The 55,240-nt window shown below is 44.3% G+C and overlaps 1 protein-coding gene across 3 annotated transcripts; it reads left to right on the forward strand.

Annotated features, from left to right (window-relative positions):
- Nucleotides 1-23,159: 23,159 nt before the first annotated feature.
- On the forward strand, nt 23,160-41,036 carry LOC139296699 (junctophilin-1-like). Of its 3 annotated transcripts, none has more exons than XM_070919173.1 (6): nt 23,160-23,538; nt 28,840-29,599; nt 35,127-35,245; nt 36,763-37,032; nt 39,474-39,898; nt 40,956-41,036. In XM_070919173.1, the coding sequence occupies exons 1-6, from the start codon at nt 23,160-23,162 to the stop codon at nt 41,034-41,036; spliced, it is 2,034 nt and encodes a 677-aa protein (XP_070775274.1). The 3 variants fall into 3 exon arrangements, with proteins under 3 accessions (XP_070775274.1, XP_070775276.1, XP_070775277.1); XM_070919175.1 differs by having other exon boundaries at nt 39,489-39,898; XM_070919176.1 differs by lacking the exon at nt 40,956-41,036 and having other exon boundaries at nt 36,763-37,057; nt 39,520-39,907.
- The last annotated feature ends 14,204 nt before the right edge of the window (nt 41,037-55,240 follow it).

Consider the following 55,240-nt stretch of genomic DNA (forward strand, 5'->3'; position numbering starts at 1 on the left):
GCAACTTTTACTGAGACGAACTTGATCACTTGATCCTCGGTGTCCTAGACGTGAAGCCTACCTATACTTTAGCTCGAGAGGAGCTCACTGGACCCGTTAAAACCACGGACTTTGGAAACAGTGAAGCGGCTATGGGGGGAAGGGGAGGAGAACGGCTACGGAAATAGTCAACACCCCAGCAGCCAACGTCTGGTGAGTCAGACTACCCAGACAGAGAAGTGGTTCACGGCAAAGGCTGACAAGGCAACCTTTTCAACCTCCCGGAGGGCGGAGGAAACCGTTCCTTCTGTTCTAAGCCTGTACCTAAACTTGGCATCGTTCTTCAGTGACTGGTCATCCAACCATCCACTGCCAAGATCATATTATATATTGGTATGTTTGCACTCCTCCTACTCTGATCCTCATGCCCCTTCAAGATAAACGAAAAGGTGAAAAGACACTACCCCCCCCCCCCCCCCCCCCCCCCCCCCCCCCCCCCCCCCGGGCTGTAGCTGTTAGAAATCAAGAATCCTTCTCCCCTCAATTAATCCACCTTAGTATGGATCTTGTCCCCCTCATGCTGTTGTCCTCACGGAGGACATGCAGAATCAAGATTCGGATCGACTCAGCTCATCCCACCGGCTCTTCCAGGCCGTGACCAGCTGGGCTCCAGGTCACCGCCCTGCGCACCTGGGTGACATGACGCAGTTCGAGATCCTGGGAAATGCACATCCTACTAACAGTAGTAAAATACACAAGCTGCATTAAAGGGGAAACACATCATAGTGAAAGATTTTTTTTTTTTTTTTAGCAATGAATAAACAGCTGAAATGGCATTTGACAGGCCTGTAATTCCGATTCAAATTGCCACGTTATTATAATAATAATTTGTTGGTGGGCTGGGAGTACAGGCTGAATAGATAACTTTGACACAGCTTTGTGTGAGCCCAATGAGTGGAACTAATGAGCTGATGACTGTTTGAACGACGTCAACACTTTGTCAGGACAAAGACCGGTTGCCGTTTGGACTCTGCCGAACTGCCGAAGAAACGTTATCAGGCATTTCCAACAAAATGGGATTGTACTTTGACTTTTGACAAGAGAAAAGGGGAGTCGTGCGCTTCCTCGGCACTCATTCTAAAATGGACACAACACATATACATACAACACATATAAAACTTGAAAACAAAACCATAAACTTTTAAAAGTAAGACCAAAAGTGGCACTGGACTGCTGGGTGTAATACATCCATGTGTCTGAAGGACATTTTGTTATTAAGCTAATATTTACCTCTCAGATGAGACCAGTCTTGCGTCTGGAATTTAAAAGCATCCAGGAATCATATTTTATTTGGGGTATGTGATCCTTAAGGCTTGTTCCTATGTAAGGGGGTGCTTGTTAAGGGGAGGATATGAATAAACCAAGCAAAAGAGGTGCCCGCAACCCTATCCCATGCTTGAGACACTCCACAGTGATCACAAGATCACTTGAGGTCCAAGAGGATCAAGTAAAATCAACGGAATTAACCATGTGGATTCGGTCAGGTCCCATCAGACAATTTTGGAGGGCAGCCTCTGAGGAAGGACTGAAGGACGGAAGCGAGAAACCTGACAATATTTTACTGTTATAGCTAAAAGAGAAGTGTACCAGCTTTCTTGCTGTCCATGGGAAAGATCAACCAGTTTGGGATTGCTATGGCGTTCGTTAGTGTAAGATGTCTTATTGCACCAGACTCCCAATGGTACTTCATGCCACATGCTATTTCCCCCCCCCCAAAAAAGTGGGAGGTTTGTATTTTTATTAAATTGCAATTATTTGCCATCAAAGTTACCTATCAAAGTATCACCAACAGCCTTATGTGGCATGGGAGCTATGTCTTACTCATACATTATCACTTCATAAAGAAATAACCTGGAATCATCCATGTGTTTGATCAAGAAACAAATCTCTTCGTTGGGAGTTGGCACGAGCGAGGTGACGCACGCTCTTACGAGGCATTTGGGACCAAAAACCTTGAGTTTAACAAGGTAATTAAAGCAAGCAAATCCCTACTGGTCTGAGCGTCCTAATGAAAAATAATATACAGCTTGAAAAACCCCAATTCATCACGCAACAGTTCATTCTTCAATGGATGGGATATAAATGATCCCGAATGCAATTACAAAATGTGTTCCACAACACGAAAAAGATCTCTCCAAGGGGAAAAATCCTGTGATGTCAGTATGTGAGGTGGAGGGGGACGTAGAAAAGAGAAAAGAATTTGAGGAAAATTGCCCTTTTTGCAGCACTCAGCCTAAATCTATTTGTTTTGAAAACTCAGATAAGAGCATAGAACATGTAGTCAAAAAGTGCTTTTGGCAATCGTCCCAGTATCACAACACTGTGGTTAAGGTTTGGTTAGATTTAGGGACAAAATGACTCGGCTTAGGTTTAAGGAAAAAAATGTGGTTTGGGTTAAAATGAGTATCAATCTCTACATTTCATTTCAGCCTTGAAATCCGTGAAATCTATGGTTCAAAAATGTGTCCTTGGCCAAATGAAGATGACAAGAGTCTCGTCCTTGTGTCAAGACTTAATTGTAACACAATGCAAGTTCAACATTGCATGTATTTAACTGATTCTAGTAATTGCACCATATTGAACAATGACATAATAAACAGTAATTTAGTAATGACCGTTTCATCAATTCACTAAGTCTACGAGTTTCATTAAGCGTTTCGTCAATGCACTTTAGTTCGAATAAGCTTTTCTGCATCCAAAAGCTATTTCGGTGTCCCGCGCTGGTTTAATTTCACCGGGCTACATGACATTAGACGATTAACACTGATATTCCAGCCTGAATTACACGCACCTGAACCAGCGTGGGACTCTTTGATTGAATCGATGACATTAGGACATTTATTAGATCCATTAGGGCTGCCCGTTCCTTTCTGATCCTCTGACAAGAGTTCCTTTCCTTGATTTTTGTTGTCTTCCTGACGTCCCTGGTAATCTAATATTGACCTCCCACTAATTCTCTTCTCTGATGCCTCATCATCTCTCTGTTGAACTAATCGCATCGCTCTCCACTGAAGACTGAATAGCCGCGATAGGAGGAAGGGTTCAAAAGACCAAAAATAAGAGGATCAGAGAGAAAATGCTAGTTGGATAGCATGTGTAGCATATAGCATACTGTATTATTGATTATCTGATGTATTTAAATGCACGGCTGTTGTTTTTCCACAACTGACATTTTCTACACTGCAATGCCGTTTCTGAGAAATGAATTGACTGGTGACCACAGAACAGGTTGGTACAGACCCGTAGGTGGTATGAAAATAGAAGCTCTCTTCAATACTTGACCCCTGGGCAAGTAGTTAGCCTTTTTCTTTTACACATGAGAGTGCTGTCATAACTGCTGCTGTTTTGCCCAAAATAAACAGCAACAATCATGATGATGACTGCAGCGGTTAAGGGGGGATGGGGATGGGCTCGGCGCACACTCCAGATAGAGCCAGTAAACAAAATGCTTCAGTTCATACGCTCCCAGCGATACGCCAAAAGGTTGGGTTTGCAATCACTTTTGGTTCTAGTGCTACAGTCAGCCAGCAGTCATAATTTCAATCAAGACAGTAACCACAAGTGAGCAAAATGTGAATATTTACAAGTCTTTGTACAGTATATCTGTTGCTCCCTCTTCAGTTTTGTCCTTAGGCAGCATTTGATTTGTGGGTTGGTATTGTGTTTTCTTTTTTGGCCCCCAGCAAGTGAGTCTCTGCAGTCTGTCAAAGTAACAGTGTAGTCTCAGTCTCAAGTGTAGAATAGCATCAAGTAACACCATCAACGCAAGACACTCGACCACGCCGTTCTTACTCCGTATCCAACCTAATTTCAGTCACACCAAAAATTTTGATTCATTCGCGCCATCTGCCCCAGCAATGTACCTGAAAGTGAAATATACACAACAACAAATCTAACCCTATCAGCCTTAGAACAGAACCCGACTTGAGTTTGCTGCGTGGGATCATTTCACAAGTCAAGTCGGCATTGTTGTACCTTTATAGCTTTAAGCAATGTATCGTCTGCATATTGAGTCTAACCCGGGTAGACTAAACGATTCAAAAACGGCCACGTTGGCGCACTTTGTCTCCAGTCAGCCCGATACAGGACAAACCGAAGCTAAATGTAAATACTGTCAGAGTATGCGGACATTAATAAATACTTGTTTGCTGTCGAGGTGAGGACTCCAAACTTTACAGCAATTAGTGATTCTAGACTCTGTCATTTCTAAAAAACAACTACAAAAAATACAAACATAATCTGCCGACACACAGTCATCACAGTCATTATAAAAGAAGACGTTATATTTTTTTGTCATGTTTTGCAGAGTTTTTCCCCAATTATTATTTTTGCTGATCCTGACAATAACACGTCACACAACATTGTGCTTCTTGCACTGGAAAAGCTTCTTTTATTGTTCCCCGTGTCGTGATGAGTTCTGTGGAGGCCACCGGGAGAATTATAGGCGTTGTCGGCGCCTCGTTTGAATGTTTTCCTTAATTATATACCATTTTTAAGCATTTCAAAGCTATTACGTGATCCAATTTGCATTTAAAAGATGCAATTAAGCAGACCATTTTAAAGGAACGAAGAAATGACAGACACCAAGTTCTATGTTCATTATTCTTTTTAAATGCTTCGCCAAGAGATCCTTTCTGAAGAGGGGAGCACGCAGACTAAATACACCCGGGTGAGGGACTAATGAGGGACAGGTGAAACTAATCAGGGGCGGGGCAGGTGATCAGGCAAGAGGGCAGGAAGTGAAGTGCCTGGAATGAGAGAGAGAGGTAAGTACCACAAAATAAAACAGGAAATGCGCAGCGCACAACATGGCGCAACGTGGCGATGAGGCGAGACAAGGCTAACGAAGAGGGCGAGACGTTACAGGTGGAGGCCCACTGGGTTTTGCTGCCCCTCTCCCTGCACTGCATCGTAACCAAAGTTCTGAAGTGGAGACCATTTAACTTGCACGATCAGCTGTTTCGACTGAACCGTTCTGATCCAGTCATTCCATTCATTTGTCGCCATCTCCGGACAGCGTGAAACATGGCCAGTACTAGCGGCATGAAAGAACAATTCAAACTTGCCCAATAGAAACAAATTCCTGAGTACCTCTGTCCATTTTTCTCCCATAGATGGGTTCGACGGCCAAGGCGACTTGTGCCTCCGAAACTGAATCTTCCTCTGTTTGCACTCGCTGCCTTTGTCTGTAAGACTATATATCATCACTCCACTATTAAAATCACTGCTTGTTTGTCTGCGTTTGGGTCCTTTTCCTTGCAGCCTCGAACACACCACGTGACTGAGGTACCTGCATGGAAAGATGCAGCGAAAATATATCCGTTTAACCAATCAACTATCAAGAGGATCTCGCGGTGGGTTGCCAGCGAGTGTTTCCTCTGACTTTGTAACTTAGTGGCTTGACTGTGCCGTGACATTGAGTCAGACCTCTACAGTGGTGCAGCACACTTGGTGCGAGCAGATTTCTCTGTATAGTTTAATATCTGGAGGCAGGGACAAGACAGAGGGCGTATGGCTGCCACCCTCTGACACACAGATGGCAAGACTAATTATTAGAGCACAGGCCTGCAGCACACACACACACATGCAGACAAGTTTTATTGCCTAGTGTATGCCACACAGTTATGTGCGAACACCTAAACCCACGCACGGTATGAGCAACCCACACCCACTCTTTTAACGGGACGTACAAAAAGTTGCAACCAACAACTTCTTTCTAACATCATCCGTGAGTGCACACCAATGTGACCGCGTGGTCACGCCACTGTGTAGGTGACAGACAAGCATTGGCTTTGTTAGGCCTGTCAGAAAACACACCACGTCACACAAGGAAGTGTTTGGGCAGTCAGTCATGCAGGAATGATGAGTTGAGTTGTTAATTACTTGATTGTCCAAAGTCAATTGTGACATTTTCATAGGTTCTAAATCGGTTACAACTCCAGTAAGACTTAGTGAGAGTGAGAGTAAAGAACTACAAGGTGACCCTGATGAAGGCCACAAGCCTTCGACGGTGACCTTGAAAAATTGTGTCTGGGGGGAACTCGTGTTGGTGGAACATTTGCCCGTGGGGAGGCGAGCTCCGGCATTAAAATGGTTAAATCCCTGCTAAAGAAAACACCACATGAAATAGTAAAAGACGTATGTAGACTACGTCTAAAAAAAAGAACTTAACTTGGTCCTCTGCGTCCTAGAGGTGAAGCCTACCTATGCTTGAGTTCTGGAGGAGCTCACTGGACCCGTCACTGGCCAGACTTTATCCCAGCAGCCTACATCCGGTCAGACTAGAGTTGCCGGAGATTGACCTCTTCAGACTTTCCCCTTCTTCATGCTACTTGGCAGGACGTGTAGTTGTGCCGGTCATTCCTGCTCTGCTCGTAGACTCCACCCGATTGCAGTGTTATCACTCAGTTGAATGGGCGTTTTCAATGGTCATCAGCCACATAGATATGGGTTAGAAGGGGCCAGTTCACATGTACCCAAAGATCCGGCCTCACTCACACATTCGCACACCGATGACGGCCGAGCTGCCATGCAAGGTGCTGGTCTCCATCGGGAGCAACTTAGGGTTCAGAGTCTTGCTTACGACACCTCGCCATGTGGACAGGGGCAGCCAGGGGTTGACCCCCAACCTGCTCTACCTCCAGGCCTAACACTACCCATGCTACAGGCCATCAGAGGCCTTTTACACCTACCAGTAGGTTCAGAAGACTTAGGTTTAGGCGACAAAACTAACTTAAGTAAGTCAACTTTGCTTGACTCACCCATCCACCCCCGCCACCTCCTTATGCAGACTTTGTCGCTCTCTATACTACGTCACCTGAACACGCTGCATCGCCTCACCGGAATAAGTGCGTGGCATCAGCGCCCTGAACCTCTTTAAACGCTTTCTGAAGGCTCATCTTCATATTGTTCAAATTTTTTATGATGTAGACCCATTTCAGTCAGCGTCCGTAGAACCCCACACGCTGCCGTCACTTCATCAAATGCTTCACGTGCTTAACGAAAGCAAATGCTACCACTTTCAGGGCCGTTTCAAACACCACAAACAACACAAGCGCGGCTTAACGCAAACTGTGGCCGCTCAGTGGGACAGCCTCACCCAATGCACATCATTCCTCCAGGTTTTTACCTTTTAATTGGTCACCTGTCCGCATATGGACGGATGTAAAATCCATGGCGATGTGAATATGGTGACTGTAGGTTGCATTTGACCTGCAGAGCTCTTTTCTCTTTCACTCCGATAACATGGAAACCCCCTGTGAATTACTGTCTCCCTCTCTCTCTTGCGCTGTGCGTCACACACACACACACACACACAGATGGTGTACAAAAGATGTGTCGAGATTACTCATTAACGTCACGCACACACAAACATACAGTTGGTAGTCTACGGAGACATGAGACAAGACGGTGCATGATAGTGCTAAAAGTGGATTGACCCTGTTAATATGATGTGAATCGTGAGATACACACACACACACACACACACACACACACACACACAGCCTTCATTCCGTCTCCCACCCTAAATGAAGTTAAAAACATGAACACAACGCAGCTTCAAAAACTTGTCACATTTGATGGATTTACGGTGCAGCACACACACACACGCACACACACACACACACACACAGTAACACCTCTGGTATGGAAAAGTAAATTCTGACCCGTGGCTTGCTAATATCTCTCTTTATGACATCAACAGAGGAACAAACATGTTCTCGGCGGGAAGTTAATTACTCGTTACAGTCAGGGTCTAATAAAAAGACGGACTGATATGGTGTGACACCTGAAGCCATTATCTCCCCCCCCCCCCCCACACACACACACACACACACACACGCGCGCGCTGCATGAGTGGGTAAATGAAAACGCTGTGTGTTTAGTCACTGTCCAGGAGGTCTCTGTCACCTCTGCAACAACACTATCCTAGGGGTGTCAACTGACTTAATTAAAAAAGTACACACATACACACACACACACACCTGATGCTAGCACATTTAATTAGGTTCACCTACATCAACACAGAAGCACACATTGGGGGTGGGTGGATTTAATTTTCCTAACAGCATTTGGATATCAGCTCTTCAAAGCTGCATTACTGTAAAATGGGTGGCAGAGGAAGCATGTGTGGGTTTGAATTCGCCGCTGTCCTTCCTAATTCAGTTAAAAGTAAACATCTCAACAGAAGTTCATGACATTTGGGAAAATTGATCGTTTTTTTTTTTTTGTTTGTTTGTTTGTTTGGGTTTTTTTTTCTTCGGTGCAGATCCATCTTCACCAGAAAAATGACATCATCGCCACGGACGCCATGGTTTCGGATGCGTTTCACACATGTGAAACCCCGAGTGGTCAGATGGCGACTATTTCGGCATTACTGTTTTCCAAAGTCCGTGGTTTTAACGGGTCCAGTGAGCTCCTCCAGAGCGTCAGCTCCAGGACACAGAGGATCGAGTTATGTTCGTGTTTTTTTAACAGTAAAAGTTGTAAAATCACGTTGTCCACATACGTCCTTCACTATTTTTACGTGCCGTTTTCTTGGGATTTAACCATCTTAATGCGAGGGCTCATCTCCCCATGTGCAAATGTTCCACCAAAACCCCCCCACACACACACATACTATTTTGCAAAGGAACCGTCGCCGCATCCTGGGCTCAGCGTCGGCCAAGACGATTGTGATTGGTTTAAAGAAAAACAATCCATCCACCCCAGTCCCCATCCCAGAACGACGACTGGGGGAGGGACTAGGTGGGATGGGAACTAGGTGAACCCTTATCTGTCGGGAACAAAGCGGTGGAAAGTAGCCTGATGCTGTAATAAGAGGAAAAACCACGTAGGGAAACGGTTGGGATGGATGATTGGTTCACCAAAGTGAGTGACTTTGACATATGGATAAAATCCTTTGTCACAGAATATGTGATTTTGGTATATATATATATATATATGATATAATACATTTATAATACAATTATCTGTGGAAATCATTGATGGACAGAATAACCAGGCAGGAATGGTTGATTTTGAAATCATATAAAAATCGAATGTTGTCTCAAAGCAGTCCTGCTCAGGGATTTTGCAACAGTGTCCACATACACCCACCACTGCATAAACTGCACAATAAACTGTCACATGTAATCTGGTTTTGATGGGTCGTGTTGGAAGGCAGCGGCCAGTGACATATTGCGCCCTTTGAGTTACTAATATTCACTTCCCTTTGCTCACTTCCACCTACAGAAATGGGCAAAATTTCGAATTTGGAACACATTTGAATGTGCCATGCAGTTTTCCTGTAACTGTATTTTGGAAGTGATTGATTTGGAAAACTGCGCACCTGAAACTAAATTTCGATGACGTGCACATGTGAAATTTAAAGCGATGGCCGGCACTATAGCGGACATGACAAAAATGGATACGTCTGCACCCACGTGGCCGCCAAGTCTCGTCTCTTCCTTGCGCAAAGCAGTGACTTCGCCGAGAACTTGTGTATTTTGACGAAGATCCAAATGCCATTTGAATCAGTCTAAACATTATTGTAAAAAAAAAAAAAAAAACCCTGTCAGGCAAGGAATCTTACATACACTAGACTTTAGGCCACTTTACATTGACCTTCATAATAAGATCTTATTTTCTTTACACTGCCCTTGTTAAAACCCCCCAAAATGGCTTTGTAACAGCATAAGTAGTTACCAGTAAATCAGGTAGTAACTGCTAATTAGTGAATACCCACAGTATGTAGTTCCTGGATACCAATGAATCATGGATTATAGAGATTATGTTACTTTAGGACTGACTCTTAAACGCTACGTTAAAGAACCAGTGACTCGCTCTTGGTGAACTCTGAATCAGCCTCTAAATGACCCAAAACTAATAACTACTCATTACGTCCTTATTGGGAACATATTAGTCACTCTTCGTGCCCCCCTAACATAAAAGCGGTTGATCATCCAAGCTGCCTGTGATTTCCTCACCATTGCATTGCCACGTCTGTGTCTTGAGGTTGTGCGTTGCTTAGTTAAAAGTTAAAAACACTAAAAACAAAAAAAAAAACGTTATAATGTACCAAATACCCACACAGCACCAGGGGTTGTCAAAACGAAAGACACTTGACGGAAGAAGACATGGTTGAACGGGCGTCCAGCATCTGGAGAGAGGAGACGACGACAGGGAGTGACAGAGGCCTCCTGCACCAACCGAGAGACCTGAAACTGCAAAAAAAATGAAATTGTGGTTTGTTGCCTGGCAACCTGAATCCAATACTGTCTCTGTCTGTGTGTGTGTGTGTGTGTGTGTGTGAGTGTGAAGGATGAGCGTGCCTAATCTACCACTTTTAAAAAAGGTAGCTGATCTTTTTGCGCCAAAGTCCGACCCCCACCCCCCACCCTTATTTTGGTCCTTTGAGTACGAGGATCCGTTGAGCAGGGTGCGTGGACAAAGAGTCAGCTGGAGAGACAAACCTGAGAAGTGGCCCGTGTCCTTTTTTACTTGCTGATTTGCAAAGACTTTTTGCAGCGCTGAGGTGGGGGAGGAATAGGGGTGAGAGAGAGACACACACACAAAAAAAAGAAGAAACGACATGTGTTGGAAGGGGAACGCCCTTTCACCGTTTCCGAACAGAGCACCAGCAGGGTTCAAACGGCGTGGGTGTTTACCAGGCAAGCAGGCTTTAATGAAAGACATTATTAAGTTGCATTATGGGAAGTGTAGGATCCAGCGTGGCCCCTTATCTGTCCCTCGCCAACGCACCAAATGGAAGTGCGACGCCACGTTTTGTTCATCCATCACACTTGTTGCCATGAGAGAAAAGAAAAAAAACGACGGATTGCGGGCAACAAGTTACCCCTCCTCAAGCTCGTATGTCACAGGAGTGTCGTGTTATGTAAGATAATTTGCATAAAAATCTTGTAAAATCTCTTATGTTTATAAGAAATGAGTGATCAGCGTGTTTTGTTTTTATAGTCTAAATTGTCTTGCGTTGAGGAGGAGAGCGGGAAACCCAAAACCTGTACCGCAACCATCCGAAGAGCACAAACATGGTCCGCGCAGGTACACGAGCGCATTTGTTTCGGTTCTCATTAAAGGAGTTGATTGTGATTTGATTAACGTTGCAACTACGAGGGACAAACACATCCTATTCAACCGTAGCGCACCAAAGTGCTTTTGCTAATTATTAATGCAGGAAAGTTGAAGCGTCCTCAGATCACCTGTGCACGTCACTCTAAATTTAGATATAGATATAGCTCAGTTAAAGCTGATGAGGTGACGATGAGGACTAAGAACTTTGTTGGGTCATGATGTGTGAACGTAATTGGGGCCAAAGCACTGTGTTTTAACGGAAATAACTACGATCAAGTTGTGAGAGCTGAAAACCTGTAGTGACTGTAGTGTAAGGACACTCTGGACCAAGATGTATTATTATTATTATTATTATTATTATTATAACTTCAGCCCCACTTGTGTATAACTTTATAAAACAGATAAGTCATGATGCTATTATGTGTATATATTAGTCTGAGACCACTAGTCAAGGTACTTCTATTTTGCATTTGTTTCAAATGTTTTTGGGTTTTTTTCGTTACAAATGATAATATCAGCTTAACAACTAAAGTGAAAAGTTGAATCTTTGAAAAATGTTCAGGAATTTCAGAAAATCTCAGTATTTAGTGCGTCAATGCACAGCATGCACTCCAGCTGGCATGGACTCCACAAGTTTGTGCAAAATCTGATGACCCATGTTATCCCAGCATGATTTGAGAATGTACCAAAGGACTTCTTGTGTTGTCACAGAATGCTGGGCTTTCTGAGTCTTCAAGTGCCGCCCCCCCCCATAAGTAGTTCAATGGGGTTGAGGTCAGGCGACTGTGGAGGAAAAGTCCATGACGGTCAGGACTCCTTGGTCGTCTTTGGTCTTCCAGTAATTCTTGCAAAGCTTTGAGGTGTGTTTTCCCAGTCTGCTTTTCCCAGTCGCTGTTGAGAAAACAACATGGCGGATCAAGACCGTCCTTGTAGGCAGGCCTACAAAGAATGAGGAAGTCCAGCTTGTAGTCAAAAGCAGGTTTCTGGAAGCAGAATGATATTTTAACAGAAGAGTGACAGTGGGAAGCTTAATGTCATTCATATACATGTATTCCCCACACAAGAACCACAGGAGTCAAGTCGAAAAATTGGTGAAGTTGCCCTTTAACATCAGCCATATCAACACCATGTCCTCCCTCCACCTACTCCTTTCTAAGCTGCTGGACCCTGTTGAGCATTGGAGAATCTCTGCTTAGGCAGCTTCCCTACAATCGCTACGAGGCCCAAGGAAAGGACAGATGGCAGGTAGTCCGGCACAAGGTGCAGGCAGGCACTGACGAGGTTTTTTGGTCTGACCACCGCGTTGTCCCGACTAATCCATGCTCCTTCTTCTTGTGGTCTGCCATCTGGCAGGCAGAACCTCGGCACATCGCGTTCATGATCCAGCATGTCTATGACATGCTTTCAAGTCTGTCTAACCTGAGAGGTACCGACATGACTTCTTTGCCAGGCAGTCTTTGAGCACATCCTAAGTAGCGGCCCATAGGCCTTGGAGGAAGGCAGTTATCTCTAGCGCTAGGACCAGGTGCTTAAGGTGGAAGGAAGTGGTGGCAGAGCAGCCGTCAACAGCAACAAACACCTCCACCCATTGAGGCAGCCCCAACCGCTGTCCAGGATGTCAACAGGCCTCCTCACTAACTGATCAGCAGCTGCATTCAGACCCGGGCAGGCAGCTCAAGTTCCCTGACACAATAATACACTGACACCCCTGAAGCATGACATCCTTTTCCAAAGCAGGTAAACATGTTTGAGTTGACATTTTGGGGAAGTTTGTATCAAAGAGGTGCGTGAGAGAAAGAGGAATGGCAGAGCAGTGTCAGAGGCAGGTATCCATACAGATGGGATGATGTGGATGTGCTGGCTGCTTGCTATATAGAGCAAAGAACTGGAGGGCATCACAGCCCTAGCCTGGGTGAGACTGCCTGATGTTGAAATACCCGATGGCCCGAGGTTGTTACGAGGGGCTGCGCGTTCAACAGGTGAACCCAAGCGCAGACACAGACGGGGAAGATGGGCTTGCAGGTCAGGGGAAGCTTGAGCTGGTGGCCGAGAGCCAGGAACCGATGCTGAGGCTGGGGCAGGGGCAATCAGGGGCCCGAGGAAGCAGGTCCAGAGTGAGATCTGAGGAGACACAGGGTTCCAGGGGCAGAGCAGGGAAGCAGGAACCGGAGTCAGAACAACAAAGGGAAATGGACAGAAGGACGAGAACGCCGGAGAACAGGCAACGACAACTACGCTATGCGAGCTGAGTATCTGCAGAGGCCTGATTACAGAGATGAGATGCAGCTGGTGTAGCTGTACCCTGACCCCGGCCCACCTGCAGGCAATCACACACACACACACACACACACACACACACACACACACACACACACAGGGAGAGAGGCACTGAATTAGAGGTAGAGGGCATGGCAGGTGTCCCAGGGGCAGATGTAACAAAGGTTACACCACTGATGACGTGCAGTCGTTCCTCATCTTTATCATTTAAGTGATTGGAGAATTCTCAGTGATGGCAGACCTTGATTGATTCATCGGTCACCGGCTGGAAGATGGAGGAGCCGTGACGAACGGAAGGCATAATTAACTAAATAGAAAGCACCCGGGGTCTGTGACACGTCGCACGTAGAAATAACTGCGCCATATGCTTTAATTGTTCACTGCCGACGTCGTCAGCAGAGAGACTGAAGTCAGACATTTCGAAAGACTGGCAGTCGGTTTCCCCCCCCCCCCTGAGCAGGTACCAAGTCTTCAAATCAGCTGGCAAATCTTTTCAACCAGTTTTATTTCCTCACATCCCATGGCGCTGCTCGGGTGGAAGACAATCAAACCTCATTTTGCGAAAAAATCTCTCCTCTCATCCAGCTGGGCTGTAATAGAACACTCAAGAATCAATCTGACTCTGGGGAAGAAGGGAAAAAAAAAACATTACAGTCGAAGGAGCGACGTAAAGTGACACCTTTGTTTCATTGTAATACAGAGAGGGACTTTCAGATCGGAAAATGTTAGACTATATTAGATCTAATTTCTGCTCTAAGAAAGAATTACCATGAAATCAAAAAAAAAAAAAAATAATCAAATGAACCTTCCAGTCATAATGAGAATGCAGGTGTTCCGGGAGCTAGCACTGGTACAGGTACCACACAAAACACCGTCCCAAATAACAGTTGCAATATCTTGGAAAGCAGGCGCCGGACTCTCTGCCATTATTTATTCATATATAATTTGTTTAAGATCATGTGGATTGCCTCTTTTTTTCGCACCTCAATATATACTGCTGTTGTGCTGTGTGGTGTTGTCTGAACATGAGTGTGTGCTCTGCATTTGTTTAGGGATTTAATGGCGTCTACTGTGGAGAGAGTGGTTGCTACGTTTCGCCTACTTTTTATTGGGGAAAATTGCTAAAATACATTAAGTGATGTCAACTAGTTAACTTAGATTCGGGAGCAGGGCCAACCCTAACCCTAACACCTCTAATGACCTGTCAAGGCTACTTATACCTGGCAAACCATCCAGCGCTGATTGTCTCAGATTTCTCGACCCGCCCTCCCTTTCTCGTTCCCTCTCATCCCTTCGTCCTCCCCTCATCCCTTCCCATTCAACCCGATGCACACTTCTCTCACATCTCATTCTAGGTACCATCTGGGGGGCCTGTAATCAGCTCACCTCAGACGGAACCCCCACGCTGGGTCTCCCTCCACCCCGGTCTTCACTACGACCTCCCAGACCCGCGTAACAGACAACTTCCCCTCATCCACCTCCACCCCTCCCCTTTACATCCATCCATCTGTCTCTGTCATCCGATACCAGAATTTCCATTAAACCTGTAAAATGACATATTGGTGTGGTGTGGTCCTTGCTAGTTAAGTAGAACACAAGAACAACACACATGTTTTTCACGTGCAAATCCCTGCACTTGAAAAAACTTGTGGTTACCTAAATGATCCTGCATAATTACATTGATTATTTATACAGATCGCTTCCTTGACAGTTACCGTGCTCGGCAGATGGATTTGTTCAAATGTCCAAGATGGATGACAATAGAAGGAATGAAGGAACTGCCACGAAACGCCATGTTGCGGGCTGAAGTGCGTGAACAATATTTTGCCATACTTAAGATCAGATGGAGCGGTCGTCAATGGGCACCGGGCTTTGCTGCGGATTTGTCTGCACGGGGAATATCACTGAAGTTTCCGGAGGTCCCTCAACCGCCCGAGTTGGATCCTTCTCTTTGCGTCAGGTTCTGTTTCGATAGAGCATCGGTCATGTCAGGGCACAAGGGGAGGGGTTCAGGTTCTCCTGAAAGAAACACTTTCGACAGCAGTTTATGAGCGCTGCAATTCTCATCGGCTGAGTTTAGTGCTTAGCACCTTTTTTTGACATTGTGCAGACATTTGCAGTTGCTAGCTGTATTAGTGGAGGCTGTAGCTGAATATAACAGAACTCGTGGACAAACAAAAATAGCTGTTGCAACAGATGCAAACCAAAAAAAAAGTGCTACATTTTGCAAATTGTTTGAGGAGCAAAGCTCAACGCTATACGTGACCGACTGTATATCTTTGATTGGAACACGTAAAGCTACGTGCGCGGCTTTCCGGGATGATTGAGGGGGGGGGGCGACTTGGAAGTGCCCAGATTGACAGAAGAACTGATGCAAAAGCATGAGATGGCGGACCGGGACGTGTTTGCTTCTGGTGAGCGCAAGCTGCCTTCAGCGTTCCGTTGCTCTGACTCTGGCTGTAGGTCTATCCAGTTGCATCCAGAGGTATTTTTGGTCTACGCCCGTTGATAATGCTGCTCGTAAACTGAAGAGGTTCCAGACAAATCTGCACGTCCAAATTGGCCTGGTCGATGTCGGGCTAACAGTAAGTACCAGAACCATGAAATGCAGAATGATAAGTCAGCGTGACCAAAAAACAAATATGTACAGTACCTGGTTATGTTATATACAGCATGTATGCAACAGTAAGCGGTTATGTAAAAGAGGCAATATGTACAGTTGAATATGATCAGAGTTAAATAACAGTCAGTTGATTATAGATAACGGGGAATGCAAATACAGCAGCACCAGTAATGCATTACCAGTGGGGCAAAACAGAGGTTAACAAGCAGAAAGACTGAGATAATCAGTCCACGCGAGGCTGTGTGTTAATGCCCTTATGTGCTCAAGAGTTGTTTTATGTATGTGTTTGTCGATGTGAAATGCAGATAGGTGTATGAGGATGTGTCTGTCTATCTGTCTTTGGGGGTGGGAAGTGTCTCCGACGACGGAGCGCGTTATTGTAGCGGAACTATTTTCAAATGTTAGTGGAGAGCTGTGTAAATATCTCGATCTACTAGTCAAGATTTATAAATGTGCAAAAAATAAAATAAAATAAAATAAAATCTGTATTCAGATTTGCAAGTGTGTTGAGATCCATAAACGCGTGGACAAATCTGTAAATGCGTACACAGATCTGTGAATGTGTACATTCAATACACACACACACACACACACACACATTGTTCTTTCTTTACTTTAATAGGTCTATCATGTCATTTCCATTCTTTCCTTTACCCTCCTGTTGTCTAGGTGAGCGAAGGTGCTGTGAAGTCACTGTGGACCTTTTCAGCCTTACCTTATCAGATGTTTTCGCAGAAAACGTATGAAACACATTGGCATTTTTTCGGATATGTTCAGAACACTTTTTAAACTTTAATTTCATAAATAACTAATGAATAAATAATGAATAAAAGTTAAGGGGGGGGGGGACTCTGTGTTTCCATTAACGATGCTTGATGCTCAAACGTAGTTGAAGTTGATGAAATTCCACCAGCATGTCCGCTTCCCCGCCAGGGGGACGCAGCACCTTGCACCGCGTTCGCACCGTTCCCGGCAGCTACAAAGCCCTCCCCCGCCCCCATTTGATGATACGGTGATCACAAAGACAATAAAATCATTCCCCAACCAGAAGGCCTGGATGAATGGAGAGGCGAGGGCCCTATCCAGAGCCCCAAAAAAAAAAGCTGCCCTTCAGTCAGGTGACAAGGAAGCGTACAGCACCGGCAGAGCGAGTCCGAAAACTGGCATCAAGGAGGCAAAGGAGAGACTGGAGAGAGACGTCAACACCAACAAAACCAAAGACGTGTGGCAGGCGATCCAGACCATCACAGGTTGCCACGGCACAACCTCCATAACCGCGAGAGCCCAACGTCTCCACTTCCTACGTCGCATTCTACGGGGGCAAGGTAGAAAGCGTCCTGACAAGTTGTTTTACTGCTTGGCATGGCAACTGCAGGACCTCTGATTGTAGGACCATGCAACGGAGCGATGAAAACAGCAGAGAAGGTCATTTGCCTTCCATTCAGGACATTTACAACAAAAAAAATCACCCCCTCTAATAGACTGTTCAACATACTGGAAAAAAGTACAGCAGCATCTGGGCCAGAACCACCAAGACTATCTAACAGTCTGACCGCTGCAGACTCTTCCGAAAGGTCTAACTGTTAGACCTTTCGGAAGAGTCTGCAGCGGGGTTAGACTCTAACCCCTTTTGTTTCCTGTCTTTATGCAGACAGACAGGTACCACTCTCTGCACCACTTCATCTAACTCATCAAGAAAGCACGGCTCAACTGATTTAAGCACAAATGAAGCTGTCTCAACGTGCCTTGCCAGTTTCCTGTATAGCGCCATCCACCCCCAGAAGCCTCCGCCCTGCTCCTCTCCTGGGTGACCTCTAAACTGATCTTAACTTCTGAGACTGACTGAAAGCTTTAAGATGTAGGATAGAGTGTATTTACAGCGAATTGTCCATAACTGCTGTAAACAGAACTGTCAATCTACAGCTTCAGGCCTCTGGTCATTTGTATTTGACTTCTTTCTCAGTTTAAGCAATCGAAGGTGCATTTATACCAGGGCGGGGAGTCGGCCGCCTCTCCTTTGGCAGTTCAATTCACAGTTGTCATGCTTTGCCGCACATGAAATTATTTCTTATTTGTTCACCATACGTGGCCTGATACCCAGTGTTATCTCTGACCGGCCACCTCAGACTTTCTATTCGCGTCTACTCCAGCCTGTCTGTCAGCTGTGAACGGTTACGGCTGCTCTGGTGTTCAGAGGCAACTCAATTTTTCCAAAGAGCGGACAAGAAAGGAGAGGAGAGAGCTGTCTTATTTAACCCTTAAATCCATGGGTGTTTTTATAATGCAGATGTTTGTGGGAGTTCCTCAGCTGAGGTGGTTCTGTTTCCGGATACACCACAGACCTTTCGAGCATCCCTCATCTTTTGGAAGTTGTGGCACCTCCTTTCCCTTTTTCTCCAGCCATGACAACAGCTGAAGGCAAAGGTTTTCCCAGGACAGTGCGACGCTTGTGAGCTCTTCTGGCAACCAAGTTGGAAAAAATAAAGTAGGAAGAACAACAGGCAGGAAAGTCGAGGTACTTGAGGTAATTACATAAAGGTTCCCTCATCAGTCTTAACTTACCCTGGGACCTCTACTTGGATGGTATCTTGACTGTTGCTGTCCCATTCAGAGCCCATGTCCTCTGAGCTAGCTTCGTCATTCAAATATAAATGATCTAATTCACAAAATGGCACAAAGATTCTTCATCGCCAGTGGCCTCAGGCACATCTTTGTATCCAGAGCTGCTATCCTCAAAATCCGACAGTATCAAAAGGAAGTGCTGCTCTGCGCCAAACCTGACGCTCAGGGGCTGCGCCATCGTGTTACCGTGACAGTGAGCTAATATAAAACAAGGTTATTCATCTGCGTCTGTATTCATTTATAGTAAGACAACAGCGCCATCATGCGGCCAAACAGGAAAACACATGACCCGCTCTCACTCGCATCCAGCATACTGGGGGGGAAAAGTACATAATACGCTTACGTACCTTGGGTCTCTAGGGACCATATAACCTTTTTTAGAGAAAAATATTAGAAAAACTGTTTGTTTTAATCCTTTTTGACATTCTATGCCTCATTGAATAAAATTAATGAATTAGTAAGGGTGTAATATAGTCCTGGGTCGCTAAAAAACCTGAGGTAGGCATTTAAGGGTTAAAATGTTCTCCATGTCTTGGCCTTCTCACTTTTTCTTTCTCAGAACTTCAGCATCCGTTTCACCCCGTCTCTCGGCTCTCACACAGCCGAATGGATTGTTGCCGCCATCTAGCGTTCCAGTTCCAGTACTACAACTAAAGAAAGCTGATACTGCTTTTGGGGGAGCGGTTTCACAAGACAAAGGTCTATGTATTTGATTTGAGTCATAAATCAACATATACACCTAACCCCGAATATTAAATAGTGCTATTTATTTAGTAAAGGTTGACACGGTTTCCCTGGCCCTGTCCAAAATCATGACAACATCAAAGACTGCTGTGTTTTAGACTTCTTTGGAAGTCATGACGTGCATAAATATCATAGGTGTTACACAATGTACAACTTTATACTCTTGGTATTTAACATCATCTGGTGAGCTATTCCAAATTTTGGCCTGACAGCTTGAAAGAATCTAGATCGAAAAGAACCACGTCTATGACTTTTGACCGCACTTTCTTTAGACCTCTGGAACATTCAAACAGCTGTGACTCCTGTGCCTGGCCATTTACGCACGACATGATCACTTCCTGCTAAATCTTTTTAACGTAACTAGCGTGTCTTTTATTATGATTACCGCTCATCTTATGGCGTAGGAGAGAATGCATTCTACATACGGTAGCAATAAGGAAGTAGGCTAAGACAGTCATTTGACAGAAGACCATTTGACGAAGTGGTATTGCGCACAGCTTTTTTATTGGTATCACGGTTATTTGTGTTACTTTGATTGCACATTGTTTACTCCGTTGGCCGCCTGTAATGGAAGATGCCGCGCTGTTCTGTGTGTTTGACTCGGCAATGACAATGAGTACGCATGTCCTGTGTGTTGGCTGTATGCTATAACTTGACCTGTCTTAATTTAACTTGATGTGGACGCACGTGAGTCAAGTTGGAATGTCCATTTAAAGCAAAAACTTTAAGAACGTTATTATGATCTTAATGAGCACCGTGTGTAAGGAATTGCCTAAATGCATTCGGGGGGCGCCCAACAACAATCACAGCATCAATTAAATGACATATATTGGTGTCACCATTATAATTATATATATATTTTTTTTTTTAAACGTTAATAATTGTGATGTGTGGTGAAAGACAGGCAACTGTATCGTTTTGGGAAAGCAGGGGACTTTTAGGTGAAGCCAAATGCCCAGCGTCTTCTGAAATGTGTCCTGAAATCTCATCAATCTGGCACTTTATGATCAAAAAATATATATATACACACACACATATCTGAAAAGAGAAAGATGACCCCTTCGGTTTTGGGTCACTGTGCACTGTTTCACCACCTCTTCATTCAGACAGGAATGCAATCGAAAACATATAAATGCTCTCGTGGGGTATGCTAAGTGAGATTGAAAACGGAATCTGTACAGTGTGTTGATTCTTATTGGTGAGATAATGGCCGCCTACGTGATAGAAACGTCATCGTCATCGCTGACGCTGCCAGGAAAAATGCTGCCACTACCAATTTGGGCTTCTGGGCCACAATTCCTGTCACCCAAGAGGCCCTTCCTTCTTTGTGACGGGCCGAGAATCGTCAAGGTGGAGCGTGTACGTGTCAGAACGTCACTTAGCGACAAGGAGGCGTCAGGCATCAGCATTGGGAAAGTTAATTTGGTTTATTTTGGATATCTGGGACCAGCCTTGTAGCCCTTCTGGCATTTTCCACCTCTGCAAATCTCTATTCCAAACATTACTCGGAACTGACCTATCAACAAACAAGATCTCACAATATGGACAAACGCGAGCATTGTTCAGCCTTAACCGTGTCTTCATAACACATAATTACTACCGTACGCCTCCAACCTCATCTCCATTTCTAGCACTTTCTCCTCTGCCTGAGGGTCTCTCTGCCCTACCTCTCTATATCTGTGTACTCACTGAATGTTCATGCACTGCTTTTCAGTCCCTGTATTTACATGCATGCCTTACGAATCCCCCATTGCACCACAGCGAGGCTGCAAATAGCTAAATAACAACATGTCATCAGTATCAGAACGGGGAAAGGAAGCCAAAGTATCATCTTTAGTCAATCTTCATGTTTTTTTTTCAACTGGTGGAGTCGCCCCCTGTTGGCCATTAGAAAGAATGCAGGTTCCACTTTCCAGACCTCGCAGGTTGGGACTTTGCTCCAGTGCGCTACTAGTAGTCAGGGTTGTACGTGACTCTGTTGAGCCTGAACATCCGGAGCGACGAAAGGACTGCGGGTTTATGACCGGCCTGCATCTCCACAACGACAACTTTGGACATTTGTTTGGTGTAAGGCCAGAAAGATGGCCTAACCCCCCCTCCACCCCCAAACCCCGCCGGTTCAGCACCATGGACAGAGCATCTTACTGCGGTACTCACAACTGAAATGCTGTCTAAAAGGTCAAATCAGGTACATGATGGTCCCATTGAGAGTAAAATGGAGATATAAAGCAGGGTGTGCTTTAGGAACAGAACAAAAAGTTCGGAAAAAAACAAAACAACAAAACAAAAACAGTGAAGAGCTGTGAAAACTAGAGTTTCCAGAAGATGGCAGTGTTCGGCAATGTATCGGGGACGGCAGCCCTCCTCCGATCCTAGTGCAGAATTTTAGTAATTAAAAACCATAAAAGCAAGCAAGAGTGAAAACAATAAAACAAACTAGTTCAAATACATTTGATTGAAAAGAAAACGAGTTTTCTTGAATGAAAGCGACGGTTAACGGGCGGGTCTTCTTGAGCCTGGGTTTTTAGAAAGTAGTCGGCGTTGTCTCTTCTGGCATTTGGCATCACATCTGAGCGCCAGTGATCCGCAATCGGCGCCGACCCGAGAGGTCTGAGCCGGGCCAGGAGATCCGACAAGTATCTTGGATCGAAACCCTAAAGCGCGACGTGCAATAGCGAGGGTTCTTATTACCGTTATAGATACGATGTGACATCGCTTCTAATGGTCTGTTTTGTGGAGCGGGTTCACTGCTTTGCACAGCACACATCACACAGCACACAGCATCATAGTAATCTCAGTTTCCGCAGTTTAAATCTTTGTTGAGCCAACTGTTGATCACCCTCTTGCGTGTGCGTGAGCCAGGCCCGCGGACTCACGGGCAGTCAGCTCGTCGCGGTTCTCGTCGCAGCTTCCGCTTTCAAAATAAAAGCACACTTCCCAATGCTGAAAAAGACCATGTTGCCGTACGTAGGACAATTCCGATAGATTAGCATAGTTCCTTTGCAACAATTGCTTTGCTGAATGTCGTCTTTATTTCCACTGTTGTTCTTTGACGCACATGTCACATTGTGCACTTCGAGCAAGGGCGAGAACAGCTGGTGTCGTTTCTAAATTTAGAAATCCGTCATGTTAACAGCTTTGAATAGATTTATTTATTTATTTTTGTATGTCCGCTCAGAGAAAGCCTAGGCACATTTAATTCCTACCGCCGGACCCAATTGGTCGCAGACGGTATTTTCCATGTTGTAGTCCTAAAAAAAAAAAAAAAAGTTATTTTACCAACCATTTCACAAATGCTGACTGCCGTTTATAACCACCGGCTGATATAAAACCATAACAACAGCCGTGTGGGTAGCTCATGGGCTGCCATACTCAAAAACAGTGGTTGAGCCGCGTGCTTTTATTTCGAAAACGCCACAAAAAGGAAGCGCCGCGCGTGTTTCGTCGCGGGCAGCTTCGCAGCCTCCACTCCAGAGAGAGAGAGAGAGAGAGAGAGAGAGAGGGGGGCGGGGGGGGGGGGGGTGGGAGAGTTTTCCAGGGTTTCGCAGCAGTGGAGCGACTCCGGCAGCCGTGGCGGCCGCCTCTCACCCTCCCACGTCCCGCGCCCAGTAACCGACACCGCACTGCCGATGCGCACAGCCGCCATCACTCCCCGTCCCCTCGCACCTCCGCCGAAAGCTGGCACTCTCCCTGCCAACGTTGCCGCGCACTCCGAGACCAGCTCGCGCGCTCTGGACTTCACAGCAAGCCACCGGGTAGTGCTTTCACCCTCCGTTTCTGAATGACGGGCGGTCGGTTCGACTTTGACGATGGCGGCACCTACTGCGGCGGCTGGGAGGACGGCAAAGCCCACGGCCAGGGTGTGTGCACCGGACCCAAGGGCCAGGGCGAGTACTCCGGCTCGTGGTCCAACGGCTTCGAGGTGGTCGGCGTCTACACCTGGCCCAGCGGGAACGTGTACCAGGGCTACTGGGCGCAAGGGAAACGCCACGGACTCGGCGTAGAAACCAAGGGGAGGTGGATTTACCGGGGGGAGTGGACTCACGGGTTCAAGGGCCGGTACGGAGTCCGGCAGAGTCTGAACACACCGGCCAGGTACGAGGGCACCTGGAGTAACGGACTGCAGGACGGGTACGGCGTGGAGACGTACGGCGATGGAGGTGAGAGGGGCACATCATGGGGGACATGGATGCTGATGCAAGTAAATGTTTTTAAAAGTTGGAACATATTGATGTGTCTATTTTTAGAAACTACAGAGGGGGGGAAACACACTGTGCACGTGCCCGTTGACCACACATCTATCCAAATGTCTAATTAACACACACACACACACACACACCCTCACACAAGTGGGTGTTATTAATTATTAATTTGATGGTATGTGAAGCAAGCGTTTTTATTCTATGTTGGAAAGTTGACATTTTGCCCAGGCTTTTCATCATAACCGTGTGTAACAAAGTTTAAAGCATGTTATAAATGCAACTCCCGGAATTTAATATCAATTAAATTAAAAGCACAAACATGAGGTAAATTCTTATATGAATATATTGTGTAAAGTACATACATTAACCAACAATTTCTGAAATAATTGAAGAAACTATCAAAACGGAATTATAATGGAGATATAAAAAAAAAAGCCTCTCTTCAAAAGTCAATGGGGCGTATTTGTTTTTATATTTTATGTCAGGTGTTATGTCACAATGTCACTTTTCATGGTTGTCACCGCCCTCTCGCCTTTCAGCCAATCACGTTCTGTGCCCCCTCAAGCTAGCGAGCTCAACGACGGCTACCAAAATGTAGCCATTTAGCTCCTGCTCGTTAGAGCAACGGCAGTGCCAACGTTATTCCGAGTCGACTGACTAGAGGCAGACAGTTGCTAAAACTTCCGTACCCTCAAGTTTCACAAGGCTGCCCGTGCTACCTAGCCAGCTAGGCCGGATTTTTACTTCAGCATCAAAGTGAAGGGCCTGTGTTAGCATTGTTGGCTAGTTCCTGTCGGCTGGAGCTTTCACAGAGGAAGTCTGTGTCTTTCTTCTGAGGAATGTCTTTAGAATCAAAACGCTGAAGTAACTAGCTAGCTGTTAACACTAAATCAAGCTCACAACCTAGCTAGCTAGCAAGTTAACCAGCTAGGTAGGTAGCATGCGCAGCCTTGTTTTCTTATATATCTTATATATATTTTCCACAGTTTATTAGTGTATTTACTCGTTACATAATTATTTATTGATTTGTTATTCAACGCTTGTAGTTAGTACTGATGGGTATTTGTATACTACATTGCTCTTATGGTCACACAAATGTATCAATTAACCAACATGATGAGTGACTTACCTGCAAGTATTAACTCGTATCGCAGTTTCTCATCAGTTCATGATCTGAATCCCATACAATCCAACTGAGAACTGGGAGGTTCAGTTTATATATCTGCTCACAGTCCAGTTCAGAGACTGTTGTTAACCAGGGCTGACATACCAGAAGTGAACCAACACATTCAATGACATATTGTGTGCTTGTGCATAGGAAATAGTTATTGCTGCATTTGTCGTAATGAAACGGAACAGCGAGTTTCATGTGATGGTTTCAGTGGATAAACTGAGGCACACCAACAGGTGGTCAGCCATGTTTTCTGGAAGTAAAGGGCTTAAACCCTTCTCTTTTGTTCGCCCATTTAGTCATGCGTTTGTCAAATTTACTCAGATTTCATGGATTTGTAGTAAATATCACAAGTTGCTCCTTTTACACAGCAGACATTTAAACTTCAGGATTTTCATAGTGTTTTTTTTTTTAATCCTGGGTAACGGTGGCCTGGTACAGGTCATTAAGGAAGCCCGACATGAATGAACATTTATTGTTGCTTTTTAAAAAGTGTAACATTGCCCTTTTTTTCTTTTTTTTTTCTCTTTTCCTCATTATTAACTTTTTTCCCCCACTGCTTGATGCTGTTGTTTTTTCCCATTATGTCCCCATTCTTCCTCTTACAGTGCTAGTAGTATACTAGTTGCTATACAGTGTTCCGGAAGTTAGCATCACCCTGGTTCCCTCAACAAAAAGTCAATGGGATTTTTCCATAAGATTTTGGACTGTAGTCTCATTTAGCCACTTGTTAGCAGGATAGAGATAGATATAAACAGATAGATAGATAGATAGATAGATATAGAGTATAAACACAACGAGGCTTTAAAGGTTGATTAGTGAGTAGATGACTTTCCGTGTTCGGCATGAAGACATTAATGTCCGCAACAACCTCTGTAGTCTCATTTAGCCGCTTTTTTAAGACACATAAAACCTCCAAAATTAACAAGCAGGGTATTTACTGGCGTTTTTTTAATGTCATAGAACAAAAATCTCTTAAGCTTGTGTTAACCACATACCTTATTTCAGGCATCCAACCAAAAACCCATTCAAAAAGAAAACCCATTGACTTCCAGACGAGGGTACCGGAAGTGTACAAATGGTAACTAATTTCCAGGTTTTCCTGCAGCACTCTGTAGCAGCAGTTTAGTAGTAGTCGTAACAGTGATAATTGTTATTGTGAGTCACGCAAGAAAAATACAAAGCACCAAATTGTAAAAAGAAAAATGAAAAACGCGTTTCCCATTGAAAACAGTGGTATTTCATATGACTCACTAAGTATTCAGTGGTACATATGTATTTTCAATGCCTTATAGTTGTTGGAAGCATTCTGTTCTTCTTCAGCGTGTTAACCACCTTGAGGCTCAGTTGTCAGTAGTATATTTATAGCAGCATCTTACTGACTGAACTGTGTCTTCAGCGCGGAGTACAGAAAACTGTTCGCCAACATCTCGTGCCAAAGTTTTGCGTATTTACTTATTTTCCTTTTTCGGCAAACGCAACCAGATTTCAGTTCTAATGTTGAATTGTACCGTGTGTTATTTAGATGCTTTTGAGAAGTCTGGCCCTCTGACTAGCTTTTTACCTTTTGCAGTCCTCACCAGTTGGTTGTCACGGAGATTAGCTTAGCTTGACATCACGTGACCGACGCGCCGCGCACGTAGGCATGACCGATGAAGAGCTTGAGCGCGCACGCGTGATGATGCTCATCCTATGCAAGCAAAAGTTGCATAACGCCCTCTGTGGCTCTGGGGGAGTTCTTTTCAGTTCTGAGAGCATAATACTGATGACGCCATTGGGTTGTTTCAGGTTGGACTTGAAATTTAAGGTGTGGGGTTTGAAAGACAAAAGAGGCTGCCCAGCTGCATCACGGGAAGTGTAGTAGTGTCTGTATCTATGACAAATTCTACTTCAGTGCTTTCACTCGAATAAAAACCTGTGCGCTTACCCCCATATGTTACATTAATGTATCCCTCCTTCCAGTAGTAGTAAAGGGTTTGTGGAACTACTTTCACCCACCACTGGTTATATGAAACCATTTCTGATTCCCAGCCAAGGGGGCCTCTCTCTCTCTCTCTCTCTCTCTCTCTCTCTCTCCTACTCTCTCTTTAGCTCTGCCCTGCACCTTGATGTGGCAGGAATTCATCCGTCTTACTTTGTCAAATTGTTAGTAGCCGGTGCATAAGGATCGTTGCCAAATTGGCTTTGTAAGACTTGCATTGAACATTGGTTCAACTTCTCACATTCGAGGGGTTGCTCGTGTAATATTAGCCTGTTGAGCTTAGATTGTGCATTCGCCGGGTGATGTGTGTAGTACAGTGCAGTGGGTTACAGCAGCTTCAATGACCCTTTCCACTTTATAAATGGTGTGCACAGTTAACACGCCTATGTCTTAACTTATGTTCAGTTTGAGTTTGAACTTCTAGAACCCCATAAAACTCCCTCCACAATCTCTCAAATAAAAGCCGGTATTCAAGTAAAGGAGACGGAACTATCAACTGTAATGGCTCACACGGCTAATTCAGCATAAGCTGCTGAAAGTCTTAACACTTCCTGCAGCGATTTGACAACGAGAGCCTTCCATAGAAATAAGACCTTATGCCCCCTGGACCTGCTGGATTTATAATGATATAATATTACTTCGATACGTTTCCCGCGATTCTGTGGAGAATTGTGAATTTTCTGATTCAGATTGGATCCTGCAATATTTAACATATAGGATGTAGGATATCCCTTTAGAATCGGTCACAAACTAATTTGTGTGAAGTGCTTTCTACTTCACAGAATTTTTGTGACGAAGAGAGAACAAAACAACAAGGACAACGCCTGTGTTTATTACAAACCGCTTACGGCCCCATGTATTACTAATCCCGTCCAAGTTGGACCTCCATCTTTATTGGCTACTTGGGTGGAAGATTCATGGCAAGTAAACATGCCAGTGGACACTGTGTTGCTATTTTTACCAAGGACGCCACCAAATGGATGAATTCAAGCCAAAACGCTCAAAGATCACTGTGTGTAAAGTGAATTTTCCCAGACGGGCTCTGTTTTTAATTTGACAGATCTGTAAATAATTTGAGAAATGTCTGGAATACAGGCCACTGAGTCTTTTTTCTTCTTTGATTTTTTTATTTTCTCCAGAGGCTAGCCCGGTGTCTTCAGTGTGCCACTTTGAGAAGGCTTATTCCACATAGCAAGATAGCTGCTTGGAGTTATGTTTGGCCAGCCAACAGACTTCCCAGTGTCTCAAGTTACTTCTATCTTTTAAAATAGCACATTCTCACATTCTCCAGCTGAAGCCACCAGGCCCGGAGCCTGAGCTCTCCTAACCAGGCCACGAAGCTAACTATTTTATCACCTAATGACTCTCATTGGTGGTGGTTTTAGACTCGCAACTGTTTTATGTCCAAGCTGTCAAAATACCTTTCAGACTCAAGTACACTCAGACAGATGTACAGGTGTTAGGCTCCGGTTGTCTGGTTAGCCAGTGATTTAGTTTCAAGGCAAGCTCCAAAGATTGGAGATATGTATAACACTTTTGAATCGTTTCCCAGCAAAAGCTCAAGTGATCACCCTACCAGGCCTGTTGCGGTTATAGAGTGCTGCAGGGATGACATGTTTTTCTAGGCCAACCCGGAAGTCAGTATCGCCCTGGCTGACAAAAAACCAATGGGATTTTTCCATCGAAAATAAGCTCTGTGGCGAAACAAGTTAATGTGTGTTTATGTCGTAAAACAAAATGTTGAAATCTCCTAAGCTTGTGTCAACCACAGACTTTATTTCAGGCATCTAACCAAAGTCCCATTGACTTCCAGACGAGGGAACCATAAAAGTGTAAAAATGCTAACTCATTTCCGGGTCTCTATTCTCTTTCTCTTATTGTTTCTAAATGTAGCACTTGAAGCAGTTCAGCATATCTGATGAAGTTGATGTACTTGTATGATTCTTGTAATTTTTGAGTTGTACCCACATGGTACTTATTGCAAGTCACTTTGGATAAAAGCGGCAGTTAAATAAATGTAATGTATTCCATGTGTTCAATGACTTCTGTAATCTATTAGAGATAGAGATTCACTAACCGTCTGTCATCTGTCTCCCTCCCTCTGTAGGTACGTACCAGGGTCAGTGGACCGGTGGGATGCGTCATGGCTACGGCGTACGTCAAAGTGTTCCATACGGCATGGCCTCTGTCATCCGATCGCCTCTACGAACCTCGCTGGCTTCCCTCCGCAGTGAACAGAGTAATGGTACAGTACTGCGCGACAGCCTGTCTGACAGCCCTGCCGGCACACGCGGTGGCTTTGTACTCAACTTCCACTCAGACGGAGAAGGTTCCGAGAAGAAAAAGGGTCTTTTTCGCCGTGGCTCCCTCTTCGGTAGCCTTCAGCGACTCCGCAAATCAGACTCACGCTCATCAATCTCCAGCAAACGCAGCTCAGCACACAGTGACACCACCATGAGCCGCATCAGCTCAAGCGACGCCAACTCCACCATCAGCTTTGGGGACGGAGACCAGGGCGACGACTACCTGCCCCTGGAGGACAACGTGGATGCCACCACCACAGAGTCCTACATGGGCGAGTGGAAGAACGACAAGCGCAGCGGCTTCGGCGTCTCTGAGCGCTCCAACGGCATGAAGTACGAAGGCGAGTGGTTGAACAATAAGCGCCATGGCTACGGCTGCACCATCTTTCCTGATGGCACCAAGGAAGAAGGGAAGTACAAGAACAACGTGTTGGCCCGGGGCATCAGGAAGCAGCTGATCCCGCTGAAGAACACCAAGACCAAACAGAAGGTGGATCGAGCCATCGAGGGAGCCGTGAGAGCAGCTGCCATTGCCAGAACCAAAGTGGAGATTGCCATCTCCAGGTAAAATGTCCTGTGTAAAATCATCTCAGGAAGCCACAACTAAATCACTGTTCATGCATCATCTGTTGCATTCAAACTAAGTCCTTTTTGGGCCATGTCTTGACAATAGATGGGTGATGTAGAGAGCAGACAGAAGGTAAGGGGTGAGAGTAATGGGGGATGATGTGCAAAGGTCCCTCGCCGGACTTGAACTGGAGATGTTGAAATGACACGCCATCATGTCCATCGAGAATCTGGATAAACGAGTTTCCAATGTGTCCGGTCGTCCGACTGCTTGTGTGCCTTGCCCTGTCGGACTCGTCATCGCCTTCCCAGATCTCAGCAGTTAACTTGTTGACTGCAATGAAACTATGAAAATAAGACCCAAGTTGTAACAAAACAGAACTGACCTTTAGGTGATCTAAACAGTCCCTCCCATGCCAATAAGGTCATTAAGTTGGTTGGGATCGATACCCCTTACTTGGTCTACTAAAATGTAGAAAGGTTCTCGGTAATGTTTGGCCCGGTGTTGCACAATACGCCCGGGGCACACTGCCTACCTGAGCAGCACGTGTGCGTCACGGAACTTTTTGCTATTCATTTCAGCAGCCTTGTTAACAGGTTAGAGCTTCATCTAGAGATCCGGCGCCTGGCCTCATTTTTATTCCGAGCAACACTTGCGGTTCTCGGCAAAAATAGACATTGAAAATGACCTGTTGATAGTCATATTGACATCATACATGCAACATTACACCTTTCGTCAATGTCTCTATCTGTAGAATATGTCACATGACACGAACCCAACACTTGCAGCAGTTCATCGAGGTAGCCATCTCGCACAGGTAGAGGTAGGCGGTGGGGCCGGGGCGTAACCCCCTCCGTGGAGCAGTTCCTTACCTAGCTATTCGTCAGCGCCAATGATAAGGAGGACGTGGGGATGCAGCACAGGTGGGGCAGCTGCGATTACGCGGAGGGCTGAGTTTAACAGTTCTAAGCTCAGGTTGGGATGAGAGAAGATCCGTTCATTCGATTCAATTCCAATTTTAGTTTTTTTTGCATAGTGTCTAAAATGTCTACATCATTAAAATCAAGTATTTTTAAAAAATGCTTTCGTTTTCAGTCAGAGATGAACGCAAATGATAGCAGGCTAAAAGCTGCGGCGTGTAATAGAGACTGTTGTGACTCCAGCGCCGTGTCCCAGATCCATGCTACATACCAATCTAATCTCTGCAGTGTGTACTACATACTAATCATCTTATTATGCTGTTTTAGCAGTTAGTACACAAAACAAATCAACATACTTCGCCATGTTACACTACATTTGGGTTTTTATGCCTCTGTGCCATCACTTGGACTCAAGGATTGATTTATTTGTTATGTTTTTTATAATAATTTCGGGGTGGTCCGTCCCATTCTACTGAACGCGATATCTCAGGAACGCCGTGAGGGAATTTGGTCAAATTTGGCACAAAGGTTGATTTGGACTCAAGGATGAACTGATTTGAATTTGGTGGTCAAAGGTCAAAGTCACCGTGACCTCACAATATACGTTTTTGGCCATAACTCAAGACCTGATGACCATATCTCACAGGTGGTCGGACAATTGAGTGCTGCAGGAATGAGTCCTAAAACCTGGAAAGCATTTTTACACTTCCTGTTCCCTCGTCTGGAATTCAATGGGTTTTTTTGAATGGGTTTTTGGTTAGATGCCTTTTACCCCGCCCGTGAATTTTGAAGCTTTTACGTATCTTTAAAAAGGCGGTTGCTAACAAGTGGCTAAATGAGACTACAGAGGTTGTTGGGGACAACTTCCGGGTCTGATAAAAATACGTCCTCCCTGCAACACTCTATGACTTGTTCACACTTTTGACTCAAAGGTCAAAGGTCACTATAGCCTTAAAATGACAAGGGTGGCAAATGCCATAACTCAAGAATGGATGCGGTAATTATGACAAAATCTCACACAGATGTTTAATGGGATACACCAATGAAGAGATTACCTTTTTTACTCAAGAGGTCAAAGGTCACTGTGACATCATAATGCACTGGAAAAACCCTATTTGTCCATTATTTAACACCATAACTCAGGAACAGAAGGGGAGACTGTGACCATATTTCACAGTTGCTCGGACACTGAATAGGTGACACTTTCGTCTCAAGGGTCAAAGGTCACTGTGACCTCAAAATAGGTTTTTAGCCATAATTTAAGAACAAAATGAGCGATTCCAGATTCCGCCTAGAGGCTTTGCATCTAAAAAATGCCAGGAGAAAACAAAAGCACCACATTTTGCGTAGCTATACTCCATGAGAATCCATCGTTACATAGTGGTCAAGTACATGTATCTGTTTAGCCAATACATCTATGATGATCCTTCGTTAATCAGTTCAACAATATATATTCACTGGAATCATACATATATATCATCAATATGGTGATAACTTCCATTTAGCCAAAAAATACACTTTATGTAAGTCTTCACTACATATATTATATGAGTCTGGACAGACATGTATGTGAACTTCAACTGGTTGGCGGAGGCATAACACCGCGGGGCGGCAACTCTAGTTTACTATTAATGCTCAACTATGGAGCTGAAACTATTAGTAGATGAATCGATCAGCAAAACCGACAGATATTAATCTGAAGCTATTTTAGCTAAATTCCCACTTTGTGTTTCTCCAGGCGGTGTTTCCACGCTGAGCCGCATCGAAGGGACGGTGAACACCAAGTGGGGTTTTTTTTAATGCTAGAATGACCGCGATGACTCGTTTTGATCAGCTCCGACTGCTATTAACTTCAAATAAAGGCGGGGCACACCTGGATACAGGAAGGAGTATGCTTTTCCTCCCATGTTGTTTTGGTTGTTCCGTCTAATTCCGTCAAGCAAAGAGCTCTGCTGCAAGGACCAATGGCCCACGTGTCTGCAGAGGAGATTGCGCGCGAAGAAACTTGGTCTTGGTCCTTTTAATGATCTGTATGATTGTGCACGCTTAGGCCCAGGGAGCCGGTGGCAGAATGGAGGAAATGGGAGATGCAGTCATTGAAGGTTGCAGCACGGCCATAGCTGCTGAATGATGGTCAGAGCTCAGGAACGCGTGGAAGGGTTTCAGCTTGCGTCACTTTTCCCGTCATCTGGGCAAAAGAGAGAGAGAGAGAGAGAGAGAGTGGGAACAAAGTGAAAAAAACAGAGAGAGAGCGGTCAAGAGAGTAGGTGAGTGGGCTGGAGAGAGAAAGAGAGGGAGAGAAGCAAGTAGGCACATTCTTGGCCACATTGCCAGTTTGTGTGGGTGTGCGTGAGAGTGTGTGTGTGTGCGTGCGTCAGAAGTAGTGCTTGTCTAAATAAGGCCAGGGAGGAGGCCGCTTATCAACAGCTGACAGGAATACTGTCTCACACTGCCCCCCCAAGCCCTACAAACACACACACACACACACAGTCAGTCAGTGAGGTGTGTGCTTTATCTGGTATTCTCCTTGGTCAGTGCGGAGGGAACGTTCAAACTCTGCTGATGACATGGCCGACCTTTTGGACTGGTGCTTTCCTGGTTTTATTTCTGCCGCAGTTTCGGGTTTATCATGAATTGATTTCACTAAATGGCGCGCCCCGGCCGATAACAACGATCGAGTCAGTGTAAGCGTTGGTAACCGTTTGAACGGTTAACTAACTTTTTCTGATGCAGCATCAGCATAACGGCATTGGCCTGTGTTTAGTGAGTACACAATTCACAGATCGCTTTAAGCCATGGCTGAATCAAATGTGCGAGGAACACGTAGAAAGTGTGTCAAATGATGAAAAGAAAAAATCCATGTTTCATATCCTCTATTTTAAAGAGTTTGTCCGTCAATGGGAGTGTGAGGGGGACGTTAATCGTCGTGGCAACCAGAGCTTGATGTGCTGACTGCGCAAGCTGAAAATCAAGGAGAATGTAAAGAGTGGCAAGTAGAGACGAGCCGTACGAAATGCCAGAAAGCTTTGAAGATCAGCGCCCTGGGCTATGCTAGCAAAAGGCTAGCCACTACCACCGCTATAAGTATACAGTCAGCCACAGCGTGCCTTGTTAACTTGGTGACAGCTGCAGCTCCAGCTATGGTTTTTTAGCAGTGCTATATCTGTTTGAAGCCACCTAGCGGTGGGACTGTCAATGAATCAACGCTTAAAGGTAGAAAACTCAAGATGTTAAGTATGTATGTTGTGTAGCTTCTTTGTTTTCTTTTACCCAGATGAAGCCGCGGTGACGAGGTCTCACCCATATACCCGCCCGACCCAAACAATGAGTCAATTTCAGCTGTCGATCATGACGTTTCACCCCCGTTTTTATAGCATCAAATAACTAATTCAAACCAAACGAACACTTGAACAAACATCAGCAATCAACATCAATGACAGAAGCCATCTTTGGGGGGAAAAATGTATTTGACGTGTACTTTTTTTAGTTTGGCCCATGTCCCATCCGCTAAACATGGAGGGGGCGGGGCTTATGATCACCCCCACGTTCTGTCGCATTCTCCCAGTTGATCTTTCATTTATATCATATCAATACTTTTGAATCAGGGCATTCAGTGTTTGGATCAAGCAGCTTGTGAAAAAGAGGGTAGGCCAAATGTAGAAGGCTACACCTGTTATTTCACTGTGTGCGTCAGATACGTATTTAATCCACATCTAATTCAATATGAATATAAATTCAATATTTATCATCCTCTCATCTCTGGTGCCGGCTGCACAGTCACAGGATACTGTTTAGGGAGATTTTAATGGGGGAATCAAACTGAAACCGAAAATTTATGCCCTTGGTGTCAAGTGCATGTGCTATTCCCAGAGGAAAGAGGGAAAAGAGACAGAGTGTTACCACTGTGTTGCATAATCCTGGCAAGCAAAAAGTCAGTAATGGATATGGCCTCAGATCTCAAATTTGGCAGTACTAGCCGGGGTCAGTCGGGTCTTGAAGATGCCGGTACTGGCAGTACCTATGTCTTTGAGTTTTAGGCCCCGGGCAGGACTCTACCCTTCACGGATATATCGAATGTGAGAAAACCACATTCTGATGTGTCCCTCCGGTAATATTGCCAGCCAGTCACAGCAACAGTTTTTCAATAACGCCACCTAGAGCTGCAACTAATCATTATTTTCATTATTGATCTTTCTAGCCGTTATTTTCTCGGTTAACAAGTGAATCGACTTGTGTATCGGAGTCTTGGCTTGTCTTGTTTTGTCTGACTAACAGTCCAAAATATATGTACGTATGTGTATATATATATATTAGGGAAGCTGGGGCAGGAGAACTTTGGAAAAAAATAATCGATTAACCGACTAACAACAAATGAAACCAAATACCAAAAACCAAACACATTTTGGTGAAACTGAATAGCCTTCATTTTAAATGATATTAGATATTACAATATGGTACAATATGGATTTTTGTGAAAGACACTATCAAATTAGCCGTACGTAGCTAAATGGGAGCAACTACGCCGTGCGAGTACGTTAGCTGGTTACTTACTAGGTGCTAAACTGACTGAGTCCGTGTACTTATATGTGTGCGTTTTCCGCAGGACGTCCCATGCCCGGGCCAAGGCGGAGGCTGCAGACCAGGCTGCACAGTCAGCCAGTCAGGATTCAGATATCGCCAGAGCTGTGGCCAGAGAGCTCTCCCCGAACTTCCACCAGCCAGGTACTGTAGCAGCAACAGTGCAGTAGAGTAGAATGCCGTCAACTAGAAAGGGGGGAATGGGAATCAAATGTTGCAACCCTGTTTTTATCAGTAGAATATAGAAATGACTGGGGGGGGGGTGTTTAATACAGAATATGATCAATTGGTTTTATCGTCTTCTTGGATGCAGTTGAGAGCCACGCATGCGCCGTACCGATCGGGCAGGATGTACAGATAGCGACATGGATTTTTTTCCAGATGATTAGTGAGCGCAAGGCTGATGACGGCGAATCCTGCGATGAATCATCGGGGCAACTTTGTTTTTTGTTTTGGTCAAGCAACGCGAGGCACCAGAGACTGACCACTGCGTTAGCAAGCTGTGTCTGGGAAAAGCTAGTCTGACCCGCCCGCTGCTGCATCCTGGGCTTTAGAGCCGCCCCAAGACGATTGTGAGTGGTTTAAAAAAATGCAACCCCCCCCCCGCCCCCAAGTATCTTGAGTTTATCCATCCAAACTCAGCGCGCACTACTAGCTGCACAGTATGTTGACTGTTGTCACACAGTAAGAAAGCAGTGTAGTAAATGTTTCTGTTGCCTGGTTTCAGTCACTGGCAGAAGTTCTTGTAACTGGACGTTACAAATCCACACTTGAACAGTGGTGAGGTTCATGGGTTGATGATTGTCATCTGCGACCGTAACAGGTGGAACGTCAAGGTCAAGGCTGAGCGAGCAGAGACAAAGCTGCCAACTTGGTCCTCCAGTCTGTCAGAGCGATCTTCCATTGGACATATACAGTATATCTAAGTGACGGCAAGTCCACAGTCTGCAGTAAATGGTGATTCTGACTAATGCTGACTAAGTTAGAAGGTCAGGTGATGATGGAAATAATCATCTTGAAGCCTGTACAGAGTGTTCTCTATATCAGGATACTGACATGATACAAGCAGGTGATTGACTCATGCGGTGCCTGGAGAAAAATAGAGCCGGATATCACTGGAGCTACTAGCTTAAAAGCGTTGGAATTTGTTGGTATTATAATGTTTATTGTGATGATTCTGAAATTAGCAAGTGCAAAGTACTGTGTTACTGGTTTTCTTGTAATTACTGGTTAATTACTGGTTTTCTTGTATTATTCATTATTTGAAATTTAAATAGAAGGTAGTAAAATGTGATAAAACTACCCAACAGATTTTCTTACGATGCTTCAGCATATGTCGGTGTACTTTCAGTTGCATATGGCAGTAAGTTCAAAGAGAAAATGCAGGTGAACTGTAAAGTGATTACCCAAAACTGTTGGTTGTGAACATCCATCACAGTTTACAGACGTACTTATTTATTAAATACTTTATTTATTACTGACATTTCAGGTGCGTTCACTTTAAGTTTGACCACAAAATAAAGTGGTTTAGATATCTGAAATATTGGTCAAGACAACTCGACCCAAGACCCGAGTTGTAATAAAGCAGAATTATCCTTTAATGCTATTTACCCGCAATTTTTCTGTACGCGTCTAACTTTCTCACTCTTATGTTATTTCAGGCCCTGACTACATACGGCAGAAGTATAATGAGCCAGTAGAGGTGGTTCCTGTGGAGGAGAAAAAGGAGAAATCTCCATCAGGGAGCCCCCATTTCTACCGGAAAGGCACAACACCCTCCCAGTCTCCGTCTCAGAGCCCAACTCACAGCCCCACCCCTTCACCCACCGTTAAAAAGACCTTTTTCAGCAGTAAAACCCCTGCCACCGTCACTCCTGCAAAGTCTGCTGGGAAAGAGAACAAAACCCCAACAGCTGAGTCTTTGACAGCAGGTAAGCAACTGGGGTTATTGGTAATGTGACCGAAACGTCTTTCTCATGAAACAGCCTTCATCCGCAGTTAACTGTCGTCAGTTGATGGTTTTATAATCAATCACCGACAGTTTATGTGAAACATCTTTATGGGTGTGTGTGGAGGACATATGGGACTGATATTTGATATTTGCACAGCAAGCATGTGTTTTATAGCTTCTGTAGAATGATAGCCTAGAGAGGAATACTGGTTTGGATGTCACCTGAAGCTGCTAAAATGTATTTCCATGCTATGATTCTCTCACATATAACATACTGTTTAACCACTTGGTCTGTTACCACTGATCCAATAATAAGGCCTGTACAATCTGTGTATCAACAAGCTCTCAAGGTCCTGGATAATAAACCTAAAAGCTAACATCACTCGAAGTGTCTTCGATAATAGAATAGAATTCCTTTAGTGACATTGCACAACAATTGAGTACAGCGAAATAGAGTAGCAATCCTGACGGAACATATATACAAGTAGTGAAGTGAGGAATATATCCGTACAAAGGTGCAGTGTTCTTTAACTGTAACTGTAAGTATTGTAGGGCTAACGGTCACACAGGTCCCGGACAGTCAGTGTCAGTGTTTGGCAGTTCTTCAGTTCTCGTTTGGTTCTTAAGTCTGTTTGTCCGTGATTTGATGGACCTGAAGCGTCAGCAGGTCAAACAGATGATGTCCAGGCTGGGATGGGTCTTTCAGTATGTTGGATGCTCTACTGCTGCTCTACCGAGGGTAGTGAGCAGCCGATGATCTTCTGGGCGGTACTGATGACCCTCTGAAGGGCTCTCCTGCCCACTGCTGAGCAGCTGGCGTACCACGCAAGGATACAGTACGCAGCACACTCTCAGTGGAGCAGCGGTAAAAGGACACCAGCAGCTTCTCTTGCAGGTTGGTTTTTCCTGAGGATCCTCAGGAAGTGGGTTTGCCGCTGTGCCTTCTTGACCACTGCGGTGGTGTTGGTGGTCCAAGTGAGATCTTCAGCGATGAGCGTACCCAGGAACTCACTCTACCCTGCTCTTCCTCCCAATCGACAGTGCTAAACACTGCACCACGATGCCGCCCTGGGCAGTGCTGATGACCCACTGCTGAGCAGCTGGCCTACCACACAGGGATACAGTACGCAGCACACTGTCAATGGAGCAGCGGTAAAAGGAGGCTTGCAGGTTGGTTTTTCCTGAGGATCCTCAGGAAGTGGGTTCGCTGCTGTGCCTTCTTGACTACTGCGGTGGTGTTGGTAGTCCAAGAGAGATCTTCAGCGACATGCGTACCCAGGAACCTGTAAGCAGGGAACCTTTCCACACAGTCCCCGTTGATATATAGTGGATTGGGGTCTGCACTGTTCTTCCGCAAGTCTACTACGAATTCCTACAATGTTTTTGAGGAGGTCAGGATGAGATTGTTCTGTCGCCGTCAGTCTTTGGACTTCATCCCTGTAGCCTGTCTCGTCTCCTCCTGAGAAGTCCGACCACAGTAGTGTCATCCGCAAACTTGATGATGGTGTTGGTGGAATGTGGGCACAGTCATGAGTGTAGAGGGTGTGGAGGATGGGGCTGAACACACAGCCCTGTGGGGAGGATAGGGTGGAGGATAGGTTAGGGGCTAGTCTAACAGTCTGTGGGTGGTTGGTCAGAAAGTCCTTGATCCAGTGGCAGGCGGGTTGGGAAAGTTTTGTCTATTTGTCAGATTGCATCCCTTCTGGTTTCACCTCTGTCTTCTGTAATTTAATGTGATTTTATATTGTCATGTTTTAACGGCCTGCCCTAACGTCTGCTTAACATTGTTTTGTATTTATTGTCGGCATTTTACATGTTCTACTTTGCATGATGCTGCCTTATTCCTTTAAGCTCTTTTCGGCAGTTTCACGTATTGCTTTCTCCTGTGCTAATTTTAAACGTTGCCGTGTTTTATTGTCGTTTTAATGGCTAATTTAACATCAGGCCAAGGGACAACAATTGATAATTAGCCTTTGACACATTTACAGTGATGTTGATCAATGTGCATCCTCCCTGAAAATACTTTTAAGGAAATAAAACAATTGTATAGATAATTATTGAGTATGAAATAATAGTCATTTCACATTATCAGTTAATAGTCAGTTTGCTCACTGTCACTCTGTCTGCTGTTTATTTATTCCTGTTGCTCTGGTTTGCATTGTAAGCTCAGTGGGACAACTAGTACTCCTTGGTTGCAATGGGTCACAATTAGCTCATGCAACGTACTGGCCTGAGCAATGGCAGCCACTGGGGTTTCAGTGTCTTGGCTGACATGCAGACAAGAGGAGGAGAATTAAACCACCAACCCTGAGATCAGTGGACAACTTGCTCCACGTCCTGAGTCACAGCCCCCCAACCGATATATGTATTGGTTCGTTTGTTAACTATTTCTCTTCCCTTTCCCTTTCTTCTGCTCGGCAGGCATAACAAAGGCAGCATCAAAACTTTCTCTCAGACAGGAAGTCAGGCAGCAGGAGGCTCCTCCAGCCGTCAAACCAGCCACGACAATCAGCAGTTACCCCAGCAATGGGCAGATTCACTCCCAGTACCATGGTTACTATGTCAAGGCAGATGTTAAAAGTCCGCCACCCGAAGAACCAATCGGTGCGGAGGACGACTTTCACCCATCAAGCCTTGCATTCTTGGCGCCAGCTGCCAAACAGATTCGGGCGCCAGCACTAAAATCCCTTCCAGCCCCTAGCCCTTCACCGGTTCCACCAAAAGAGGGTATCAAAGCAGCAGAGCCCCCCAAGTCAAAAAGACAGGAATCAACCAAACCAAAGAGCCTCGCAGAAACCAAGAAAGCTAGTATGGAAATAGCTCCTGAAATTGTAGAGGAGGAGTCGGTGAGTTAGATCAAGTTATCACACATGTTTGATTTTGATTCTAACTTGTATTGTATTGATGTTCAGTTTGCTGAGCCCCAGCAGGAATGGAACCCACAATCCTGGTAAAGCTATTGCCAGCAGTCTCCAGCTTGTTCCTTAGAGGGCAAGGGGGGCTGTGAGTTCACTGATGACTGCACCTCTCTGGCTGAAGGTGTACGACACATTGGAATCACCTGGAGTCATTTCTGATTAGCAGTAGAATGTCAATACGCCGGCCCCCCAATGGCACATGCTTGCCAAGCTCTTCCAGTTGAGCCGCACAGGAAGTAGACTACCGAACCTTGCAGTGTTGGTGCCTTGGTATACTTGACATTTCTCAATGATTTTGAAATATAATAACATTCGTATTGGCATTATTATTTAGTTTTAACTGCTACATAGTTGTCCATCTTTGGTAACAATGACTGTAAGTCGCGGCTGACAATGCAAAAAAGGACCCCTAACAACACTGCCACAACTGTGGACTTTAGCTGGACCTGCTAATGTTAGCTTCAAAGACTCACAGGGCTTTTAAGATCATAAGCTCAAAACACTGATATGGTGTGCTTAAAAGTTTGACTGGAATAACCAACTACTGTTCACTACCTGCCAACTGTTGGTTGTTAACAACTAACAAGACAGCTGCTAGGTGAAAATAACATAACACGATCAGCTACAGAAAGACTAACCACTCTGATGCTCTTTCTGTACAGCAAAAACAACATCTGTTTGTTTTTGTGCTAAAGTATTCTATTTGCCTGCAGTATGGGTCTCTTTCTAGATGCTAGACTATGTTCACCAGCCATTGAGCAACTTTGTCTGATAGCCAGTTGGTGCTGTGCTAATAGAATAAGTTTGTAAGAGCTTATCTGTTACAGCTGCTTATGGGGATCAAACACATTACATTTGTGTGCCATATATATATATATATATATATATATATATATATATATATATATATATATATATATGCTAATGTTGCATGGCTTAATTCAGAACACATAATACAACATTCACTTTTCTTGTGTTTTCACAGGGCCCTAACTCTATCTTGGTGGCTCTAGTGATGCTGTTGAACGTGGGTCTAGCAATCATTTTTGTCCATTTCCTCACCTGACCAAATCTGAACTCAGGTAAGAATTCAAAAAGGTATCGACTGTGTTAGTGTTCACTTCATAAATGAAACAGGGTTATGTGGATAATTTAAAACAACATCATCAATTGTGTGTTTGAAACTTTTTAGCTATATTCTTGTTCCTAATGTATGTATGTATTCATTTTATGTAAAGCCACACCACACTCAGGGGGGGCGGGGATGCTAAATATGCCGTGAGCTTTGTACACAATCCTGCAGTAGGTATTCATTTATACCCTATTCAGAACCCACAGAGAAACACGTTACACCTGCATTGGCCATCCATCTTAAAGGGTAAAACATACATCAGCTAAACTGGCTTTGTGACCCTCCTCTGAACCTGGGTTGAACATGGGTTAGGCGCTACAGGTAGGAGACAGTGGCAGATTGATTTCAGACAGAGTTAGACTAAAACAGGCTTCTAATTTAGGCTAATAGGCTAGTCATTGTTTTTTTCCCCCAGCTGAAATAACAACAATCGCCGACCGATTCATCAGATGTAGCTAGCTAGGTAATTAACATAGGTAACGTTAGCGCCATCAGTTGAACATTTTATCTTTCAACTGGTTTTTAATGTTTAATGTAAACAAGAGCCCTGTAAAAAGGAGCTCAAATATGCACTTGACGGCTACATGCATGATGCTAAAGCTAACAAGTCTGAGGCAAAAAGTCAGCGGTCGATGATACATAAGACATGGAAATAAAGAAACAGCATTGTTCTTGCATTGCAGCGTAGAGCTAGTTAGTGTATTATAAGTATGATAAGGGAAAATGTAAGACCTAACCGTTATTTCACTGTTTGACTGCTTAGCTTACATTCTTTTTTGTTTCACTTTTAACGTTACAAGGCTTGATGAAGACTAACTGGTGTGTTTTGGCAAACGTGACACTATCTCAGGAAATGTGTGTAAGTAAGTAAAGTTGATGTAGTAAAGCTATTTCACAGAGCAAGGTCACAAAGTCTGAGGTTGCTGGAGTACGGCTGCACCACTGCACAAACGCAGCGTTAATCGCCGCGACCGCTGGATTTGGTCTGAATGCAGCCTAACTTCCCCAAATTCAATAACGAGCAGGGCAAAGCCGCTAACGTTAGCATAAACTTGTAATAGCGTCCAGGAGCAGCGTCCAAACGGTGGAGAAATACTACACATGAATGCGCTCGTCGTGTGCAGGGCTTTTTTTTTTAATGTGATCTGTAAGCCCACAAACGTAGTTAATGACATTTGAACTCTCAGACTTTCATGTAACTCTGTTACTACTGTAGCTAGCAAGCTAATTAGCCAGACCTTCTGATGTAGAGCAGATTAACACGCTAATTTATTTGGCGAATCCATTCCTTACACTTTTATTGCTCTTGCTGTAGCCCCGTGCACATCGCAAATCCAAAGCTTCGATAGGCCTGCGGTACCTAAATATGGTAGCTCAGATATGATTGGACAGTTGCTGTTTCGGGGAGGGACTTAGCGAACAGTTAACTGACTCTGTAACAGAGTAAATATGAAATAAAGGCCCTGGCCACTATGTGAGAATTTGTAGTGGTTATATAATAATTTTACGTTATTTTTTGAGGTGTTGCACCCCCCCCCCACACCCACCCCTCACCCTATATCTGTGCACATGAAACAATTGAATAAGAGTTATATTTTAAATGTTTTGTATAAAAAATGAAGAAAGAATGATGTTTCTGTTTTCAAAGTAGGTAACTGTAATATATCTGCATATTATAAAGAGTACAGTCTAGACCGGCTCTATATGTAAAGTGTCATGAGATGAGCTTTGTTGTGATTTGGCGCTGTATAAATAGAAATTAAATTGAATTGAGTAGTTGCAATATGGCTGCCAACGCAGTCCCTGAATGTCATTCAAAATAATAATAACGGCAATCTATCCCTAATCCCCAATTTTTCTGACCCTGCAGTGGACTCGTCCAAACTAGCCGCCCGAGTCGCTAACCCTCCATCGGCCAAAGGGGCTTTTTTTTTTTCTTCTTCTTTTTAAAAATGGCGCCTGTCAGAACGAACGGCAGACACTGGCAAAACGGAGGACTGAAAATAGATGAGTGAAGGAGGAGGGGGAGGAGAAGCGGGGGGCGGGGGGGGGGCACATGGAGGAGAGAGAGGGGAAACAGCAGAGAGAGAGAAAGATGAAACCTACCCACCCACCCAACCCCTGATTGGACTGGCGATGATTTGTGACTCCACTCCAGAGCGCAGTGAAAGCTGAAGCAAGGGGCCGCTGGTTGGAAATGAGGCCGTATCGGGGGTCAGAAATAACGGGGGGGCCTTGAGCGTAAAGTGAATGTACGTGAGCGGTGTGGCCTGGCATCTCTACTGCCTTACAAAAAAAAAAAAAAAACATGCCTGTAGTGTGTGTGTGTGTGTGTGTGTGTGTGCGCGTGCTTGTGCTGCCTGGGGCATCCAGCTGTTTCTGCAAATTTTGGAAGTTTCTGATATGCTGCAATAAAAAGGCTTGTGCGTCGTCCAGCTGAAGAGAATTTGGTGGTTGCTATACTATCACTCATTTCTCCTTTCCTCTAAAGATCCCTGTACCCCCTCCCCTTATTAACAGGCCGCGTTGTGAAGCGCAAAGCTATTCTTTCATTTCTATTTAACTACCGTCAGATAGACTTCAGAGGGACAATATTTAGGACACAATTTTCTGGTTGTGACAACAATCAGACACGGATACACAAAACACATACGAAAGCCAATTTTGAACTGTAGCGCACTTTAATGGAACCGCGCTGCACCAGGTCGGTCACACCGAGCCTGCATCATTCAGCTGATCAATGCCTTCCCGCTGCGTAATGTGTCGGCGAAGGAGCCACTTTCTCCTTCAAGTGAGCATGAAAATCCACGCAAACCTATTTGGGCGGAAGCCAAGCGTGTGCACATCTCTGTGTGTTTTACATGTGTGTCTGCTTCTGCTGTTTGTGTGCGTGCGTGTGTGTGTGTGTGTGTGTGGGTGGATTGGATATGTTCGGAGATGCACTCAGAGCTGATGGAAGCCAACAGCTGCCTTACCGTTTTACAGAGTGACGTGGTGGTGGGTGAGAAGGGCCCAGGCTGGAATGCGAAGCGCTCGGCTGATTCTCCCACTGCCACGTCCCGGGAGAGAGAGAGTGTCTCTATTTATATCAATCCGTCTATCGATCGGTTCATATCTGCTTTTAATCTGTTTCCGTGGGTCTCAGCGCCTGCCCAGTTTTTATATACACACACCACCACCTCAGGTGTCGCGCTACGACAAATCAGAGGGGTTTTTCTTCCAAAATGAAACCACGCCCAGTTACATTTCGGGAAACGCTTTGAAAACCACAGTCCCAGAAAGGGTTTAAAAGGTTCGATATGGTATTTTTCTGTATTGCATTTCCTTTTTTGTGGGTGTTTTGTGGGTGTCAAAGTTGTCATTTTGGAACTGAATTCCTCTTTGAACGAATGAATGAGTGAATCACTCACTGTATCTGCCTTTCACCGACGCTCAGCACTGAACCGTGAAATGTTTCTACATGTTTTCATTATGCTCCCACAGTCCTCACTGCTATTGAGCTTAATTTAACACTGGCTCATGTGTCCGGTTTATGATATGTGAGCTGTATAAACCAGTGGGTATAAAGAGTTTTTTGGGGGGGGGTTTTAATTGACAGATGAAAAGCCCAATTGTAATCCATTTAAATACACTCCCTGAGTTTTTGCTGTCAAATCCCTTCTAACTCACTGTTTGAACGACTGTGCTGAATTGTGATAGCTTTCGTATTGTAGCGTCGTGACAGTTATTCTGATGACTCTGAATACGACAAAATGATGTGAAAAGAAAAAAAAAGCAAGGCGACGACGACGACGACCGCAAATTCTGATCCTCTGCCGCGTGTCTTTTATTATTTCTCTTGTCATTCCAAGCATGTGAAAGCGTATAGTAGCGTGTGCACGGAAACACGGGACAAATCACGTCCCGTAATGATTCAGTAAGGGACAGTGTGTTTTATTTTGTCATATATCTATATATATCTATATATAGATAAGGGTGGCAACCCTATTGGCAAGTGCAGTTTGTTCCACTGTCAGCAGCTAGCTTCTTTTTGATAACGAATACCTTGCAGTACGTACTGTAAGCTAGCTGTAGCTTCGCACTAACCTGTTAAAGCTAGTTTGGAAGCAGCTAGCCCAGTCTCTCTTTAGTGGAAGTTGTTTGATTGCGTTAGCATTGGGCTTAATTATCGATTCAGAAAGACTTGAATAAAGGGATATTTTTTAACCCTATGGCAAAGCATCAGCAGTGAGCTGGGAGCAAATTTGGAAGTTTGGAATTGGGGCTGTCTAGGAAAAATCGGGGAGTGTATTTTCAACCAAGATCGGAATTCTTAGTAGGAACTGAATGCGAGTAAAGCCAGTGACTACTTTCAAGGCATTTCACTGACCGCAGATACTCACAGTAGACCCAAGAGAAGTGCTGCTGTTGCCACTGCTGCTGCACGTGTGAAGGACATTAGAAAGTTGATGACGTCGAGTGGCCGGATCGGAAAGCTAACCGGAGTGTCCGTGGCTTCGGATCGACCAAATGCACGCCGCCGGAAAATTCAAAAAGCGGCGTCTTCCAATCCGCAGTCCCCGCCTTGACCTGCATCAGTTGATGCTCACTGTACAGGGTGATCCCCCATGTCAAGATCCACCCGACACAGAAGTCAACCCCCAGCGGCGCGGGTGGTCACCAGGCGGCGGAAATCCAGATGTTACGTAACGTGTCCGGCAGTCATCGCCCCGATTCAGAAGAACCATAGTTACGCCTTGTTTGGGGTTGTAACACGAGGAGAGAGCTTAAAACTGTGATGGATGACAACAAAGCGGCACTGAAATCAGTCAGTGAAGGGATGGGGGGGGGGGTGTGTTCAAGCTAAAACATGAGCAAGGCTGAATGTGTCCCACACTGTACAGTGACTGAGAAATGAACCTATATACAAAAACATGTGATCCATGTACAACACAGTACTTTGCTGATATACTTTTTTTTGGTTTGTTTGATCTGTATTTTATATAGTATGTTATATTTTGGAATATGCAACACACTAAGGTACACCTTTGTAACTGCGCCGACTGAATTTGTTGCCGCCTTTCCCCTCCTCTGCTTCGAGCCGACGTTTGCATCGATTTGCGCCCCCAGGGCCACAGCTAACCAAACGCCAATTTGAGCTTCGGCTCCTACCGGGTGGCGGCGGTGATCGGTTTTCGCCGCACCATTTCAGTTCGCACACTTCTGGTATTTTGCCGTTCAGCGACTCCTCTGTTCGGGAAATGCTCTATTTATCGACGTCGAAGTTGGCGGTGAATGAGCTCTCTCGGTATGAATCTGAACTACTGCCAAGACCAAAGAAGTCCTTGGAAGAATGTTTTGAATGCTTTAGAGCATATACACCTCAAAACACAAGAGGCGTGGTGCAGATTATATATTATTTATTTATTCATATTTTGATGCGGAAACTTGCATTTCTTCTAAAAAAATCATTTGTTTGCTGATTAAGCTGAATAATGACTGACATAGTTTGTCAGTAATTTGCAGTCCTGTTACTATTTGATGTATTATTAACAATGGATTCTGTCAGAGAATGAACATGAGCGCGAGGTTAGCTTCCGCGCTGCGTTCGACGACAGCGACCGCGTAAATGGTGGTTTCAAAATCAATTATTTGCCCTTTGAAATCAGCCATGCGGGATATATTTATGTATTTGGATGAAAGGATTAACTTGGGAATGTTTGAACATCTTAATTACGTTTACGTTAGAAGAAAAAGCACTGTCTTAAAAAAAACGTTTCCACCCTGATTGCTGGATTTAGCATAGCTTTTTTTTTTTTTTTGTTATGATATGATTGTGGTGCCTATAGTTCATAGCATGCAGATACTGGCTGGCTTTGTTTTGCGAGTTTGGATGTCAAGAGTGTAAGTATTGTATAAAGTGTGCATATTCAGTCTCAGTGGCTGTGAGTAACCGGTTGGCAGTCTGGAATAGACTGCAGGAGTTGAAGCAGAGGGTCGGTGTGTGGAACCTCTTTAGTTTTCTTTCATTTGTTTGCAACTTGAGTCCCAACGAGGCTGCAGGTGTGGTGCTTAGACGAAGGAAACGCTCCACTGAAACGCCATCAGGAACGCCACTGACATGCGTCTTCTGCGTTCCATTTCTGGGAATTTAGTGCTTTAGTCCACCATGTGCAGGGAAACCGCCTCTTCTTTCTTCTTGGACAACCACACAGGTGACTGATAGATAGCAGGAAAAAACAGTAATTGCTAGCGCCCTACCGTCAGGATGTAGGGACGACAGAGCGGGTTGACAGAAAACTTGCCACGACCTGTTTCATCCAGGCTTGTTATAATAGTGTAAATAGCTCAGAGTATATAGACCCTTTTAGTGTAGACGTGATGATTACTTCACGGTGTTAGCTTCAGGCAAAAAGACAAATCACCTCAGAGCAGTCGGCTACATAACCTCCAGAAAACATATCACCTCGCTGTGTTGTTGGCTGCCAGAATGGAAGGAGTAATGGCTCCACGTTGACATTTTATCGCATACGAGCTGCCACTGCCGGTCAAACAAAATCAAAGACAACTACAGTTAAACGCGATAAGACGAACGGATTGGACCGAGGCTATGCTCGTGTTCGTATCACGTGAGGTTAAATAAAGTGTTGTCTGTTGTAGGTATGGATATCGTGATGTGTCTAAAGGTTTGACGTGCCCACCTCATCAGAAACTGGGGAATAGGTGATTTCTCTTGTTACGCTAACTCTTTTAGCGCATTAGCTAACTGTTGTTAGCTAGTTGCACGGCCAGAGACAAAACTCATCTGTTAAATCTTTTGCATTTCAAGTCTTGTACATGACCATTCAGGACGTAGTTATAGGCATGTAAAGATTTATACGCTCTTAGTTTCTTTTTACTATACACGCTTGGTTTCTCTGTCAGGGAGGTGTAGCGCTAAATGTCTGGCCATTCCACCGGAGGTAGTCCTGTCAGATCGTCCATCCACTGAGTGAGCGTGTACGATGTTGGCCAATCTTGCCCCATTGGTTCATGTTAACTTTAAGTGAGTGACCAAGCATATTCAGAGAAACTTCAGCCATTGTTAAAACATTTCTTTTTTAAAAAGCCAACAAAACTTGCTAGCTAGCGTTAGCTAACGTTTTCAGGGAATTATTCTGCCTCCACCCACAATAAAACGTCATAATATTTACTCACAGAAAAGGGCTGAATAATATTGCTATAATATCATCCTGAGAGTACACTACCACCGTAGCAGCAAAGATTAGCCAGACATATAGGAAGTGGGGTTTCAAATGTTAGAACAAATATTAATGGATTCAGTATACCTACAAGTAGATATTCAGCGTCTTTAAATGTGACTACACAATATGAAATACTAAAACCCTCTTCTGACTCCCATCCTAATGATTATTTTACTTGGCAGCTCCTTGAGAGTAACTTAACACCTAACAAACGCTGGAAAATCAGTGATTACACCGCGTCTCGTTCACGGAATTCACAGAACTGTGGTCGCATACGTAACTGTCATTTTAAAACTGAAAGAAGAAGTAGTATCTCGAGCGTGCGTTTCCTGTGTATATTAAGGCGGTGTGTCCAAGCTGAAAGAGGTGAGCCCTCTTGCTATACAATGGCATTTACATGAGGTCTTAAATATCATGTGACACCCGACACGCAATGCGTTGACAATTTTGATGCAGCTGGAAAAGCGGCGTATTGGAGCTTTTTGTAAATCTGTGATTTCCTTAGATGATGTAAATCTTAAGTTTGGTAAACGCTTTAAGAGAGATTTTCTTTTCCCATCTCGAGGGTCTGAGAAACCCCAGTGGACGGCTTTTCATCGAAGCTGGTCTCCACTTTGCAGTAACTTATCACCAGGAAGTGACCTTTCAATGAATGAATGAAATGAAAAGCCGTTAATTGGGAAGTAGCCTGCAGACAGTACTGATCACGTGTATTTAAGGAAGTGTATTATAAAGGAGGGAGCTTTGTTTTGTTTTTCTTGTAGGTTTTATTTTATTTCAAAGGGGAGTTCGAGGGCAGACTTTGGGTTGATTGCGTGCCGGAATCTGTTTTTACTTGAATTTGGTGCCGCTGCCACTGAAAGACGAGCGAGAGCGAACAGCGGCGGCGTAGTGTTGAATGCCTGACCGTAGTCGGCGCTCCAGTGTCTGCAGTTGTGTGGCTGTTAAGGGAACACATACCGTACATACGGCAGTCAACATTATGGTATTAAAGTGCATAGTTTGCATGCAGAGGTATGAAAATCTGATCTGAAAACTGGATTAGACCCACCCTCCAGCAAATTAACATCATCCTTATATCCTAAAATATCACATGAATACCAGCATTTTTACGGCAAAAAGAATGAATTTCATATACAGTGAATATATATACTGTATATATATACACAACATATAATATAAAGTGCTCTACATTGTGAGACGGAAGTCATACATCATTTCAATACACTGAATAAACTGACTAGCGAGCGAGCTAGCTCGGAGAGCTACTGCGCTCGACTAGCCTTAGCACGTCCCTGGCCGGCTAGCATGTCTCAAGCAGAGTTAGCGGTTATCTCAGCAGCTACAGTAGTACGGTAGTACAACCAGCCCTTCAAGCATTTCCCACCTCTCTTAGCTTTTACACAGCCGCATATTTCAAGAAGACGCGGCAACTGATTTCAGTCTCGAGCGACATTAGCACCGCAAAACAAAAAAATGCGGTAGTGTTGATGATTAAAACTAAGTATGTATTTTTTGTTTTGTTTTGTTTTTTTCGGTCATTGTACACAGAGCAGCCCAGGATGTAACATCCTACAGCGTTTTAAAAAGCATCTGTCTAAACTGATTTGGGTACAGCCGTACATAGTACTAACTGATACGCAGTATTTAGGCGTCGCATAGGCCTTCAAATGAACATGCAGTGCCTCATCCACCCACACCAAACTTGTGCTATTTTAACCCGACCGCTCGCTTATTGGGAAGAAATGTTTCGGGCCTTCATCGGTGGAGTTGATCATATCATATCAACTTGCCCTGAGGAAGGCCCACGGTGGGCGCAAGTATTTGTTTCTCATAGGTGAGACCTTTGCTGGAGTGTGGGTGTTGTTCGGTTTTGAGCAGAGGAGAATGCGAACATCATGCTTTACTCAGGTCTGATCTTAGAGAGGAAACAAAGTTGTTGTTAGGGGTCGTTTGAGCAGGAAAGAGAAAGAAAGGATTCGAGCAGCGCTGGTCTGATATGTCTTTGATGAAATGTTGGGGGGCTGTTTTTTTTGTTTTGTTTTTTAAGGAGAACCTGGGGAGGAGAATGTAAGGGAGGTCTTGGACACTCAGGAATGTTTTTTGTGGGATAAATTATAATTGGCATCAAATTTGAAATAGAACCTTGGTCTAATCGAGACCAAGTTGGTCTGGAGCTAGGTTTAAGCTTGATATGAAATAGGTGTTGACAATGATTTTTTTTTTTTTTTTTTTTTTTTTTGTGATGAATCGAGGTGGAGCCTTCGGTGTGTGTGAAGGAGCTCCCAGCGTTTTCTTGTTAAAAAAAACTCTTTATCTGTACAGTATAGTTTCTACCAATTCTACCTTATGTGCCATCAGCGCTTGTGCCCCAACAGGACGATACATTATGACTGATATCCGAAACAATGTAAGAATCTCAACGTTCTCTCTCTGTATAGGATTTCTACACCGCTGTATATTGTGTATGGTTTTTAAGGCTTTTTGAGAGCCTGTTTTCTAAAACTCATCCTGACTGTATTTTCGATATTTGGCTTGATTTCTCAATGCGACTATCACCTCGACTGTTGCTGGTGATACAGTGCACATATTGTTATCAGTTATTTTACATGACAACATTGTTGTTGTTGTTGTTTTGTTTTTTTTTCTTCTTTTTGTTGCCAGTTGTTTCTATGGAGATAAATTAAAAAAAAAAAAAAAAAAAAAAAAAAAAAAGTGGGTTTACATTTTACATCATGTGTTTGTGTGTTCTTTGTCCAGGTTGGAGACTCACTTGTGTGTGATCACTATCACTGTGCTTAACACTATGGTAATTGTAATCTGGATCTGGATAACCTTTTGTTTTTTCTAACCAAGACCAGGTAATCCGGCTTACTTGTTTTTCAAAGAAAAATTGGATCGGGGTCACCCCTGATCCAAAATCCAACTATTTAGGATCACCAAATCCTGGATCAGCAGCGTTCTGAATGGTAACAACAGGTCACGGCCAGGAGAGGGCCACATTGAGTGTTTTTAATTGAAGAGACGGACCAACAGAATACCACCATGCTTCTTCCATCTTTAATACCTTTTTAAATTGTCCGACTTTTCAGCTGAACCCACTATAAGTAAATTAGAACAAACAGGAATTTACCACAAATACACATTTTGGGATCCAGTTGTTCAAAACCACTTTTGACTGCTTCATCTCTGACGATTGCTTCATTGTAAATCATTTACAGTGGTAAACGATGATTGAATGTAATTTATTTTTACTTCATCACAGTAACAGTTCAACAAACTGAGCGCCAAATGTAAATAAATGTCGTTAAACTTCGACGTTTTTATGACATTTTGATCCTGAATCCACCCTTCAGCTGGGATCAGAATAATCCTGGGGTTTTTTTGGATCCCAGTCCTACTAAAAGGTTTTGAACAACACAAACTGAGGGTTTTGTCCAGATTAAAAACAGGATTGGATGACGGGATCCGGTTTTCAGAATCCAGATCTCCTTTTGAACGAACCCGTTTCCAAGATTTGATCCAATCCAATCGGATTACTTTTGAACAACTGGCCCCAGTGTATCACCACTGTATGTAGCCCCTTATGATCATGACGATACAGTCTCACCCAGTGCAGTTAGACAATGGCTGGAGGAAATTATGGGGGTGGGCGGGGGTCGGGGGGGCATTCCCTGTTGCTTAAATTGATCTGGCCCCTCAGCATGCAAGCGCTCTGTTCCATTAGAGATGCTCTGACTCTTAAAGTGTGAAAGTTGGCTCGGCTCTCCTCTGACCAAAATAGTCCTGATGGCTGACAGCTGCTGGCCTGCCTGGAGACTGCAGCACAACACCAAGGGGTTCAGAGAGCAGGGGCCGCCACACAGAAAGCTGACGTTATTTCGATGAAGAGCTGTGTAAGGTAGTGTCATTGTGACGTGTTTTGTTGTTTTTCCCCACCAAATATGTAAATGTAGCAACATTTGAGATTACTATCACTTCAGTCCCATTAGAATTAAAATAAGTAAATTGATTTTTTTGCGAATAAAGACCCGTGGCGTTACACCACTGGCGTATTTGAGTGGAGGCATGAGATAAATGGTAGAAATTTGGCATGGCCACATGAAACAGATTCAATGCCTACGTCGTCTTGATAACCACTTTTAGATCTTAGACGAAACTTCAGTCCCAAAATGAAGTCATTTAAAGCTACAGTATTAGTATATTTGACCATTGCATGTCACTAACAATATTTAATTGAAGGGCTCCTTTAAAAAAAAAAAAGCACCCGCCCCCCCCTTTGTATTTAATTTAAAAAAACTGGACCAGGTCTGAATCAAACAACCAATCAGGGGTTAGCTAGCACGTTAACTGACCAATCCCATGGACTCTGTACAAACAAGGGGCTTCTACAGAATGTTCCACCTTCTTGATTGGATTAGAACCCCTGATTACTCCCCGATTGGTTCTTTAACAGACTAAATACAAAGGGTTTAATTCATGATTCCTTATAATAACAAAGCCTGGCCATGCTGTTCTCCAGTACTTTATTTTTGTTTAGTTCTTTAGAGTGTAGGCGTTATTTTTAAGCCAAGGTAGCTGATGTGTTTAGGGCCCGGTGATGTGTTTAGGGGCCCACTGTATTTACAGCCCCTGACATCTTCTTGGACATCTCATGGATTAGCAAAAGGCCTGAGTTGCTCCAATTTATTTTATAACTTGAGAAAGCGACTGGGCCTCTAATTAACCCTCTCGCCCCAAGTGCTCCTGTTGCCGAACCATAACCACACACAGGACTGTCAAGAATCCAAAACCTGGTCTCGGTGGCCCCGTGCTTTGTACTCGGACCACCTCCTCAAATGTGGTATAAAAAAAAAAAAATGCAGCGCTTCCTTCACTCAGGCAGCGATCCCATCTCAATGTTATTGCAAAATATGTATTATATAAACCTTTTTTCTTTTTTTTTTTAAGAGACAGGGTTGAAATGTGCCAGCAATAAATGTGTTTCTGTGCTCAAAATGTCCCATTGCACATAGTCCACATTCAGTTAGGGCAACAAAAAAAAAAGATAGATAAAAATGGATCCATTCATCCTCAGCAACAACAGGCTCCAGTGCAGAGTGCAGCCATGTTGGTTTATGACGATCTCCCGCTGGCGTTTCGGAGAATACCGCAACGGTAAGCATAAGCATGAACGCCTCCGTGCAATCTCAAAACTCACGCAAGATCTACGGCTTTATACTATACACAGGCCCCCGAAACCATAACACTGCAGCCACAGATGCGTGTTACGTTTTTATCAATGGCGCTGCCTCTGCCAGACCCTGCTGAAAACACACCCTGACCCCCATGAGTTCTTGGCACAATCGACCCCGAGACATTTGAGAGAGGGCCCAGACATCGCTCAAAATGAAACCCCCTAGTCTGAGCTCCTCTTCCCTCCTCTTATAGCTGGACTCTGCTGGTCCGTCTGTCAGGAGAGGATTAGGGCGGACTTAGTCCACGTTCTACAGTTTGGGAGGTACAGTATTTCAGTGTGGGAATCGCCAAGGTCAAACGGCATCGGTTTCAGGCCGCCACCGATATGTGAACAAGAGACAAACCTCAACCATTCCCCCCCGGTGCGCACACCCTCTCCTATTTCACAGGTCATCACTTCTCTGTTTGTGGGATACCAGCGCACGCTCGCGTATGAATTGGTGTTCACCACCCAGAGAGACAGTCTGGACGAGGACTCCGCTCAGCAAAGGAAACACCAAGAATCAAGATTAGGCTCTGCTGGACTTCTCAGAGATGTTACCCAAAGGATACTCCTGCCTTGTTTTCAAGTGCTTAATCCTCAAACATATCATTTACGTTTTATGTATTGTTTCAAAATGTTTCTGAACAGTAACAGAGTTACTTCTACGTCTCTCTCGACAAAGAGGCGAAGGGAGAGAGGAGAAACAATATCAACAAATGCAATAAAGGTGTGGTTTCCTACTTAGTGCTAGAGATGACACCTGGGTCAGTGAGTTTCATATTCTCATTACAACTCAATTTGTAAATCATTTTAAAAAGGTTATTGTCTATCAAATATTTGAACAGATATCCATAAAGCAAGAGCATTCAAAAGTTTGCCTTACAGTGTGAATAGGTGTTGAGGTTGAGTTGTCTTTTACGTTTAAAGAGGACCTATTATGCTTTTCCTTATTTTCTGTCATATATATAATGTTACAATGTCAGATATTCATACTAAACGTTGCCAAAGTTGGCAGGTAAAGGTATGTCAAAGTAATCCCTGTCAGCCAAAAGCTCAGGCTTCAGACTGCTCTGAACGCTCCGTTTCAGTTTTTTCAACCGCCGGGTCTATCTGATGTCAGATAAGCACGGATGTCCTTATATGGTCATCTGCTCCAGGCACAGACCAGATGTTTATGTTTATGTCAACGTTGCTTAGTAACGTTAGGTTTACAGTTTTGCATTTGGAAATTCTTCCAAAGACTTCCGGAATTTGGCCCAGCCAATCAGAAGAAAGTGGGCTTTTAGGGAGGGGGGGTCTTAAAGAGACAGGAGCTCAAGCGGCTTGTTTCAGACAGAGGGGGAACTAAGGGGCTGCATGAAGGGCCTTGAGAAGATAAATCAGGACTTTTTTGAACTGTGAATCATGCTAAGCTGCTCTAGTCACATAAATAAAAATATAGAGCTGGAAATGAGCACAGTAGGTCCCCTTTAACAGTGAATCTACAGATAAAAATAAAACTGAACGGGGACTTGATTATGTAATTCAAAGTAATTGTTTTTGGCAAACCAAACCTGGTGAGTGTTATCAGCTAAAATTTGGAATAACGTGAAACTTGTAACATTATATAACTTCCTTCGAACACTTTGAACACACACACACTGTCGTACTTCCATCACTTTCGGAGGCATTAGATTGCCTTACATTCATTCCCT

This window comes from Enoplosus armatus, chromosome 14 (genome assembly GCF_043641665.1).
Source record: "Enoplosus armatus isolate fEnoArm2 chromosome 14, fEnoArm2.hap1, whole genome shotgun sequence".
Taxonomy (NCBI): domain Eukaryota; kingdom Metazoa; phylum Chordata; class Actinopteri; order Centrarchiformes; family Enoplosidae; genus Enoplosus; species Enoplosus armatus.

What these genes read in the sequence shown, in the direction of transcription:
- LOC139296699 (XM_070919173.1), top strand. Translation starts at nt 23,160, where the DNA reads ATGACGGGCGGTCGGTTCGACTTTGACGATGGCGGCACCTACTGCGGC. An exon ending in GGAGACGTACGGCGATGGAG is followed by an intron (nt 23,539 to 28,839) that starts GTGAGAGGGGCA and finishes CTCCCTCTGTAG; the next exon opens with GTACGTACCAGGGTCAGTGG. An exon ending in CCCGAACTTCCACCAGCCAG is followed by an intron (nt 35,246 to 36,762) that starts GTACTGTAGCAG and finishes ATGTTATTTCAG; the next exon opens with GCCCTGACTACATACGGCAG.